Below are 72,089 nucleotides of genomic sequence, written 5' to 3'. Positions count from 1 at the left end.
CGAAGTTAACTATTGCTATGATAATATTGATGTGATCTATTCCTCCTACATATGCATGAAGGTGACAGTGTGCATGCTATGTTAGTTCTTGGTTTAGTCTTTTGATCTATCTTACACTATAAGGTTACTAAAATATGAACATAATTGTGGAGCTTGTTAACTCCGGCATTGAGGGTTCGTGTAATCCTACGCAATGTGTTCATCATCCAACAAAAGTGTAGAGTATGCATTTATCTATTCTGTTATGTGATCAATGTTGAGAGTGTCCACTAGTGAAAGTGTAATCCCTAGGCCTTGTTCCTAAATACTGCTATCGCTGCTTGTTTACTGTTTTACTGCGTTACTACTGCTGCAATACTACCACCATCAACTACACGCTAGCAAGCTATTTTCTGGCACCGTTGCTACTGCTCATACTTATTTATACCACCTGTATTTCACTATCTCTTCGCCGAACTAGTGCACCTATTTGGTGTGTTGGGGACACAAGAGACTTCTTGCTTTGTGGTTGCAGGGTTGCATGAGAGGGATATCTTTGACCTCTTCCTCCCTGAGTTCGATAAACCTTGGGTGATCCACTTAAGGGAAAACTTGCTGCTGTTCTACAAACCTCTGCTCTTGGAGGCCCAACACTGTCTACAGGAAAAGGAGGGGGAAGTAGACATCAAGCACTTTTCTGGCGCCGTTGCCGGGGAGGAAAGGTAAAAGGTACTCACACTCCGGACCTCGGCTACTAAGCTATTTCCCGGCGCTGTAAGTACTCAAAGCTATTTCCTTTAGATCCTGCAATTGCAATTTTTTGTTTCTTGTTTACACTAGTAAGGCATAATGGAAAACATCTGTGAGCTCTTTGTACTATTTCCTGAGTCAAGACATGAATGGTTTAATGCGAAAATTAAAAAACCCATGGAACATATTAGCATGAACACATTGAACACCATTGTTGCTAATGATATGGAAAATTCTAAGCTTGGGGAAGCTGGTTTTGATGAGCATGATCTTTTTAGTCCCCCAAGCATTGAGGAGAAAATTTACTTTGATGATACTTTGCCTCCTATTTATGATGATTATAATGATTGTAGTCTTTTGTTACCACCTGTTATGGAGGATGAATTTGATTATGATTACAATATGCCTCCTATATTTGATGATGAGAATAATAATGATAGCTACTTTGTTGAATTTGCTCCCACTACAACTAATAAAATTGATTATGCTTATGTGGAGAGTAATAATTTTATGCATGAGACTCATGATAAGAATGCTTTATGTGATAGTTATATTGTTGAGTTTGCTCATGATGCTACTGAATATTATTATGAGAGAGGAAAATATGGTTGTAGAAATTTTCATGTTACTAAAATGCCTCTCTATGTGCTGAAATTTTTGAAGCTACACTTGTTCTATCTTCCTATGCTTGTTACTTTGCTCCTCATGAACTTGTTTATTTACAAGATTCCTCTTCATAGGAAGCATGTTAGACTTAAATTTGTTTTGAATTTGCCTCTTGAAGCTCTCTTTTGCTTCAAATACTATTTCCCGCGAATGGATTATTAAAACTACTGAGCCCATCTTAATGGCTATAAAGAAAGAACTTCTTGGGAGATAACCCATGTGTTATTTTGCTACAGTACTTTGTTTTATATTTGTGTCTTGGAAGTTGTTTACTACTGTAGCAACCTCTCCTTATCTTAGTTTTGTGTTTTGTTGTGCCAAGTAAAGCCGTTGATAGAAAAGTAAGTACTAGATTTGGATTACTGCGCAGTTCCAGATTTCTTTGTTGTCACGAATCTGGGTCCACCTCCCTGTAGGTAGCTCAGAAAATTAAGCCAATTTACGTGCATGATCCTCAGATATGTACGCAACTTTCATTCAATTTGAGCATTTTCATTTTAGCAAGTCTGGTGCCATTTTAAAATTCGTCAATACGAACTGTTCTGTTTTGACAGATTCTGCCTTTTATTTCGCATTGCCTCTTTTGTTATGTTGGATGAATTTCTTTGATCCACTAATGTCCAGTAGCATTATGCAATGTCCAGAAGTGTTAAGAATGATTGTGTCACCTCTGAATATGTCAATTTTTATTGTGCACTAACCCTCTAATGAGTTGTTTCGAGTTTGGTGTGGAGGAAGTTTTCAAGGGTCAAGAAAGGAGGATGATATACTATGATCAAAAAGAGTGAAAGCTCTAAGCTTGGGGATGCCCCGGTGGTTCACCCCTGCATATATCAAGAAGACTCAAGCGTCTAAGCTTGGGGATGCCCAAGGCATCCCCTTCTTCATCGACAAATTATCAGGTTCCTTCTCTTGAAACTATATTTTTATTCGGTCACATCTTATGTGCTTTACTTGGAGCGTCTGTATGCTTTTGTTTTTGTTTGTGTTTGAATAAATGCTTGTGTGGGAGAGAGACACGCTCCGCTGGTTCGTATGAACACATGTGTTCTTAGCTCATAATATACATGGCGAAGTTTTCTTCTTCGTTAAATTGTTATATGGTTGGATTTGGAAAATGATACATGTAGTAATTGCTATTAATGTCTTGGGTAATGTGATACTTGGCAATTGTTGTGCTCATGATTAAGCTCTTGCATCATATGCTTTGCACCCATTAATGAATAAATACATAGAGCATGCTAAAATTTGGTTTGCATATTTGGTCTCTCTAAGGTCTAGATAATTTCTAGTATTGAGTTTGAACAACAAGGAAGACGGTGTAGAGTCTTATAATGTTTACAATATGTCATTTATGTGAGTTTTGCTGCACCGGTTCATCCTTGTGTTTGTTTCAAATAAGCCTTGCTAGCCTAAACCTTGTATCGAGAGGGAATACTTCTCATGCATCCAAAATACTTGAGCCAACCACTATGCCATTTGTGTCCACCATACCTACCTACTACATGGTATTTCTCCGCCATTCCAAAGTAAATTGCTTGAGTGCTACCTTTAAAATTCCATCATTCACCTTTGCAATATATAGCTCATGGGACAAATAGCTTAAAAACTATTGTGGTATTGAATATGTAATTATGCACTTTATCTCTTATTAAGTTGCTTGTTGTGCGATAACCATGTTCACTGGGGACGCCATCAACTATTCATTGTTGAATTTCATGTGAGTTGCTATGCATGTCCGTCTTGTCTGAAGTAAGAGAGATCTACCACCCTATGGTTAAGCATGCATATTGTTAGAGAAGAACATTGGGCCGCTAACTAAAGCCATGATCCATGGTGGAAGTTTCAGTTTTGGACATATATCCTCAATCTCATATGAGAAAATTATTAATTGTTGTTACATGCTTATGCATAAAAGAGGAGTCCATTATCTGTTGTCTATGTTGTCCCGGTATGGATGTCTAAGTTGAGAATAATCAATAGCGAGAAATCCAATGCGAGCTTTCTCCTTAGACCTTTGTACAGGCGGCATAGAGGTACCCCTTTGTGACACTTGGTTAAAACATGTGCATTGTGATGATCCGGTAGTCCAAGCTAATTAGGACAAGGTGCGGGCACTATTAGTATACTATGCATGAGGCTTGCAACTTGTAAGATATAATTTACATGATACATATGCTTTATTACTACCGTTGACAAAATTGTTTCATGTTCTCAAAATCAAAGCTCTAGCACAAATATAGCAATCGATGCTTTTCCTCTATGGAGGACCATTCTTTTACTTTCATTGTTGAGTCAGTTCACCTATTTCTCTCCACCTCAAGAAGCAAACATTTGTGTGAACTGTGCATTGATTCCTATATATTTGCATATTGCATTTGTTATATTGCTTTGCATTGACAACTATCCATGAGATATACATGTTACAAGTTGAAAGCAACCGCTGAAACTTAATCTTCCATTGTGTTGCTTCAATGTCTCTGCTATGAATTTATTGCTTTATGAGTAACTCTTATGCAAGACTTATTGATGCTTGTCTCGAAAGAACTATTCATGAAAAGTCTTTGCTATATGATTCACTTGTTTACTCATTGCATTTACATTGTTTCGAATCGCTGCATTCATCTCATATGCTTTACAATGGTATGATTAAGATTCTGTTGGTAGCATGTCACCTCAGAAATTATCTTTTATCGTTTACCTACTCGAGGACGAGTAGGAACTAAGCTTGGGGATGCTGATACGTCTCCAACGTATCTATAATTTCCGATGTTCCATGCTTGTTTTATGACAATACCAACATGTTTTGTTCACACTTTATATCATTTTCATGCATTTTCCGGAACTAACCTATTAACAAGATGCCACAGTGCCAGTTCCTGTTTTCTGCTGTTTTTGGTTCCAGAAAGGCTGTTCGGGCAATATTCTCGGAATTGGACGAAATCAACGCCAAACCTCCTATTTTTCCCGGAAGCGTCCAGAACACCGAAGAAGAGTTGGAGAGGGGCCAGGGGGCCACCACACCACATGGCGGCGCGGGCCAGGCCTAGGCCGCGCCGGCCTAGGAGGTGGCGCCCCCAGGTGCCCCCCTACGCCGCCTCTTCGCCTATAAAAGCCCTTTCGACCTAAAAACGCAGTACCAATTGACGAAACTCCAGAAAGACTCCAGGGGCGCCGCCGCCATCGCGAAACTCCAATTCGGGGGACAGAACTCTCTGTTACGGAAACCTGACGGACTGGGAATTGACCCCTGAGCCATCTCCACCGCCGTCTTCACCGCCATCTTCACCGCCATCGCTGCCTCCATGATGAGGAGGGAGTAATCCACCCCCGAGGCTGAGGGCTCCGCTGTAGCTATGTGGTTCATCTCTCTCCCATGTACCTCAATACAATAATCTCATGAGCTGCTTTACATGATTGAGATTTATATGAGTTTTGTATCACTACTATCTATGTGCTACTCTAGCAAAGTTATTAAAGTAGTTCTATTCCTCCTGCACGTGTGTAAAGGTGACAGTGTGTGCACCGTGTTAGTACTTGGTTTATGCTATGATCATGATCTCTTGTAGATTGCGAAGTTAACTATTGCTATGATAATATTGATGTGATCTATTCCTCCTACATATGCATGAAGGTGACAGTGTGCATGCTATGTTAGTTCTTGGTTTAGTCTTTTGATCTATCTTACACTATAAGGTTACTAAAATATGAACATAATTGTGGAGCTTGTTAACTCCGGCATTGAGGGTTCGTGTAATCCTACGCAATGTGTTCATCATCCAACAAAAGTGTAGAGTATGCATTTATCTATTCTGTTATGTGATCAATGTTGAGAGTGTCCACTAGTGAAAGTGTAATCCCTAGGCCTTGTTCCTAAATACTGCTATCGCTGCTTGTTTACTGTTTTACTGCGTTACTACTGCTGCAATACTACCACCATCAACTACACGCTAGCAAGCTATTTTCTGGCACCGTTGCTACTGCTCATACTTATTTATACCACCTGTATTTCACTATCTCTTCGCCGAACTAGTGCACCTATTTGGTGTGTTGGGGACACAAGAGACTTCTTGCTTTGTGGTTGCAGGGTTGCATGAGAGGGATATCTTTGACCTCTTCCTCCCTGAGTTCGATAAACCTTGGGTGATCCACTTAAGGGAAAACTTGCTGCTGTTCTACAAACCTCTGCTCTTGGAGGCCCAACACTGTCTACAGGAAAAGGAGGGGGAAGTAGACATCAGGGTACTTAATAATTGGAAAGGTATCGCATTCAAACCAACATCATGTTTTATCAAAAATCACCATCTTCTCTTGGTCATATTCACCTTAAAAAAAATCATTCAATGGAATGCATCTTCATTCCAAGGTTTCAAAATCCTTTCAAAATCACCAGGTTCCCATATAGAGTAGTCAAGTTTAGTTTATTAGCACTAGCTCTAATTCATGAGGGGTGCTACCTTGCTTTGCTTGGACGAGACTAACTCACTACTCTAATAACCAACTTGTATTTTGACCAAAGTTAACTATAAAAGTAACTCATTTAGAAAACCAGTAAAAACTTGTAAAGTAAAAACTTGGGATGGGTTCACATAAGAAAAGATAAGAAACATGGTGCCTTGCCCCAAGGGGCTTTGCACTTAGCAAGAATATTAGCTTGCATTGGTAGTAACTTGCAAGAGTATAGCTTGCCTTGGTAGTTCTCAAACTGTTCCTCCTCCTCCTCCTGGTAGCAACCTTCTTCTTCGGCGTACTCTCCGGTGCTACCGTCTAAATTTGAATACGAGTATAATTACTCACTAATTCAATGGCTATTCCATGCATCACAAATAAACACACAAACTACTCTATGCACACCAAATAAATAAACTAGGGTGCATGGGTTGTGGGATTTAAATAGAATTTGTATTCCATATGTAAAAGATAGTTTCCATAGGGTTTTTGAGAAATAATTTCCTCTCATTGAAATCTTCTTAAGATTTAATTTCTCCAACAATCATGGATGAACTCATCTTGACCTAAGTCAAATGTTCATTATCATTATCATTTGGGAAAATGATTTAAATGAGGTGGATCACCTCATACCATTTAAATAACACTACACTTGATTTAAATCTCAAGAAATTCATATAAGAGAGTTTGGAACCAGGGGTCCAAACATCCCATGAATTCATGTGAGACAAGTTTAAATGAAGTGTAAGACTTCACACAATTTAACTTTAATAGTTTTGGATAATATCAACTAGTTAAACTAGTCAAAATATCCATTCATTAAACCATGGCATGATCATGCAAGGTGACCACACCATTTTATTGCATAAACAATCAGTGTAAGTCAAAAGTGAGCTATTAGAGTTGGAAATAACTTAATATCTATTTTGGTTGATTTTTAAGAATTATTTGAATAGGGAAAAGTCCCTGTCTTGTTATTTTTGTCACATTAATTCTACCAAGAATTTGACCATGAGGCCAGTGGCATGTTGTAGAGAATTTCAGTGGCTTTCCAACAATATAAGATTCCCTAAATTTGGTTTAGCCAATTTGAAAAGGTTGAATTTCAAAGTTTGGGCAGTATTGAAAAAGTTTGGAAAAGTTTAAATCAAAATTGAATTAAACAGGCCGGCGGGAAACTAAACGGGCCGAAACGGTTTAAAAACAGCCCAAACCAGCCCACCACGCATCTGTGCCCGCGTGGGCTGCCTGACAGGGGGTCCCGCATGTCAGCGGCTTTTAAACGCCGAAGCGGTACGAGCGACGTGGCGCGTTGGATTAGAAGGCGATCCAACGGCGCACGGTCGTCGTCTTCTCCGACGAGAAGCGAGAGGGTCCGCGGCGAGCCTAGGGGGTCGGAGCGCTCACCGTGGCTCCAGCTAGGGTGGGCAGTGTGCTCGGGGACGATGTCGACGACGGCGAAGCTCCTGGTACCGTCGGCTCGTCCTGGGGCGGCTCCAATCGACGGCGAGCTTCGGTGGCGATCACGGGCAGTGAGGCTTCGATTGGGTGGCGTCAATGGGCAATGTCGAGGGTGGAGTGGCTCTGGTGGTCGAGTGAGGAGAGGGGAAGGCGATGGTGTGCTTGGATTGACGCAGGGAGGTCTCCTTTTATAGGGACGCGAGGGTGCTGCGGGGCCGTGAAGAAGTCGACCATGGCGCGGCTTCTCCGGTGAGCGGTCGAGCTAGGCGAGGTGGTGGCAGTGTTCTACGGCTCCTGGCGATGCTATTGGCGGCGACAGCGGGGTCGGGCGGTGGCTAGGTTGGTCGCATTGCTTCCATGTCCGTCGCGGCCGCGGCGGACCAGGGTTGGCTTCTCCGGCGACGGCGGGTACGGGTCGTGGCCGAGGGCATGTCTGGTGGCTGCATACGTGTGCGGCGGTGCTCAACTCTTGGCGAGGTGGTCCAGGGCGTGCTCGAGGTGGCTAGGCAGCGCGTGTCCAGGGCGCGTCTGCGGCGCTTGCTCGCGACGTCCTCGGCATGGCGTGGCCACCACTGGGCGCGTGTGTTTCGGCGGCTGTCGAGCTCCTCCTCGACCAGGGCTTGCTCTAGCATGTCCAGTAGGGTGCGGTGGCGTTGTTTGGCAGGGTGGCCAGGGTTGGGGAGCAAGGGGAGAGGAGGTGGTGCGGCATGGCCGGCATGTGGCCGGCATGGCCATGCCATGCTTGTTCTCTCTCCCTCCCTAGGGTTCCTATGCTGGGGTTTGTGAGAGAGGGAACCAGGGAACCATTTGGTGCAAGTTGGGGTAGGTTAGTTAGGGTAGAATCACTATTTGCAATAGTGTGCAAATAGTGCCATATTTTGGAAATTACAAAATATCAAAATTTGGAAAAGTTCAAAAGGTGAAAGTTTTTGAAATGTGAGTGTTGAGATAAGTTGTAATTGACCAGAGATGAATTGAGGTGGTGGTGGAAAAATTAGAATTCAAAAATTTGCCAAAATGGCCAAGTGGAGATTGTTGCACTTATTATAATGTTGCAACTTTGGATGAGCATAGCTATGGATCAAAGATGAATTTGGCAGGGTTATCTTCATCAAAGTTGTTCACCTTGATGTTGACTTTGAAATGGTGCAAAGAGTTAGCAAGAATTGGTTTGGGAAAATTGAATTGCAGGGGCTCAAAGTGGTGATCAGACTATAATTGTCAAAATTGACCATCATCACATGTGAGTGGGAAATGTGTTTGAAATTCATTTGAATTGTGCAACCCTGGTTCCAAAAGTTGTAATAAGTGTTTAAAAACATTATTCAACTAATGGTGAAGACCAAATAGGTCTAGGGTCAAAATTTATAAAAATACCATAGGGCATATGTGAGGGTTTTTAGGGTTTTTCAATTATGGGAATTTCTTCCTCTTTGATTTATTTGGTTTGTGATCTTCCTATGATCACTCTAGGGTTTTAGAGCATATCAAATACAAGTAGTAACAATCATCATGGCATATCACTCAAATGCACAAGTCCTATGCATGGTCCTATATGCAAAAGAAAAGTTTTTGTTGGTTTGAAATTTTGCTTTCTGGAATTCTCTAACTTTCTTTTTATTGAAATTTGGGGTGTTACAAAGGTCCCTTTTAAACTCTTCTTTGTTGCGCATAAATGATCCAGAACAAGAAGTATCCAGCAAGGTCTTGTCTTCAAAAGAAAGTCTTGCATAGAAATTATCAATAATAACATTACCAGGAAGCTCATGAATGGGGCATTTGAGCATTAAAGACTTCAATCCCCCCCATGCTTGGGCAATACTCTCTCCATCATGAGGCCAAAAATTATATATGCGGTTCCGATCCTTGTGAATTTCACTTGGAGGATAGAACTTAGAATAAAATCGGGGCACAATATCATTCCATTCAAGAGAATCCCCATTATCCAGTAATTTATACCAATGCGCCGCTTTACCAGACAGCGATATAGAGAATAGTTTCTTCCTCACTTCATCCATAGCAATACCTGCACACTTGAATAAACCGCACAATTCATGTAAGAACAGCAAATGATCTCCAGGGTGGACAGTTCCATCCCCTGTATAACGGTTATCCACTACACGTTCAATAATTTTCATTGGTATTTTGTATGGTATCTCTTCCTCACCTGGCGCCTCATCCACTACCTTTGCAGTAGTAGTAGATTTTCCAAATAAAAACTGAAGAGAAGATCTCTCCATAATGAATTATAGCAGCAGGCAGAAATAAAATCAGCACAAACAGTAGAAATTTCCCTTACCAATTCCACTTACCAATAGCGCTTCACTCCCCGGCAACGGCGCCAGAAAATAGTCTTGATGACCCACAAGTATAGGGGGTGTATCGTAGTATCTTCGATAAGTAAGAATGTCGATCCCAACGAGGAGCAGAAGGTGTTGACAAGCAGTTTCGATGAAGGATTCACTGTAAATGCTCACAGACAAGTATTCAGGGGGTTTTGATGTAACAGATGAATAAAGTACGAGTAAGTAAAGTGCGAGAGTAACAATTGCAGCGAGTGGCCCAATCTTTTTTAGCACAAAGGACAAGCCGGTTTGTTTACTTATAATAACCAAACGTTCCTGAGGACACACGGGATTTTAGTCTAGTGCTTTCGCTACATACGGCTAATTAATCTTCATTGTTTTGATAAGTGTTGTGTGGGTGAACCTATGCTAATGTACCGCCCTTCCTAGGACTAATACATACTTGTGATTATACCCCTTGCAAGCATCCGCATCTACAAGAAAGTAATTAAGATAAATCTAACCACAGCCTTAAACTCTGAGATCCTGCTATCCCTCCTGCATCGATATACCAACGGGGGCTCAGGTTTCTGTCACTCCGGCAACCCCGCAATTGGCAAACGAGTACAAGATGCATTCCCCTAGGCCCATAAAGGTGAAGTGTCGTGTAGTCGACGTTCACACGACACCACTAGAAGAATAACACCACAACTTAAATATCATAACATTGAATATTACTCAACCATACTTCACTACTAACATTTAGACTTCACCCATGTCCTCAAGAACTAAACGAACTACTCACGAGACATCATATGGAACATGATCAGAGGTGATATGATGATGAATAACAATCTGAACATAAACCTTGGTTCAACGGTTTCACTCAATAGCATCAATAACAAGTAGAAATCAACACCGGGAGAGTTTCCCCTATCAAACAATCAAGATCAAACCCAAATTGCTACAGCGGTGATGATGTGCAGCGGTGGAGATGGCGGTGATGATGATGAAGATGATGATGATGGTGATGGAGATGATGTCCAGCTCGATGACGGTAACGATGGCGTCGATTTCCCCCTCCGGGAGGGAATTTCCCCGGCGGATCTCAGCCTGCCGGAGAGCTCTTTTCTCTCTGGTGTCCTCCGCCTCGCAGAGGCGGCTGTGACTCTTCGCGACCTATCCCCTGGAGCTTAGGTTTTCGGGACGACGACGTTCGCGAAGAAAAGGAGGCGAGAGGGGGCTGTGGGCCCCCTCCTCACAGGGCGGTGATGTCTACGCCCCCCTCCTTTTCCTGTAGACAGTGTTGGGCCTCCAAGAGCAGAGGTTTGTAGAACAGCAGCAAGTTTCCCTTAAGTGGATCACCCAAGGTTTATCGAACTCAGGGAGGAAGAGGTCAAAGATATCCCTCTCATGCAACCCTGCAACCACAAAGCAAGAAGTCTCTTGTGTCCCCAACACACCTAATAGGTGCACTAGTTCGGCGAAGAGATAGTGAAATACAGGTGGTATGAATATATATGAGCAGTGGCAACGGCACCAGAAAAGTGCTTTGCCCAGGACAGTAAACAAGCAGTAGTAACGCAGCAGTAGTAACGCAGTAAAATAGTAAACAAGCAGCGATAGCAGTATTTAGGAACACGGCCTAGGGATCAGACTTTCACTAGTGGACACTCTCAACATTGATCACATAACAGAATAGATAAATGCATACTCTACACTCTTGTTGGATGATGAACACCATTGCGTAGGATTACACGAACCCTCAATGCCTGAGTTAACAAGCTCCACAATTCAATGTTCATATTTAAATAACCTTAGAGTGCATGAAAGATCAATACGACTAAACCAAGTACTAACATAGCATGCACATTGTCACCTTCATGCTAAGAACGGAGGCATAGATCATATCAATACTATCATAGCAATAGTTAACTTCATAATCTACAAGAGATCATAATCATAGCCTACGCCAAGTACTAACACGGATGCACACACTGTCACCATTACACCGTGCAGGAGGAATAAAACTACTTTAATAACATCACTAGAGTAGCACATAGATAAATTGTGACACAAAACACATTGCAATCATAAAGAGATATAAATAAGCACTTCACTATGCCATTCATAACAGTGAATAAGTATTCTGTGAAATATAGCCTAAGAGACCCACACGGTGCACACACTGTCACCTTTACACACGTGGGACAAGGAGTCTCCGGAGATCACTGATACGTCTCCGACGTATCGATAATTTCTTGTGTTCCATGCCACATTATTGATGATATCTACATGTTATATGCACATTTTATGTCATATTTATGCGTTTTCCGGAACTAACCTATTGACGAGATGCCGAAAGGCCAGTTGCTGTTTTCTGCTGTTTTTGGTTTCAGAAATCCTAGTAACGAAATATTCTCGGAATTGGACGAAATCAACGCCCAGGTTCCTATTTTCACCGGAAGCATCCAGAACACCCGAGAGCCGCCAGAGGGAAGCCCTGGGGGCCCCACACTACACCCTGGCGCGGCCAGAGGGGGGGCCGCACCGCCCTATGGTGTGGTGGCCCCAGGCCCCCTCCGAGGCTGCCCTTCCGCCTATTTAAAGCCTCCGTCGCGAAAACCCTGATGCGTTCGACGAAACCCACAGAAACCTTCCAGAGCCGCCGCCATCGCGAAGCCAAAATCTGGGGGACAGGAGTCTCTATTCCGGCACGCCGCCGAAACGGGGAAGTGCCCCCGGAAGGCTTCTCCATCATCACCACCGCCATCTTCATCACCGCTGCTGCTCCCATGAGGAGGGAGTAGTTCTCCATCGAGGCTCGGGGCTGTACCGGTAGCTATGTGGTTCATCTCTCTCATATGTGCTTCAATACAATAATCTCATGAGCTGCTTTACATGATTGAGATTCATATGATGATGCTTGTAATCTAGATGTCATTATGCTAGTCAAGTGAGTTTTACTTATGTGATCTCCGGAGACTCCTTGTCCCACGTGTGTAAAGGTGACAGTGTGTGCACCGTGTGGGTCTCTTAGGCTATATTTCACAGAATACTTATTCACTGTTGAATGGCATAGTGAGGTGCTTATTTATATCTCTTTATGATTGCAATGTGTTTGTATCACAATTTATCTATGTGCTACTCTAGCAATGTTATTAAAGTAGTTATATTCCTCCTGCACGTGTGTAAAGGTGACAGTGTGTGCACCGTGTTAGTACTTGGTTTATGCTATGATCATGATCTCTTGTAGATTGCGAAGTTAACTATTGCTATGATAATATTGATGTGATCTATTCCTCCTACATATGCATGAAGGTGACAGTGTGCATGCTATGTTAGTACTTGGTTTAGTCTTTTGATCTATCTTACACTATAAGGTTACTTAAATATGAACAAATTGTGGAGCTTGTTAACTCCGGCATTGAGGGTTTGTGTAATCCTACGCAATGCGTTCATCATCCAACAAGAGTGTAGAGTATGCATTTATCTGCATTATGTGATCAATGTTGAGAGTGTCCACTAGTGAAAGTGTAATCCCTAGGCCTTGTTCCTAAATACTGCTGCGTTACTACTGCTTGTTTACCGTTTTACTGTGTTACTACTGCTGCAATACTACCACCATCAACTACACGCCAGCAAGCTATTTACTGGCACCGTTGCTACTGCTACTATATATTCATACCACCTGTATTTCACTATCTCTTCGCCGAACTAGTGCACCTATTAGGTGTGTTGGGGACACAAGAGACTTCTTGCTTTGTGGTTGCAGGGTTGCATGAGAGGGATATCTTTGACCTCTTCCTCCCTGAGTTCGATAAACCTTGGGTGATCCACTTAAGGGAAAACTTGCTGCTGTTCTACAAACCTCTGCTCTTGGAGGCCCAACACTGTCTACAGGACAGGAGGGGGAACGTAGACATCAAGCTATTTTCTGGCGCCGTTGCCGGGGAGGAAAGGTAAAAGGTACTCACACTCCGGATCTCGGCTACTAAGCTATTTTCGCCGTTGTAAGTACTCGAAGCTATTTCCTTTAGATCCTGCAATTGCAACTTTTTGTTTCTTGTTTACACTAGTAAGGCATAATGGAAAACATCTGTGAGCTTTTTATTCTATTTCCTGAGTCAAGACATGAATGGTTTAATGCGAAAATTAAAAAACCTATGGAATCTTATTCGCATGCTAGTAGCAATGATATTAGTATGAACGCTTTGAACACCATTGTTGCTAATGATATGGAAAATTCTAAGCTTGGGGAAGATGGCTTTGATGAGCATGATATTTTTAGTCCCCCAAGCATTGAGGAGGAATTTTTCTTTGATGATACTTTGCCTCCTATTTATGATGATTATAATGATAGTAGTCTTTTGTTACCACCTGTTATGGAGGATGAATTTGATTATGATTACAATATGCCTCCTATATTTGATGATGAGAATAATAATGATAGCTACTTTGTTGAATTTGCTCCTACTACAATTAATAAGAATAACTATGCTTATGTGGAGAGTAATAATTTTATGCATGAGACTCATGATAAGAATGCTTTATGTGATAGTTATATTGTTGAGTTTGCTCATGACATTACTGAAAGTTATTATGAGAGAGGAAAATATGGTTGTAGAAATTTGCATGTTACTAAAACACCTCTCTATGTGCTGAAATTTTTGAAGCTATACTTGTTTTATCTTCCTATGCTTGTTACTTTGCTCTTCATGAACTTGTTTATTTACAAGATTCCTATGCATAGGAAGCATGTTAGACTTAAATGTGTTTTGAATTTGCCTCTGGATGCTCTCTTTTGCTTCACATACTATTTCTTGCGAGTGCATCATTAAAACTGCTGAGCCCATCTTAATGGCTATAAAGAAAGAACTTCTTGGGAGATAACCCATGTGTTATTTTGCTACAGTACCTTGTTTTATTTTTGTGTCTTGGAAGTTGTTTACTACTGTAGCAACCTCTCCTTATCTTAGTTTTGTGTTTTGTTGTGCCAAGTAAAGTCTTTGATAGTAAAGTCAATACTAGATTTGGATTACTGCGCAGAAACTGTTTTCTTGCTGTCACGAATCTGGGCCTAATTCTCTGTAGGTAACTCAGAAAATTATGCCAATTTACGTGAGTGATCCTCAGATATGTACGCAACTTTCATTCAATTTGAGCATTTTCATCTGAGCAAGTCTGGTGCCATTTTAAAATTCGTCTTTACGGACTGTTCTGTTTTGACAGATTCTGCCTTTTATTTCGCATTGCTTCTTTCGCTGTGTTGGGTGGATTTCTTTGTTCCATTACCTTCCAGTAGCTTTGGGCAATGTCCAGAAGTGTTAAGAATGATTGTGTCACCTCTGAACATGTGAGTTTTTGATTATGCACTAACCCTCTAATGAGTTTGTTTCGAGTTTGGTGTGGAGGAAGTTTTCAAGGGTCAAGAGAGGAGGATGATATACTATGATCAAGAAGAGTGAAAGCTCTAAGCTTGGGGATGCCCCGTTGGTTCACCCCTGCATATATCAAGAAGACTCAAGCGTCTAAGCTTGGGGATGCCCAAGGCATCCCCTTCTTCATCGACAACATTATCAGGTTCCTCCCCTGAAACTATATTTTTATTCCATCACATCTTATGTGCTTTGCTTGGAGCGTCGGTTTGTTTTTGTTTTTTGTTTTGTTTGAATAAAATGGATCCTAGCATTCACTTTATGGGAGAGAGACACGCTCCGCTGTAGCATATGGACAAGTATGTCCTTAGTTTCTACTCATAGTATTCATGGCGAAGTTTCTTCTTCGTTAAATTGTTATATGGTTGGAATTGGAAAATGATACATGTATTAATTGCTATAATGTCTTGGGTAATGTGATACTTGGCAATTGTTGTGCTCATGTTTAAGCTCTTGCATCATATGCTTTGCACCCATTAATGAAGAAATACATAAAGCATGCTAAATTTGGTTTGCATATTTGGTCTCTCTAAGGTCTAGATAATTTCTAGTATTGAGTTTTGAACAACAAGGAAGACGGTGTAGAGTCTTATAATGTTTTCAATATGTCTTTTATGTGAGTTTTGCTGCACCGGTTCATCCTTGTGTTTTGATACGTCTCCGACGTATCGATAATTTCTTATGTTCCATGCCACATTATTGATGTTATCTACATGTTTTATGCACACTTTATGTCATATTCGTGCATTTTCTGGAACTAACCTATTAACAAGATGCCGAAGTGCCGATTGCTGTTTCTGCTGTTTTTGGTTTCAGAAATCCTAGTAAGGAAATATTCTCGGAATTGGACGAAATCAAAGCCCAGGGGCCTATTTTCTCACGAAGCTTCCAGAAGTCCGAAGGAGAGACGAAGAGGGGCCACGGAGGGGCCACACCCTAGGGCGGCGCGGCCCCCCCCTTGGCCGCGCGGCCCTGTGGTGTGGGGCCCCCGTGCCGCCTCTTGACCTGCCCTTTCGCCTATAAAAAGTCTCCGTGACGAAACCCCAGATCTGAGAACCATGATACGGAAAACCTTCCAGAGACGCCGCCGCCGCCGATCCCATCTCGGGGGATCCAGGAGATCGCCTCCGGCACCCTGCCGGAGAGGGGAATCATCTCCCGGAGGACTCTACGCCACCATGGTCGCCTCCGGTGTGATGTGTGAGTAGTCTACCCCTGGACTATGGGTCCATAGCAGTAGCTAGATGGTTGTCTTCTCCCCATTGTGCTATCATTGTCGGATCTTGTGAGCTGCCTAACATGATCAAGATCATCTATCTGTAATTCTATATGTTGCGTTTGTTGGGATCCGATGAATAGAGAATACTTGTTATGTTGATTATCAAAGCTATGCTTATGTGTTGTTTATGATCGTGCATGCTCTCCGTTATTAGTAGATGCTCTGGCCAAGTTGATGCTAGTAACTCCAAGAGGGAGTATTTATGCTCGATAGTGGGTTCATGCCTCTGTGAATCTGGAGGAGTGACAAGAACCACTAAGGTTATGGATGTGCTATTGCCACTAGGGATAAAACATTAGTGCTATGTTCAAGGATGTAGTCACTAGTTACATTACGCGCAATACTTAATGCAATTGTCTGTTGTTAGCAACTTAATACTGGAGGGGGTTCGGATGATAACCTGAAGGTGGACTTTTTAGGCATAGATGCAGTTGGATGACGGTCTATGTACTTTGTCGTAATGCCCAATTAAATCTCACTATACTCATCATGATATGTATGTGCATGGTCATGCTCTCTTTATTTGTCAATTGCCCAACTGTAATTTGTTCACCCAACATGCTGTTCGTCTTATGGGAGAGACACCTCTAGTGAACTGTGGACCCCGGTCCAATTCTCTTTCTTGAAATACAATCTCTTGCAATACTTTGTTCTACTATTTTCTGCAAACAATCATCTTCCACACAATACGGTTAATCCTTTGTTACAGCAAGCCGGTGAGATTGACAACCTCACTGTTTCGTTGGGGCAAAGTACTTTGGTTGTGTTGTGCAGGTTCCACGTTGGCGCCGGAATCTCTGGTGTTGCGCCGCACTACATCCCGCCGCCATCAACCTTCAACGTGCTTCTTGGCTCCTCCTGGTTCGATAAACCTTGGTTTCTTTCTGAGGGAAAACTTGCTGCTGTGCGCATCATACCTTCCTCTTGGGGTTGCCCAACGAACGTGTGAAATACACGCCATCAAGCATATTTTCTGGCGCCGCTGCCGGGGAGATCAAGACACGCTGCAAGGGGAGTCTCCACTTCTCAATCTCTTTACTTTATTTTTGTCTTGCTTAGTTTTATTTACTACTTTGTTTGCTGCACTAAATCAAAATACAAAAAAATTAGTTGCTAGTTTTACTTTACTTGCTATCTTGTTTGCTATATCAAAAACACAAAAAAATTAGTTTACTTGCATTTACTTTATCTAGTTTGCTTTATTTACTGTTGCTAAAATGGCCAACGCTGAAAACACTAAGTTGTGTGACTTCACAACCACAAATAATAATGATTTCTTATGCACACCTATTGCTCCACCTGCTACTACAGCAGAATTCTTTGAAATTAAACCTGCTTTACTGAATCTTGTTATGCGAGAGCAATTTTCTGGTGTTAGTTCTGATGATGCTGCTGCCCATCTTAATAATTTTGTTGAACTATGTGAAATGCAAAAATATAAAGATGTAGATGGTGATATTATTAAACTAAAATTGTTCCCTTTCTCATTAAGAGGAAGAGCTAAAGATTGGTTGCTATCTCTGCCTAAGAATAGTATCGATTCATGGACTAAATGCAAGGATGCTTTTATTGGTAGATATTATCCCCCTGCTAAAATTATATCTTTGAGGAGTAGCATAATGAATTTTAAACAATTAGATACTGAACATGTTGCTCAAGCTTGGGAAAGAATGAAATCTCTGGTTAAAAATTGCCCAACCCATGGACTGACTACTTGGATGATCATCCAAACCTTCTATGCAGGACTAAATTTTTCTTCACGGAATTTATTGGATTCAGCTGCTGGAGGTACCTTTATGTCCATCACTCTTGGTGAAGCAACAAAGCTTCTTGATAATATGATGATCAACTACTCTGAATGGCACACGGAAAGAGCTCCCAAAGGTAAGAAGGTAAATTCTGTCGAAGAAACCTCTTCCTTGAGTGATAAGATCGATGCTATTATGTCTATGCTTGTGAATGATAGGACTAATATTGATCCTAATAATGTTCCATTAGCTTCATTGGTTGCACAAGAAGAACATGTTGATGTAAACTACATTAAAAATAATAATTTCAACAACAATGCTTACCGGAACAATTCTAGTAACAACTATAGGCCATATCCTTATAATAATGGCAACGGCTATGGTAATTCTTATGGGAATTCTTACAACAATAATAGGAGTTCACCCCCTGGACTTGAAGCCATGCTTAAGGAATTTATTAGTACACAAACTGCTTTTAACAAATCTGTTGAAGAAAAGCTTGGGAAAATTGATATACTTGCTTCTAAAGTCGATAGTCTTGCTGCTGATGTTGATCTTTTGAAATCGAAAGTTATGACTAATGAGAATCATCATAATAAAATTACTACTACAGCAAATGCCATTCAAGTTAGAATTAATGAGAATATAAGATTAATGGCTGAACTGCGTGCTAGGTGGGATAGAGAAGAAAATGAAAAACTAGCTAAAGAGAAGAATATAGCTAAAGTTTGGACTATTACCACCACTAGTAATGCTAATGCTACACATGTTGCTGCACCTCCCACTCATACTAATAAAAGAATTGGTGTTAGCAATGTTTCCACTTCGAATGCAAAGCGCGAAAAACTGCTGAAATCGCTAAAACTGCTGAAACTGCCTGTGATAAAGCTGCTGAAATTTTTTCCAACATTGGGGATGATGATCCCATTGCTTTAGATTATAATGGTTTGAATTTTGATGATTGCCACATCTCTGAAGTTATAAAGTTCTTGCAAAAACTTGCTAAAAGTCCTAATGCTAGTGCTATGAATTTGGCTTTCACGCATCATATTACAAATGCTCTCATAAAAGCTAGAGAAGAGAAACTAGAGCGTGAAGCCTCTATTCCTAAAAAGTTAGAGGATGGTTGGGAGCCCATCATTAAGATGAAGATTAAAGATTTTGATTGTAATGCTTTATGTGATCTTGGTGCAAGTATCTCTGTTATGCCTAAGAAAATTTATAATATGCTTGACTTGCCACCGCTGAAAAATTGTTATTTGGATGTTAATCTTGCTGACCATTCTACAAAGAAACCTTTGGGTAAAGTTGATAATGTTCGCATTACCATTAACAATAACCTGGTTCCCTTTGATTTTGTTGTCTTGGATATTGAATACAATGCATCTTGCCCCATTATATTGGGAAGACCTTTTCTTCGAACTGTTGGTGCTATCATTGATATGAAGAAAGGTAATATAAAATATCAATTTACTCTCAAGAAAGGTATGGAACACTTCCCTAGAAAGAGAATGAAGGTACCTTTTGATTCTATTATGAGAACAAATTATGATGTTGACACTTCGTCTCTTGATAATACTTGATACACACTTTCTGCGCCTAGCTGAAAGGCGTTAAAGAAAAGCGCTTATGGGAGACAATCCATGTTTTTACCTACAGTACTTTGTTTTTATTTTGTGTCTTGAAAGTTGTTTACTACTGTAGCAACCTCTCCTTATCTTAGTTTTGTGTTTTGTTGTGCCAAGTTAAGCCGTTGATAGAAAAGTAAGTACTAGATTTGGATTACTGCACAGTTCCAGATTTCTTTGCTGTCACGAATCTGGGTCCACCTCCCTGTAAGTAACTCAGAAAATTAAGCCAATTTACGTGCATGATCCTCAGATATGTACGCAACTTTCATTCAATTTGAGCATTTTCATTTGAGCAAGTCTGGTGCCATTTTAAAATTCGTCAATACGAACTGTTCTGTTTTGACAGATTCTGCCTTTTATTTCGCATTGCCTCTTTCGCTATGTTGGATGAATTTCTTTGATCCACTAATGTCCAGTAGCATTATGCAATGTCCAGAAGTGTTAAGAATGATTGTGTCACCTCTGAATATGTCAATTTATAATATGCACTAACCCTCTAATGAGTTGTTTCGAGTTTGGTGTGGAGGAAGTTTTCAAGGATCAAGAGAGGAGTATGATGCAACATGATCAAGGAGAGTGAAAGCTCTAAGCTTGGGGATGCACCCGGTGGTTCACCCCTGCATATATCAAGAAGACTCAAGCGTCTAAGCTTGGGGATGCCCAAGGCATCCCCTTCTTCATCGACAACATTATCAGGTTCCTCCCCTGAAACTATATTTTTATTCCATCACATCTTATGTGCTTTTTCTTGGAGCGTCGGTTTGTTTTTGTTTTTTGTTTTGTTTGAATAAAATGGATCCTAGCATTCACTTTATGGGAGAGATACACGCTCCGCTGTAGCATATGGACAAGTATGTCCTTGGTTTCTACTCATAGTATTCATGGCGAAGTTTCTCCTTCGTTAAATTGTTATATGGTTGGAATTGGAAAATGATACATGTAGTAATTGCTATAAATGTCTTGGGTAATGTGATACTTGGCAATTGTTGTGCTCATGATTAAGCTCTTGCATCATATGCTTTGCACCCATTAATGAAGAAATACATAGAGCATGCTAAAATTTGGTTTGCATATTTGGTTTCTCTAAGGTCTAGATAATTTCTAGTATTGAGTTTGAACAACAAGGAAGACGGTGTAGAGTCTTATAATGTTTTCAATATGTCTTTTATGTGAGTTTTGCTGCACCGGTTCATCCTTGTGTTTGTTTCAAATAAGCCTTGCTAGCCTAAACCTTGTATCGAGAGGGAATACTTCTCATGCATCCAAAATACTTGAGCCAACCACTATGCCATTTGTGTCCACCATACCTACCTACTACATGGTATTTTTCCGCCATTCCAAAGTAAATTGCTTGAGTGCTACCTTTAAAATTCCATCATTCACCTTTGCAATATATAGCTCATGGGACAAATAGCTTTAAACTATTGTGGTATTGAATATGTAATTATGCACTTTATCTCTTATTAAGTTGCTTGTTGTGCGATAACCATGTTTACTGGGGACGCCATCAACTACTCTTTGTTGAATTTCATGTGAGTTGCTATGCATGTTCGTCTTGTCTGAAGTAAGAGAGATCTACCACCATAGGGTTAAGCATGCATATGTTACAGAAGAACATTGGGCCGCTAACTAAAGCCATGTTCCATGGTGGAAGTTTCAGTTTTGGACAACAATCCTCAAATCTCAAATGAGAAAATTATTAATTGTTGGTATATGCTTATGCATAAAAGAGGAGTCCATTATCTGTTGTCTATGTTGTCCCGGTATGGATGTCTAAGTTGAAGAATAATCAATAGCGAGAAATCCAATGCGAGCTTTCTCCTTAGACCTTTGTACAGGCGGCATAGAGGTACCCCTTTGTGACACTTGGTAAAAACAATGCATTGTGATGATCCGGTAGTCCAAGCTAATTAGGACAAGGTGCGGGCACTATTAGTATGCTATGCATGAGGCTTGCAATTTATAAGATATAATTTACATGATGCATATGCTTTATTACTACCGTTGACAAAATTGTTTCATGTTTTCAAAATCAAAGCTCTAGCACAAATATAGCAATCGATGCTTTTCCTCTATGGAGGACCATTCTTTTACTTTCAATGTTGAGTCAGTTCACCTATTTCTCTCCACCTCAAGAAGCAAACACTTGTGTGAACTATGCATTGATTCCTACATACTTGCTTATTGCACTTATTATATTACTCTATGTTGACAATATCCATGAGATATACATGTTACAAGTTGAAAGCAACCGCTGAAACTTAATCTTCTTTTGTGTTGCTTCAATGCCTTTACTTTGAATTATTGCTTTATGAGTTAACTCTTATGCAAGACTTATTGATGCTTGTCTTGAAGTGCTATTCATGAAAAGTCTTTGCTTTATGATTCACTTGTTTACTCATGTCATATACATTGTTTTGATCGCTGCATTCACTACATATGCTTTACAAATAGTATGATCAAGATTATGATGGCATGTCACTCCAGAAATTATCTGTGTTATCGTTTTACCTGCTCGGGACGAGCAGAACTAAGCTTGGGGATGCTGATACGTCTCCGACGTATCGATAATTTCTTATGTTCCATGCCACATTATTGATGTTATCTACATGTTTTATGCACACTTTATGTCATATTTGTGCATTTTCTCGGAACTAACCTATTAACAAGATGCCGAAGTGCCGATTGCTGTTTTCTGCTGTTTTTGGTTTCAGAAATCCTAGTAAGGAAATATTCTCGGAATTGGACGAAATCAAAGCCCGGGGGCCTATTTTCTCACGAAGCTTCCGTAAGTCCGAAGGAGAGACGAAGAGGGGCCACGGAGGGGCCACACCCTAGGGCGGCGCGGCCCCCCTTGGCCGCGCGGCCCTGTGGTGTGGGGCCCCCGTGCCGCCTCTTGACCTGCCCTTTCGCCTATAAAAAGTCTCCGTGACGAAAACCCCGGTGCGAGAACCACGATACGGAAAACCTTCCGGAGACGCCGCCGCCGCCGATCCCATCTCGGGGATCCAGAGATCGCCTCCGGCACCCTGCCGGAGAGGGGAATCATCTCCCGGAGGACTCTACGCCGCCATGGTCGCCTCCGGTGTGATGTGTGAGTAGTCTACCCCTGGACTATGGGTCCATAGCAGTAGCTAGATGGTTGTCTTCTCCCCATTGTGCTATCATTGTCGGATCTTGTGAGCTGCCTAACATGATCAAGATCATCTATCTGTAATTCTATATGTTGCGTTTGTTGGGATCCGATGAATAGAGAATACTTGTTATGTTGATTATCAAAGCTATGCTTATGTGTTGTTTATGATCTTGCATGCTCTCCGTTATTAGTAGATGCTCTGGCCAAGTTGATGCTAGTAACTCCAAGAGGGAGTATTTATGCTCGATAGTGGGTTCATGCCTCTGTGAATCTGGAGGAGTGACAAGAACCACTAAGGTTATGGATGTGCTGTTGCCACTAGGGATAAAACATTAGTGCTATGTTCAAGGATGTAGTCACTAGTTACATTACGCGCAATACTTAATGCAATTGTCTGTTGTTAGCAACTTAATACTGGAGGGGGTTCAGATGATAACCTGAAGGTGGACTTTTTAGGCATAGATGCAGTTGGATGACGGTCTATGTACTTTGTCGTAATGCCCAATTAAATCTCACTATACTCATCATGATATGTATGTGCATGGTCATGCTCTCTTTATTTGTCAATTGCCCAACTGTAATTTGTTCACCCAACATGCTGTTCGTCTTATGGGAGAGACACCTCTAGTGAACTGTGGACCCCGGTCCAATTCTCTTTCTTGAAATACAATCTCTTGCCAATCTTGTTCTCTTGTTTTCTGCAAACAATCATCTTCCACACAATACGGTTAATCCTTTGTTACAGCAAGCCGGTGAGATTGACAACCTCACTGTTTCGTTGGGGCAAAGTACTTTGGTTGTGTTGTGCAGGTTCCACGTTGGCGCCGGAATCTCTGGTGTTGCGCCGCACTACATCCCGCCGCCATCAACCTTCAACGTGCTTCTTGGCTCCTCCTGGTTCGATAAACCTTGGTTTCTTTCTGAGGGAAAACTTGCTGCTGTGCGCATCATACCTTCCTCTTGGGGTTGCCCAACGAACGTGTGAAATACACGCCATCATGTTTGTTTCAAATAAGCCTTGCTAGCCTAAACCTTGTATCGAGAGGGAATACTTCTCATGCATCCAAAATACTTGAGCCAACCACTATGCCATTTGTGTCCACCATACCTACCTACTACATGGTATTTTCCGCCATTCCAAAGTAAATTGCTTGAGTGCTACCTTTAAAATTCCATCATTCACCTTTGCAATATATAGCTCATGGGACAAATAGCTTAAAAACTATTGTGGTATTGAATATGTAATTATGCACTTTATCTCTTATTAAGTTGCTTGTTGTGCGATAACCATGTTCACTGGGGACGCCATCAACTACTCTTTGTTGAATTTCATGTGAGTTGCTATGCATGTTCGTCTTGTCTGAAGTAAGAGCGATCTACCACCTTATGGTTAAGCATGCATATTGTTAGAGAAGAACATTGGGCCGCTAACTAAAGCCATGATCCATGGTGGAAGTTTCAGTTTTGGACAAATATCCTCAATCTCATATGAGAAATTATTAATTGTTGTTACATGCTTATGCATAAAAGAGGAGTCCATTATCTGTTGTCTATGTTGTCCCGGTATGGATGTCTAAGTTGAGAATAATCAATAGCGAGAAATCCAATGCGAGCTTTCTCCTTAGACCTTTGTACAGGCGGCATAGAGGTACCCCTTTGTGACACTTGGTTAAAACATGTGCATTGTGATGATCCGGTAGTCCAAGCTAATTAGGACAAGGTGCGGGCACTATTAGTACACTATGCATGAGGCTTGCAACTTGTAAGATATAATTTACATGATACATATGCTTTATTACTACCGTTGACAAAATTGTTTCATGTTTTCAAAATCAAAGCTCTAGCACAAATATAGCAATCGATGCTTTTCCTCTATGGAGGACAATTCTTTTACTTTTATTGTTGAGTCAGTTCACCCATTTCTCTCCACCTCAAGAAGCAAACACTTGTGTGAACTGTGCATTGATTCCTACATACTTGCATATTGCACTTATTATATTACTCTATGTTGACAATATCCATGAGATATACATGTTACAAGTTGAAAGCAACCGCTGAAACTTAATCTTCCTTTGTGTTGCTTCAATGCCTTTACTTTGAATTATTGCTTTATGAGTTAACTCTTATGCAAGACTTATTGATGCTTGTCTTGAAGTACTATTCATGAAAAGTCTTTGCTATATGATTCACTTGTTTACTCATGTCATATACATTGTTTTGATCGCTGCATTCACTACATATGCTTTACAAATAGTATGATCAAAGTTATGATGGCATGTCACTCCAGAAATTATCTTTGTTATCGTTTTACCTGCTCGGGACGAGCAGAACTAAGCTTGGGGATGCTGATACGTCTCTGACGTATCGATAATTTCTTGTGTTCCATGCCACATTATTGATGATATCTACATGTTATATGCACATTTTATGTCATATTTATGCGTTTTCCGGAACTAACCTATTGACGAGATGCCGAAAGGCCAGTTGTTGTTTTCTGCTGTTTTTGGTTTCAGAAATCCTAGTAACGAAATATTCTCGGAATTGGACGAAATCAACGCCCAGGTTCCTATTTTCACCGGAAGCATCCAGAACACCCGAGAGCCGCCAGAGGGAAGCCCTGGGGGCCCCACACTACACCCTGGCGCGGCCAGAGGGGGGGCCGCGCCGCCCTATGGTGTGGTGGCCCCAGGCCCCCTCCGAGGCTGCCCTTCCGCCTATTTAAAGCCTCCGTCGCGAAAACCCTGATGCGTTCGACGAAACCCATAGAAACCTTCCAGAGCCGCCGCCATCGCGAAGCCAAAATCTGGGGGACATGAGTCTCTGTTCCGGCACGCCGCCGGAACGGGGAAGTGCCCCCGGAAGGCTTCTCCATCATCACCACCGCCATCTTCATCACCGCTGCTGCTCCCATGAGGAGGGAGTAGTTCTCCATCGAGGCTCGGGGCTGTACCGGTAGCTATGTGGTTCATCTCTCTCATATGTGCTTCAATACAATAATCTCATGAGCTGCTTTACATGATTGAGATTCATATGATGATGCTTGTAATCTAGATGTCATTATGCTAGTCAAGTGAGTTTTACTTATGTGATCTCCGGAGACTCCTTGTCCCACGTGTGTAAAGGTGACAGTGTGTGCACCGTGTGGGTCTCTTAGGCTATATTTCACAGAATACTTATTCACTATTGAATGGCATAGTGAGGTGCTTATTTATATCTCTTTATGATTGCAATGTGTTTGTATCACAATTTATCTATGTGCTACTCTAGCAATGTTATTAAAGTAGTTATATTCCTCCTGCACGTGTGTAAAGGTGACAGTGTGTGCACCGTGTTAGTACTTGGTTTATGCTATGATCATGATCTCTTGTAGATTGCGAAGTTAACTATTGCTATGATAATATTGATGTGATCTATTCCTCCTACATATGCATGAAGGTGACAGTGTGCATGCTATGTTAGTACTTGGTTTAGTCTTTTGATCTATCTTACACTATAAGGTTACTTAAATATGAACAAATTGTGGAGCTTGTTAACTCCGGCATTGAGGGTTCGTGTAATCCTACGCAATGCGTTCATCATCCAACAAGAGTGTAGAGTATGCATTTATCTGTTCTGTTATGTGATCAATGTTGAGAGTGTCCACTAGTGAAAGTGTAATCCCTAGGCCTTGTTCCTAAATACTGCTGCGTTACTACTGCTTGTTTACCGTTTTACTGTGTTACTACTGCTGCAATACTACCACCATCAACTACACGCCAGCAAGCTATTTACTGGCACCATTGCTACTGCTACTATATATTCATACCACCTGTATTTCACTATCTCTTCGCCGAACTAGTGCACCTATTAGGTGTGTTGGGGACACAAGAGACTTCTTGCTTTGTGGTTGCAGGGTTGCATGAGAGGGTTATCTTTGACCTCTTCCTCCCTGAGTTCGATAAACCTTGGGTGATCCACTTAAGGGAAAACTTGCTGCTGTTCTACAAACCTCTGCTCTTGGAGGCCCAACACTGTCTACAGGAAAGGAGGGAGAACGTAGACATCAATCACATAAGTAAAATTCACTTGACTAGCATAACGACATCTAGATTACAAGCATCATCATATGAATCTCAATCATGTAAGGCAGCTCATGAGATTATTGTATTGAAGCACATAGGAGAGAGATGAACCACATAGCTACCGGTACAGCCCCGAGCCTCGATGGAGAACTACTCCCTCCTCATGGGAGATAGCAGCGTTGATGACGGTGGTGTCGATGGAGGAGCCTTCCGGGGGCACTTCCCCGTCCCGGCGGCGTGCCGGAACAGAGACTCCTGTCCCCCAGATCTTGGCTTCGCGATGGCGGTGGCTCTGGAAGGTTTCTGTGGGTTTCGTCGAACGTGGTAGGGTTTTCGCGACGGAGACCTTAAGTAGGCGGAAGGGCAGGTCTGGGGGCCACACGAGGGGCCCACACTATAGGTCGGCGCGGCCAGGGCTTGGGCCGCGCCGCCCTATAGTCTGGCCACCTCGTGGCCCCACTTCGTCTCCTCTTCGGTCTTCTGGAAGCTTCGTGGCAAAATAGGACCCTGGGCGTTGATTTCGTCCAATTCCGAGAATATTTCTTTACTAGGATTTCTGAAACCAAAAACAGCAGAAAACAGCAACTGGCACTTCGGCATCTCGTCAATAGGTTAGTTCCGTAAAATGCATAATAATGACATAAAGTATGCATAAAACATGTAGATATCATCAATAATGTGGCATGGAACATAAGAAATTATCGATACGTCGGAGACGTATCAGCATCCCCAAGCTTAGTTTCTGCTCGTCCCGAGCAGGTAAACGATAACAAAGATAATTTCTGGAGTGACATGCCATCATAAACTTGATCATACTATTTGTAAAGCATATGTAGTGAATGCAGCGATCAAAACAATGTATATGACATGAGTAAACAACTGAATCATAAAGCAAAGACTTTTCATGAATAGTACTTCAAGACAAGCATCAATAAGTCTTGCATAAGAGTTAACTCATAAAGCAATAATTCAAAGTAAAGGTATTGAAACAACACAATGGAAGATTAAGTTTCAGCGGTTGCTTTCAACTTATAACATGTATATCTCATGGATAGTTGTCAATGCAAAGCAATATAACAAGTGCAATAAGCAAGTATGTAAGAATCAATGCACAGTTCACACAAGTGTTTGCTTCTTGAGGTGGAGAGAAATAGGTGAACTGACTCAACAATAAAAGTAAAAGAATGGTCCTTCAAAGAGGAAAGCATCGATTGCTATATTTGTGCTAGAGCTTTGATTTTGAAAACAAGAAACAATTTTGTCAACGGTAGTAATAAAGCATATGTATCATGTAAATTATATCTTACAAGTTGCAAGCCTCATGCATAGTATACTAATAGTGCCCGCACCTTGTCCTAATTAGCTTGGACTACCGGATCATCGCAATACACATGTTTTAACCAAGTGTCACAATGGGGTACCTCCATGCCGCCTGTACAAAGGTCTAAGGAGAAAGCTCGCATTTTCTCGCTTTTGATTATTCTCAACTTAGACATCCATACCGGGACAACATGGACAACAGATAATGGACTCCTCTTTAATGCATAAGCATGTGGCAACAATTATTATTCTCATATGAGATTGAGGATATATGTCCAAAACTGAAACTTCCACCATGGATCATGGCTTTAGTTAGCGGCCCAATGTTCTTCTCTAACAATATGTATGCTCCAACCATTAAGGTGGTAGATCTCTCTTACTTCAGACAAGATGGACATGCATAGCAACTCACATGATATTCAACAAAGAATAGTTGATGGCGTCCCCAGAAACATGGTTATCGCACAACAAGCAACTTAATAAGAGATAAAGTGCATAAGTACATATTCAATACCACAATAGTTTTTAAGATATTTGTCCCATGAGCTATATATTGCAAAGGCGAATGATGGAATTTTAAAGGTAGCACTCAAGCAATTTACTTTGGAATGGCGGAGAAATACCATGTAGTAGGTAGGTATGGTGGACACAAATGGCATAGTGGTTGGCTCAAGGATTTTGGATGCATGAGAAGTAATCCCTCTCGATACAAGGTTTAGGCTAGCAAGGTTATTTGAAACAAACACAAGGATGAACGGTGCAGCAAAACTCACATAAAAGACATATTGAAAACATTATAAGACTCTACACCGTCTTCCTTGTTGTTCAAAACTCAATACTAGATATTATCTAGACTTTAGAGAGACCAAATATGCAAACCAAATTAGCAAGCTCTAGGTGTTTCTTCATTAATGGGTGCAAAGTATATGATGCAAGAGCTTAAACATGAGCACAACAATTGCCAAGTATCACATTATCCAAGACATTTTAGCAATTACTATGTGTATCATTTTCCAATTCCAACCATATAACAATTTAACGAAGAAGAAACTTCGCCATGAATACTATGAGTAAAGCCTAAGGACATACTTGTCCATATGCAACAGTGGAGCGTGTCTCTCTCCCATACAGTGAATGCTAGGATCCATTTTATTCAAGCAAAAACAAAAACAAAAACACACAGACGCTCCAAGCAAAGTACATAAGATGTGACCGAATAAAAATATAGTTTCAAGGGAGGAACCTGATAAATTTGTCGATGAAGAAGGGGATGCCTTGGGCATCCCCAAGCTTAGATGCTTGAGTCTTCTTGAAATATGCAGGGATGAACCACCGGGGCATCCCCAAGCTTAGAGCTTTCACTCTCCTTGATCGTAGTATATCATCCTCCTCTCTTGACCCTTGAAAACTTCCTCCACACCAAACTCAAAACAACTCATTAGAGGGTTAGTGCATAATCAAAAATTCACATGTTCAGAGGTGACACAATCATTCTTAACACTTCTGGACATTGCCCAAAGCTACTGGAAGTAAATGGAACAAAGAAATCCATCCCACATAGCAAAAGAAGCAATGCGAAATAAAAGGCAGAATCTGTCAAAACAGAACAGTCCGTAAAGACGAATTTTATCGAGGCACCAGACTTGCTCAGATGAAAATGCCCAAATTGAATGAAAGTTGCGTACATATCTGAGGATCACTCACGTAAGTTGGCATAATTTTCTGAGTTACCTACAGAGAATTAGGCCCAGATTCGTGACAGCAAGAAATCTGTTTCTGCGCAGTAATCCAAATCTAGTATTGACTTTGCTATCAAAGACTTTACTTGGCACAACAAATGCAATAAAATAAGATAAGGAGAGGTTGCTATAGTAGTAAACAACTTCCAAGACACAAAATAAAACAAAGTAGTGTAGCAAAATAACACATGGGTTATCTCCCAAGAAGTTCTTTCTTTATAGCCATTAAGATGGGCTTAGCAGTTTTAATGATGCACTCGCAAGAAATAATATTTGAAGCAAAAGAGAGCATCAAGAGGCAAATTCAAAACACATTTAAGTATAACATGCTTCCTATGCATAGGAATCTTGTAAATAAACAAGTTCATGAAGAGCAAAGTAACAAGCATAGGAAGATAAAACAAGTGTAGCTTCAAAAATTTCAGCACATAGAGAGGTGTTTTAGTAACATGAAAATTTCTACAACCATATTTTCCTCTCTCATAATAACTTTCAGTAGCATCATGAGCAAACTCAACAATATAACTATCACATAAAGCATTCTTATCATGAGTCTCATGCATAAAATTATTACTCTCCACATAAGCATAATCAATTTTATTAGTTGTAGTGGGAGCAAATTCAACAAAGTAGCTATCATTATTATTCTCATCAAGTGTAGGAGGCATAGTATAATCACAACAAAATTTACTCTCCATAGTAGGTGGCACCAAAAGACCACTATCATTATAATCATCATATATGGGAGGCAAAGTATCATCAAAGAAAATTTTCTCGTCAATGCTTGGGGGACTAAAAAGTTCATGAAAACCAGCTTCCCCAAGCTTAGAACTTTCTATATCATTATCAACAATGGTGTTCAAAGCGTTCATACTAATATTACTACCAGCATGCAAATAAGATTCCATAGGTTTTTTAATTTTTGCATCAAACAATCCATGTTTTAAATCAGGAAATAGAATAAGAAGCTCATTCTTGTCCATTATGCCAAACTAGTGTAAACAAGAAACAAAAAGATGCAATTGCAGGATCTAAAGGAAATAGTTTCGAGCACAAACACAATGGCGCTAGAAAAGTACTTAACCTGGAACCGAAGTATGAGTGCCTTTTACCTTTCCTCCCCGGCAACGGCGCCAGAAAATAGCTTGATGTCTACGCCCCCCTCCTTTTCCTGTAGACAGTGTTGGGCCTCCAAGAGCAGAGGTTTGTAGAACAGCAGCAAGTTTCCCTTAAGTGGATCACCCAAGGTTTATCGAACTCAGGGAGGAAGAGGTCAAAGATATCCCTCTCATGCAACCCTGCAACCACAAAGCAAGAAGTCTCTTGTGTCCCCAACACACCTAATAGGTGCACTAGTTCGGCGAACAGATAGTGAAATACAGGTGGTATGAATATATATGAGCAGTGGCAACGGCACCAGAAAAGTGCTTTGCCCAGGACAGTAAACAAGCAGTAGTAACGCAGCAGTAGTAACGCAGTAAAACAGTAAACAAGCAGCGATAGCAGTATTTAGGAACAAGCCCTAGGGATCAGACTTTCACTAGTGGACACTCTCAACATTGATCACATAACAGAATAGATAAATGCATACTCTACACTCTTGTTGGATGATGAACACCATTGCGTAGGATTACACGAACCCTCAATGCCTGAGTTAACAAGCTCCACAATTCAATGTTCATATTTAAATAACCTTAGAGTGCATGAAAGATCAATACGACTAAACCAAGTACTAACATAGCATGCACACTGTCACCTTCATGCTAAGAAAGGAGGCATAGATCATATCAATACTATCATAGCAATAGTTAACTTCATAATCTACAAGAGATCATAATCATAGCCTACGCCAAGTACTAACACGGATGCACACACTGTCACCATTACACCGTGCAGGAGGAATAAAACTACTTTAATAACATCACTAGAGTAGCACATAGATAAATTGTGACACAAAACACATTGCAATCATAAAGAGATATAAATAAGCACTTCACTATGCCATTCATAACAGTGAATAAGTATTCTGTGAAATATAGCCTAAGAGACCCACACGGTGCACAAACTGTCACCTTTACACACGTGGGACAAGGAGTCTCCGGAGATCACATAAGTAAAATTCACTTGACTAGCATAATGACATCTAGATTACAAGCATCATCATATGAATCTCAATCATGTAAGGCAGCTCATGAGATTATTGTATTGAAGCACATAGGAGAGAGATGAACCACATAGCTACCGGTACAGCCCCGAGCCTCGATGGAGAACTACTCCCTCCTCATGGGAGACAACAACGTTGATGAAGATGGCGGTGGTGTCGATGGAGGAGCCTTCCGGGGGCACTTCCCCGTCCCGGCGGCATGCCGGAACAGAGACTCCTGTCCCCCAGATCTTGGGTTCGCGATGGCGGCGGCTCTGGAAGGTTTCTGTGGGTTTCGTCGAACGTGGTAGGGTTTTCGCGACGGAGACCTTAAGTAGGCGGAAGGGCAGGTCAGGGGGCCACACGAGGGGCCCACACTATAGGTCGGCGCGGCCAGGGCTTGGGCCGCGCCGCCCTATAGTCTGGCCACCTCGTGGCCCCACTTCGTCCCCTCTTCGGTCTTCTGGAAGCTCCGTGGCAAAATAGGACCCTGGACGTTGATTTCGTCCAATTCCGAGAATATTTCTTTACTAGGATTTCTGAAACCAAAAACAGCAGAAAACAGCAACTGGCACTTCGGCATCTCGTCAATAGGTTAGTTCTTGAAAATGCATAATAATGACATAAAGTATGCATAAAACATGTAGATATCATCAATAATGTGGCATGGAACATAAGAAATTATCGATACGTCGGAGACGTATCAAGCGGCGCGGCCAGGCCTTGGGCCGCGCCGGCCTATGAGGTGGGCCCACCTCGGGTCCCCTTGGCTCCCCCTTCTGGCTCCCTTCGTCTTCTGGAAAAATAGGATTTTTCATATAATTTCTGTCGACTGTTGATCTTCCGAAATATTGCATTCTGACGGCGCTTTTTCCAGCAGAATCCTGACTCCGGTGCGCGATCCTCCAATAATCATGAATCATGCAAAATAGATGAAATAACATAAGTATCATCTCCAAATATGAAATATATCAATGAATAACAGCAAATTATGATATAAAATAGTGATGCAAATTGGACGTATCAAGACGTATCAAGCATCCCCAAGCTTAGTTCCTACTCGCCCTCGAGTAGGTAAACGATAACAAGGATAATTTCTGAAGTGACATGCTACTATCATAATCTTGATCAATACTATTGTAAAGCATATGAGATGAATGAAGTGATTCGAAGCAATGGTAAAGATAATGACTAAACAACTGAATCATATAGCAAAGACTTTTCATGAATAGTACTTTCAAGACAGGCATCAATAAGTCTTGCATATAAGTTAACTCATAAAGCAATAAATTCTTAGTAGAAAGTTTTGAAGCAACACAAAGGAAGATATAAGTTTCAGTAGTTGCTTTCAACTTCAACATGTATATCTCATGGATAATTGTCAACACAAAGTAATATGATGAATGCAAATAAGCAAGTATGTAGGAATCAATGCACACGGTTGACACAAGTGTTTGCTTCTAAGATAGAAAGAAGTAGGTAAACTGACTCAACATAAAGTAAAAGAAAGGCCCTTCACAGAGGGAAGCATGGATTGCTATTTTTGTGCTAGAGCTTTTATTTTGAAAACATTGAAACAATTTTGTCAACGGTAGTAATAATTCATATGTGTTATGCATAAGACATCCTATAAGTTGCAAGCCTCATGCATAGAATACCAATAGTGTTCGCACCTTGTCCTAATTAGCTTGGATTTTCATGGATTCTCATTGCATTACATATGTTTCAACCAAGTGTCACAAAGGGGTACCTCTATGTCTCCTGTACAAAGGTCCAAGGAGATAGATCGCATTTGATTGTTTTTGATAGATCTCAACTTAGGACATCCATACCGGGACAACATAGAAAACAGATAATGGACTCCTCTTTAATGCATAAGCATTCAACAACAGATAATATTCTCATAAGAGATTAAGGATTAATGTCCAAACTGAAACTTCCACCATGATTCATGGCTTTGGTTAGCGGCCCAATGTTCTTCTCTAACAATATGCATACTCAAACCATTCAATCATGATAAATCACCCTTACTTCAGACAAGATGAACATGCATAGCAACTCACATGATATTCAACAAAGGTGTAATAGTTGATGGCATCCCCAGAAACATGGTTACCGCTCAACAAGCAACTTATAAGAAATAAGATACATAAGCTACATATTCTTTACCACAATAGTTTTTAAGGCTATTTTCCCATGAGCTATATATTGCAAAGACAAGGAATGAAATTTTTAAAGGTAGCACGCAAGCAATTTACTTTGGAATGGCAGAAAAATACCACATAGTAGGTAGGTATGGTGGACACAAATGGCATAGGTTTTGGCTCAAGGTTTTGGATGCACGAGAAGTATTCCCTCTTAGTACAAGGCTTTGGCTAGCAAGGTTGTTTGAAGCAAACACAAGTATGAACCGGTACAACAAAACTTACATAAGAACATATTGCAAGCATTATAAGAATCTACACTGTCTTCCTTGTTGTTCAAACACTTTGCCAGAAAATATCTAGACTTTTAGAGAGACCAATCATGCAAACCAAATTTCAACAAACTCTACAGTAGTTCTCCACTAATAGGTGCAATCTACATGATGCAAGAGCTTAAACATGATCTATTTGAGCAAAACAATTGCCAAGTATCAAATTATTCAAGACAATATACCAATTACCACATGAAGCATTTTCTGTTTCCAAACAAATAACAATGAACGAAGCAGTTTCAACCTTCGCCATGAACATTAAAAGTAAAGCTAAGAACACCTGTGTTCATATGCAACAGCGGAGCGTGTCTCTCTCCCAAACAAAGAATGGTAGGATCCGATTTTATTCAAACACAAAACAAAAACAAAAACATACAGACGCTCCAAGTAAAGCACATAAAATGTGACGGAAGAAAAATATAGTTTCACTAGTGGTGACCTGATAAGTTGTCGATGAAGAAGGGGGTGCCTTGGGCATCCCCAAGCTTAGATGCTTGAGTCTTCTTGAAATATGCAGGGATGAACCACGGGGGCATCCCCAAGCTTAGAGTTTTCACTCTCCTTGATCATATTGTATCATCCTCCTCTCTTGATCCTTGAAAACTTCCTCCACACCAAACTCAAAACAAACTCACTAGAGGGTTAGTGCATAATCAAAAATTCACATATTCAGAGGTGACATAATCATTCTTAACACTTCTGAACATTGCACAAAGCTACTAAAAGTTAATGGAACAAAGAAATCCATCCAACATAGCAAAACAGGCAATGCGAAATAAAAGGCAGAATCTGTCAAAACAGAACAGTACGTAAAGACGATTTTTTTAGCGGCACTTAACTTGCTCAGATGAAAACTCTCAAATTGAATGAAAGTTGCGTACATATCTGAGGATCATTCACGTAAATTGGCAGATTTTTATGAGTTACCTACAGAGGGGTCTACTCAAATTCGTGGCAGCAAGAAATCTGTTTCTGCGCAGTAATCCAAATCTAGTATCAACCTTACTATCAAAGACTTTACTTGGCACAACAATGCAATAAAATAAAGATAAGGAGAGGTTGCTACAGTATTAACAACTTCCAAGACTCAAATATAAAACAAAAGTGCAGAAGTAAAATAATGGGTTGTCTCCCATAAGCGCTTTTCTTTAACGCCTTTCAGTTAGGCGCAGAAAGTGTGAATCAAGTATTATCAAGAGATGAAACATTAACATTCTTACCAGGGGAGTTGGGAGCTTTCTCAACAATGCATTGTATCTTGTCTATGTAAGTAACTCCTCTTTCGTTGCTCCTAGGCTTACTATCCTCATCAAACAAATTTTCAGGAACAAGCCAAGCATAGTTATTTTCTAGAGCTTCATGCATCCCTAGGAGCTTACTAGGTATAGGTACTTTAATCTCCCCCTCACCATTGACGTTATTAGTGTACTTTAATCTATCCATGTCCATATTTTTAGGTGTTTTTGCAAAATCGGTATAAAAGCCAAGCCTCTTATGCTTTATAAAAACTTTTCTAGCTTCTTTAGCTATATCACCAAATTCTCTAAGAAGGACCTCTAAAACAAAATCTCTCTTTTCTCCTATTTCCATATCAGAGAGTGTAAGAAACATATGTTGCATTATAGGATTGAGATTAACAAATCTAGTTTCCAACATGTGCACTAAGGAGGCAGTAGCACTTTCATAAGTAGGAACAACTTTTACCAAGTGTTTATCTTCAAAATCTTCAACCATACTAACATGAGTGAAAAATGCTTCTATATTATCTCTTCCAATGATAGACCCTTGCCCTACTGGTATATCTTTCAGAGTGAACTTAGAGGAAAGCATGATGAAATAAACAAAAGGTAAATAAAGTAAATGCAAGTAACTAATTTTTTTTTTGTGTTTTTAATATAGAGAACGCAAACAAGACAGTAAATAAAGTAAAGCAAGTAACTAATTTTTTATATTTTGATATAAGAAAGCAAACAAAGCAGAAAATAAAATAAAGTAAAGCAATACAAAAACAAAGTAAAGAGATTGGATGTGGGAGACTCCCCTTGCAGCGTGTCTTGATCTCCCCAGAGCAACGAGCGCGAAAAAGAGGCTGGCCGCGTGCGACAGGGATTGCAACGGCGCCAGAAAGTAGCTTCCTTGTGACGGTAAAGCACTCGTCCGTTGGGAACCCCAAGAGGAAGGTATGATGAGTACAACAGCAAGTTTTCCCTCAGTAAGAAACCAAAGTTTATCGAACAAGTAGGAGATGAAGGCCACGTGAAGGTTGTTGGTGGCGGAGTGTAGTGCGGCGCAACACCAGGGATTCCGGCGCCAACGTGTAACCTGCACAACACAATCAAAATACTTTGCCCCAACTTAACAGTGAGGTTGTCAATCTCACCGGCTTGCTGTAAACAAAGGATTAATCGTATAGTGTGGAAAATGATGTTTGTTTGCAAAGAACAGTAGAGAACAATGATTGCAGTAGATTGTATTCAGATGTAAAAGAATGGACCGGGGTCCACAGTTCACTAGTGGTGTCTCTCCAATAAGATAAATAGCATGTTGGGTGAACAAATTACAGTTGGGCAATTGACAAATAGAGAGGGCATAATAATGCACATACATATCATGATGACTAATATGAGATTCACTTAGGGCATTACGACAAATTACATAGACCGCTATCCAGCATGCATCTATGCCTAAAAAGTCCACCTTCGGGTTAGCATCCGCACCCCTTCCAGTATTAAGTTGCAAACAACAGACAATTGCATTAAGTATGGTGCGTAATGTAATCAACACAAATATCCTTAGACAAAGCATCAATGTTTTATCCCTAGTGGCAACAACACATCCACAACCTTAGAACTTTCTGTCACTGTCCCAGATTCAATGGAGGCATGAACCCACTATCGAGCATAAATACTCCCTCTTGGAGTCACAAGTATCAACTTGGCCAGAGCCTCTACTAGCAACGGAGAGCATGCAAGATCATAAACAACACATATATGATAGATTGATAATCAACTTGACATAGTATTCCATATTCATCGGATCCCAACAAACACAACATGTAGCATTACAAATAGATGATCTTGATCATGATAGGCAGCTCACAAGATCTAACATGATAGCTCAATGAGGAGAAGACAACCATCTAGCTACTGCTATGGACCCATAGTCCAAGGATGAACTACTCACACATCAGTCCGGAGGCGATCATGGTGATGTAGAGTCCTCCGGGAGATGATTCCCCTCTCCGGCAGGGTGCCGGAGGCGATCTCCTGAATCCCCCGAGATGGGATTGGCAGCGGCGGCGTCTCTGGAACTTTTTCCGTATCGTGGCTCTCAGTGATAGGGTTTTCGCGACGGAGAGTATAAGTAGGCGGAAGGGCAGAGTCGGAGGAGGCACGGGGGCCCCACACCATAGGGCGGCGCGGGCCCCCCCTTGGCCGCGCGGCCTTGTGGTGTCGGCGTCCCGTGGCCCCACTTCGTATCCTCTTCGGTCTTCTGGAAGCTCCATGGAAAAATAAGACCCTGGACTTTCGTTTCGTCCAATTCCGAGAATATTTCCTGTGTAGGATTTCTGAAACCAAAAACAGCAGAAAACAGGAACTGGCGCTTCGGCATCTTGTTAATAGGTTAGTGTCGGAAAATGCGTATAAATGATGTAAATTGTATATAAAACATGTGAGTATTGTCATAAAACTAGCATGGAACATAAGAAATTATAGATACGTTTGAGACGTATCAGGTGCTTCAAAAATCTTGAGTCGAATACTTCCTCGAGTAGTACAACTTGGGTATATGCGTGGCTGTAAGCACCCGTCCATAGACTCGGGGGCTACTCCCATCGGGAGAGCTGGCTACACACCCGCTAAAATACCGACATCGGAGAAGCGAGAACCCAAAAAATTTGGCTGCGGCGTCAGCTAAAAAAGTCACTTGATAGTCCAGGTGAACAAAAATATCTATCAAGATAATGAATTTTTTAGTCAAACAAAGCTTCAAGTTTGTTTTGCATGTGAATGAAACAAGGTTAATAGACTCAACTCGAGCTTGCGACTCAAGTGGAGCCTACTCCCATCGGGAGCGCGTGGATGCAAAAAGTTGACAACTTCATCGAGTATGCAACTTGAGTATATGTGCGGCTGCAAACACCCGCTCATAGACTGGGGGGTTACTCCCATCAGGAGCGCTAGCCGTACACCCGATAGAAAACAACTCTGCAACTTCATCTAAAGTAGTTTATGTAAGCATCGAGTACGGATTCGACATTCTTCGACTGATCAAGACACTTGGTGGCGATATTCGCAATATTTGAGTCTCTAAGCAAGTCTTCGACTTCCCTAGACACTCGGGGGTTACTGACATGTGGGCATACCCTTTCGGGTAACCACTATTGGTATACTGTGTGCGGTTCAGTCGAAGGTCTATGAAACCCAAGGTGCAACAAACAGTCAAAGCACAAGAAGCTAGGTGTATCGATTAAGGAAAGCTCAAATAAGGAAACCCCAAGACGTAGTCGACTAGTACTCTTGTAAACCCTAGCCTGGTTGCACATATAAATACAAATAGGAGTATCCCTTAGTAGACAAAATATTCTCATACCCGCAGATTAGACCTAGATTATACACAAATCTGCCTACAACGGCACCATGTAAACACGTCTATGATCATATACTGGATTGCTAGCAGAATGTAGAGATCCTGCACCGCGAGGACGTGAACCTGGGTACGTCGTGTGCCTACTCTCGCTCTCGGAATCTCCATCATCGCCTTTCCCTACAACCTAAGTCCATAACTTTGGACTTTTTCCGAAGTTAACCCTCGTCAGTCGTGGATATGCCAACTAGGTACACCGCGATATGCTCTTGATTCTGGTAATCCCGGGTGGCCCGAAGATGGTGGTGAGGCCTATGGCCCAACTGGACTGCCCAGTTGCCGAAATCAGCGAGGGACCCAGTCCGGAGACAAGCTGACGGATCTAGCCCATGACGAAGCATGGTCGGATCCATGAGTGGAGTAGTTTAGACTTAGTCGTATCCGGAGGATATCTAGTTTGTTAACCCTAGATCTGGAGACTTTATAAGCTAGATCCTGGAAGCCCTTGGGGGAGAACAACACCTCTCATTGTAATTGTGCACTTGTTGCCTTATGTGAGCTATAGCAAACACGCAGGATCTCGTCGATGTTGCGAGATCTGAAGCTGGGTAACTCGTGTGACTCCATCCTGGTGACTCCTCGCCCTATGGCTCCCCCTCTCCTCTTCGTGAGGCTCCCTTCACTGGAGTACCATCGAATACGCAACGACATTCATCGTGCAACATCGTGTCTGTGAGGAGCAAGGCCAACTTTTTTCCGACCAAGTCATTTCTGACCAAGTCGTTTGTGACCAAGTCGTTTTACCTTGAATCTTGTCTCCCTGCTATATCGCAGAGTGTTCACAAAAGTTGCGAGTTATCTTATAATCTGATAAATCTTAGTTGATGGCTTACAATAGGTATATATAGGTGGTGATTAGGGCCGGACATAAAGCTCGAAGCTCGGCGAGTTTAATGAGCACTCGTTTACTCGGCTCGTTTGAGCTCAGCTCGTTTCCTTAACGAGCCGAGCTGAGCAGCAACTTTTGCTCATTAAGTTTAACAAGCTAAACAATCGAGCCCACCATATTTGTGAGCTACTCGTTAAGATTGGTAAAAACCTAATGTTGGGTCAGTATATTATTGCATACTTAGTCTCTTAGCACACTGATGCAATCAGTTTGCTTTGCATTACCTAATCCTAATATTAGGTAGCTAGCCTATCTTCATTATTTGCAGGCACATATCAATTGTTAATGTTTTTATATGAATACTAATGAAATATGTATATTCCCCAAGTTTTTTTATGCTCATGTATAGTTCTTAACGAGCTGCTCGTGAGCGCTCGCAATCACATAACGAGCTGAACCGAACGATAATTTTAGCTCATTAGTCTTAACAGGCTTAATGATCTGAGCCCTTAACGATCATGAGCTTTATGAGCTGAGACTTAATTAACAATCTGAGCACCTCGTTAGTCCACCCCTAGTGGTGATGATGATACGTACCATGGGGGGCTTCGCCCCCTGCCCCCCTCCCCCACTATATTGGACTACCTCATTGTCAATTAATTTATTGAATAGGTGGCCGAAAGCTCTTTAACATCTCGCGCCCTAATAGACCCAGTGGAAGACTACTAGAAGCATAGCTGAAAATGCTCTAATTAACTATGCTTCGTGTAAACTTTAGACCCGCGAATGTACGCAGACGGCGGAGTAAACGAGTATTTGGCTATAAGCCTTACGTAGAGTATTTGTTTTAATTGCTTGTTTTAAATGTACTGTTATAAACATGATAAACAAATAAAAAATAATAAAAAAATCACAGCGAAGACACATAATTGTAACGTGGAAAATTCCTCCAACATAGAGGGGGAAACCACGGGCATCAGCCAACAAAATTTCACTATATTAGAGAGTGTTTACAAACGTTGTGGGTTATCTTATAATTTGATAAACCCTAACTGGTGGCTTACAAGAGGTATATATATGTGGAGATGATGATTCGTACCACGGGGGGCTTCATCCCCCTCCCGCACCCCAAAGGTGTCATTGCATGGCACAACAGTATGGGCTAACGCCTTCGCTTCGGTTTGGCCTAAGCCTACTGGCGAGAGGCCTCACTTTACTCAGTCGTTAGCTTTTTATTGAATTTGGATCACAATATATATTGAACTCCATCTTAAGACAAATTATTTCTTCTAGCATGAACTTTAACAATCTATTGAACAACAAACAAACACTTGCTGGCCCTAACAGTCACTTGGATAAACAATTATACCAACCAGATCGAGCAAAACTCAAACTTGGTGGTAGGAACTGACTTTGTCATCGTATCAACAGGATTATCATGAGCATGTATCTTGCATACCTTCAGTTTAACTTGAGCAACAATGTAACGAACATAATGATATTTGACGTCAATGTGCTTTGTCCCCTCACAGAACATTTGATATTTAGTAAGGTATATGGTACTTTGACTACCACAAAACAAGTTAATGCAAGAATCATCTCCACAAATCTAAGTTTATAAACCTTTCAACTAAGAGCATCTCCATCGCCCCCCCCCCCCCCCCCAAATAGGCGCCGGCGGGAGCGCCGACACTGCATCCTCTATTTGCGGGTGATGTTCCCACATCGACGCCCCAAACCAGCGGCCCTGATATGATTTTTTAGACAAACTAAACATTTTCTTGTAGTTTCATTTTCATGTCATTCAGGATCGAGGAATGAATAATGTTTTAGCAGGGCAAATCCGAGTAAAACATTATTTACTCCTCGATCCCGGATGACATGTGAAACCTGCTTCATCTCTAGCCTACTACCTACTGGCCACCCGACTCTATGTAGGTGGACGATCACTCGATGTTGCGCCGCTTGCTCTCTCCGTTGCTCATCCATCGTCGATCCCCCGTTGCTCTCTCCGCCACGAACGTCAGGTAGGATGCTCTATCCGCGGCCGCCGCCTCCTGACGTTGCTGCTGCTCCAGCTCCCCCCCCACCGCCGATGCTGCCCGACCTCGCCTCCGTAGCTGCAGCTGCAGCTGCATATCAGCCAAGCGCCGCCGGTCGTAGAATTCATCCTGACGCGGTCGCTCCTCCCGCACGTCCCGCCCCAGCGCAATCTCCTCCCACCCCTGCTGCCGGCGCACCGCCTCCCGGTGCCGCCGCTCCACCTCCATGTGACGTCGCCGCGCCACGCAGTTGCTGCTCGTCCGCGGAAAATGCATCTACGGTCACCGCTAGCACCGCCTCCTCCCACGCCTCGTACTCTGCGAGCTGCGGGACCTCCTCCACGACTTCTACGGCCGCCTCTGGCGCCGCCTCCTCCCATGCATCGTACATCGTGGGTTTAAATTTTTGCACTACTTAAGTGAGAGGAGGGAAGAGAGGGGTAAATATAGACTGGCGGGGAGGCGAGAAACCTCCCGCGTGGCGTCGTGGCGGGAAATCTCCCGTGTGGCGCCCTGGTGTCACTGACAGGCGGCTCCCACGCCTAAAAAAAATCGTGTCGCGAGGCGCCGGCGCGCCCGATTTACGCCTTTCGCGAAGGGGCCAACACGGGGTTGCCGGCGCTTCTATTCGGCTCGGAATTGCACCGACGCTTTTTGAGACGCGCCGGTGCGAGCCTATTTTCGATGTCGTCCCCAAAATGCTATCGATACCACTATCGAGGGCACCCGTGGAGATTCTCTAAATAAACTTTTTACAAGCTTCAACAATAGCCTATGTTCTACTTCGGGCTCTATCATTATCCTTTTTATTAAATTTGGATCATAATATAACCTGCATTTATTAGATGCGGCAGTATACTAGCGTGTACTTGCGTAATATATTACTAGTCAAAGCATGGCGCGGCGGCACGCCGCGCCCGTATCGTAGCCATGTGAGGAGAATCGAAAGAGCACCGATGTGGCATATATGGAGGACTATGGTCTAGACAATGAAACAATATATGAGATATAAACAAAGTTATATACAACTGCAACATCAAACAGTTATATTCCTTGTCAGGCTATAACATCAAATTCCTGCTCACTAAAAGCTTTAGATAAATTGCTGAAGATATATATCATCTGAACACTTATGTCGACACCGTGTCTCGATGCTCCTAAAATTTGAGCTACATATTATTAGCATAGAAGTTGGAATGAGCAACGGAGAAAAAAACACAAGTGAAAATGGCTAGCTTGACGAAATTTTTGAGAGACCATGATATAACATTGTGACGTAAGAAACACCACTCTTTGAATAATCCTAAATATTTGAGCTAGATATTATTAGCATAGAAGTTGGGATGGCCAATGAAAAAAAAACACAAGTGAAAATGGCTTGACAAAAGTTTTGAGAGACCATGATATAACCCTATGAAGTAATGAACACCACTCTTTGAATAATGTAGGCTGACTTGAAATCTTACTTTCCTTTTCCACAAAAAATCTTCCTTCTTGCAGTGACACAGACACATAGAAGATGAACAGTTGCAGGAAAAATAGATTGTGAATGAATATGTATTTAGTGGGTTGTATGATTTGTACTGAACATTGAGTAAATTAGGCAATACAGAGCACAAAGGAGAATCGAATCCAGAGAAAAAATAGTGAAGCTACAACTTAAGAGAATACCTTTGAAAATAGCAAATCTGTTGAAAATAATAGTGAGTATGATGAAAATTCTCATCAATCTTCTGCCATTTTCATGATTGCCATCAGGCATTACCAGGGTTTCTGGTAGCTTGAGAGCAACCTCAAGTCTTTGTAGACAATCATAGTCCCTAGGTTCGTAAAAACAATAATGTAGATTTGCAAGAAATACTGCCATAGCAATAGAGAAAATTCAAACACGATGAACTTCTCAATTAAACAGTTCTTCCCATGACCAGAAACAACCCTTTCGCTCAAGGGATCAAATGGATTAGAACAATCTGCATAATACAAAAATTGTTTTACTTGAAGGACAATATTTATAAAGTTGGAACTCTTTTCTCCGTCAGATCGTAATGGTGTAGGCGTGTATCATACCCAGCCACCGCTTGGACCGCACTAACTATAGTTCACCTTTGATCAATTTGAAATTGCAGCAATAAAATGAGGTAAAGGATGCCCATACTTTATTTCTCATTGGCTCATGTTGGACAGATCAAATATTAGACATCATAATTAAGGGGAAAGGGATGGGATACCATACCACCATAAAAGGATCACTCCCCATATGTCAAGAATAAATGCTCGCGACTTACAGTCCACTAAACGATACTTATAACCGAAAATTAGTAAGTCTCTGTATTATGTTCCTTATTAGCGTCTGCAAGCTTGAAACATCAGGAACGCACTTAATCAAGACTGAGATCCAGTGACTTGGCTCTGTCAAACCACCGGCTGCCCTTTATATCTACTGCAAACAACAGTTCAAAAGACACATATCAATCACTACCAAAGCAGAGCAATGCTTTAGAGCATTTCTCCGATACAAATTTATCAGCCGTCTCAGTATTTTTGCCCGCGAAAATTAAGACAGAGCCATTTGCCTGGTGTGACGCATAATCAAAAAGATTATTCCCTATTGACGTAACTGGAATAGAGTAAGAATCCTATCTCAATTATTAATAATGGTAGATGTAAATATCTACTCATCAGTCAGAAGGAAGACAACTACAGCATGTGCTGAAGGGAACAACATTTAACTGGAAGAGAAGATTCAGTAATGCACAGTCCAAATAAGCGTGTTTGTTTGTAGCCATGCAGCTCAATGTGTACCAAGCCATGGTACATTGCAACATATGAGCCTAGTGCAAAAACAGCATGCAATGCCTGCAAACTATTTGAGTCTTTCCCCTGCTTTCATACATTTTGTAAAATCATGGAGAATTAATAGGCAGTAAGGGTTTAACTAATACACAAAACCATTTTCAGTACCATAATTTCTAAGAGCATTTGTTAATGAGAATGGGCATACATGGCCACACTGTTCAGATCCAAGAAACTACATGTACCCAAGACATGAAATTACTTAAATTACTGTCTAGAACTTTTACATATAGTATGCATATCTCATGCACATCTATCAACACATATGTCACTGTGTATTCACAAGAAAATCAGGATGCAAAGTTATTTTGTACTTTCACACATTCACGTACCTGAAAATCACCTTTACTCCTGGAAACATGAACACCAAGACTAAGAAGAACATAAATCATAAATGTAATATTTGGCCTTAAGAGAGCACATGACTAAGGAAGGAAAGTGTTATAAATAAGCATCTCTAAAGACCCTTAAATCATAAGTCGAATATTTGGCATTTATAAAGCTTCAGTAGGCCTATAGCTCACTAAGTTTCGTGATGAGGTGCTAAAAGCATGTATAGTAGCTGTTTTATAATAACTAATAGTTTTTGATTGTGAGACAAAGAAACAACCTACAGCACGACTGACATTGTTTGTGACGCCACATAGCACAAGAGTTATATGGTCTCAACTATTAACTTCTTTATCTGAGAGATCTGCTATCTCTGATACGAAGGAAACATAAATAACAAGTTTAGTACAGAAATGAGCATCTTGGGACGTATACAGCGAAGAGTTAATTGACTGATGAAATAAATATATTATGTCAGCATTGTATGAACCCCTAGGATGTTGACATGGCACCAAAGAATTGTACAGAACTAATAGTAATAGGAAGTGCATTGGATTGTAATAAACAGCATTTCAGTAAAATAAGATCAAAAGGTCAAATAAAACTTGTTGGCAAATCCAAGTCTGGACAGAAAAGTTTACAAAGCTTCTGCTTAGACATCAACAATACAGAATTTTCAAAGAGAGACAAATCGGCATAAAAATGGATATAGTAACTACCTCTGTATCAGTCCCTTTTTACACATAAATATTGTAATCTAATCATGATGTTGATGTGACCAGAGCTTTCTTCCATTTTAGCATTTGTGTCCTCTCGGCTACTATAACTACAAAGAAGGCAGAAGCATGCAGATTAACACAGAAAAATCCTAAAGAAAAAATATGGTCTAGTGCAGCAAATCAAATGAGGTAAACAAGAACCAGGTACATATGCATGCTTACATGTTATCGAGCAAAAATCCCACGACTGGGCGAAGAATCCCACGGTTGGCCCGTCGAAATACTACCCCGTAGATGTCGCCTTTTGACATAAAAAGAAAAAAAAAGGAACAACTATCAAACCTGAACCTTGTTAAAAAAAATTCACCAAAATGGAAGCAAAAAATCCAGAGTAATGCATCAGGAAATAAATGCCACCAACCTTGAACTCGAAATGGTGCTAGCTGTTGCTCACCACCATGAGATTGCAATAGCACAGCTTATCCAGCTCGACTAAGCATAAGCTTTTGAGACACAGGAAAACGACGCAAGTTCAGTTAGCCACTTTGTTTGCAGAACTTTGAAGGGAATCTTAGGAACTCCTTGTAACTTACACAGGATGGTGAGGTCATCCAGGTAAACCGAGATCAGCGTCCCACCTCCCCCAATTGTGACGCCTGTTAACACATACAGAGAAGAAGCCACTATATGCATCAATCGCTGCATTGGAAGAGACAAAGAGGAGTCAAACAACACAACATTAATCAACATAAACTGTAGTAGAATTTGGCAACCACATTTTACTTTAGTGACAGATGAAATTTATTTGCCGTCTAAACTTCAATAGCTCTATGGAGTATCTACATCATTATTTACCAATTAAGTATCCATCTCTGCAATTATGCAACCAAATTCCTAGCACAAACACATGTGAGTATGCCACCGGGGTGACAGCCTGATGCATCAAACCTATATTTCTGTGTGGCATATACAAATCACGCAAAGCCTCATCAAAGTCTGTGATCAAGCATAGACTGCTGATAATTCTACCAAGAGCTCGTTTGGCAACCATCAATTGTACAAATGAAATGAAATGAATTCATTAGGTCATTTCATTTTGGAGAACTGAAATTCCAATTCTGAAACTCATGTCTGGCAACCATATGGAATTGTGAAATTATTTTCTGAACTTGTTTTGCTGCCATTTTTGGATGAATCCATATATCAGTCGTAATTTTGGCTTACAATTGACATGGTTGGTTAAATGAAAATACATATGGTTCTCCCATTTGAATTTTTTAACGAAAATATTTGAGTACTCACAGAACTCATCAGTCATCAAGACCCCTATCACAAAATACAGAGAATATTCACTGTGCCTCCGAGATGAAAATGCTGGTCCCTACACTCTGTCTGTTGTCCTTTGCCTCCCAGTAATCGTCTCCCCATCATCACATGTTAAACTTCTTCTTGCTTGAGAATTTCAATCTCAAATAATACAACCAATATAGTACGTTTTCTGAGTCGAATCTTCAGAGATTCAAATTGGATTACCTCGAGGTAGATGTTCCATGCCTTGTACACACCATCGTAGAAGACCCTCGCCGAGTCGGGCAGGCTCTCAGCGATGGCGAGGAACCTAGAAACGCCCAGCCCATGGTCCGGCGAGATCTTCGCGAGGTACTTGCCCACCAGCCTTCCCACCTTCCTCATCTTCTCAGACGACGTGACCCGCAACACCCAAAAGAGGCCTTGGCAGGAGTACGCTGAACGCTGCGCCATGCACGACCATATCGGCTAGGCCTGCGAGGCATCTTGGGTCGTCAGCCTAGAGGCAGTGGAGGTAGTGCAGTAGGAACCACGTCGGCACCAGGTTCTTGTCCTTGGCGCTGTAGCAGCTGAACACCCGCATCGCCTCCTCGACGGTGCGCGGGGACTGCGACAGACTGTCATTGAATCACCCAATCCATGGACATATATGGTCATCGCTCGAACTCCTCATCTCTCTGCAACGCAAGTTGATTAACTAATCCCCACACGGAAGTTGTCAAAAAAAAATCCCCACACAAAATACTAATAGAGCAACAAATCAACATACTTGTTGGCTATGGAGATTGTGAATATTTTGCAGCGATGGTGAGGCATCTCATGGCAAGCAGCCGCGGTGCTCAAGGTTTGTGCACGGAGTGCGCTGAACCATGGAGCCGCCGACGCCCATCACCGGCACCGCAAAAGGCTTGCCCTCCAGCGGGAGCTAGGGCAACGCTGGGAGATCCGTCCGGCGCGGCAGTCGTGGAGGAGCCACACAGCGATGACGGTCGTCGGAGACGGAGCGGCGCGAGCCCTTCCATCCGTTGCTGTCCAAGGTCGCAGAGGGGACAGGAGAAAGGAATCAGATTGAAACAGGGAAACAGCGACGCCACCGGATCGAAACAAGTAAACAACCATAAGAAAAGAACAGGGGAGAGAAGAAGAGCAGAACCCAACCCTCACCATGGCTGTCGGCCACGGAGCTGCTCGGCCAAGGAATCTTGCAGCCGGGGAGAGCTCGGGCAGGGCAAAATCGAGTTAGACACCGCCGCTCCACGTCGCTATCCGACTCCTTGACCTCATGGTGCGGAATCTCCATTAGCCACCAATCTTGAGCATGCTCCGCTTAAATCCGCCGTCTCCTATCCGAGCACGACCTCTCCACTTTCTCCTTTAGTGCGCCGACGTCGGCCGGATTAGCTCACGGGGTGGGACAGCCGGCGAAGCACACGCAGAGCTCGGGATAGGGGGAGATCAAGCAGGAAGAGGCCCGGAGATGGGTGAAAAAATAATAGAGAAAAAGAAGATGAGAAAAGAAGAAGATACATGAGATAGCGCGTGGGTCCAAGGTTACATAACCACATGCCCTGTCAGCACCGCTTTGACCATCCGTTGGCCCATATCTTCCTAGGGTCACCCAAAAATAGCACCAGGAACGATGCAGCAGGAAGCCCAAACCAGAGAGCAAATGGTACACAACACCAACAACATACACAAGAAATTAATAGTGGAAATCAAACCACAAAAGCACATACGTGTCAAATCAATGTTAATCCGGGAAAAAATCAAAATTAGGAGAAAAATCGAAGTGGTTAAGCTTTAGTATAGTAGTTACTAGCGGGTATCAACCTGGAGTCGGAAAGAGGTGCTAGTACACGCCTATGGTACACCAGTGCGTATACAGTAGCCGATTTTGACAAAAATAATCTAATTGTGAAAGAAAAGCATGGAATGACTCTCTAGCCAAACTATGTCACCCGACTAATCCTTTTGTGTGGCATCCTTGCCATAGGTGCCACACCTTACTATGTGGCGCTCATGCGAACGGCGCCACACATCCATGCCGACGTGCCGTGGTCGACCTTGTGCCGACGTGGCAGGGATGTGTGGCGCTGTTCGCATGGGCGCACACATGTGTGGCGCCGTTCCGAAGGGCGCCACACATGTGTGGCGCCGTTTCGAAGGGCGCCACACATCCAGTTAAGTGTGGCGCCCGTGCCCGCCCCATATTCTTATGTATGTATATGTATGTGTATGTGTGTTGACACCCTAGATTTCTTGGAACCCTAGATATATTCTCATGTATGTGTTGCACATATTTGTTAGTGGAACCCAAATTTAGAACATGTATGGTCACAAATATCGTAGTGTCGGGCTGGGGCGGGCGTGGGCGCCACACTTAAGTGGATGTGTGGCGCCCTTGAATGGCGCCACACTTTCAATGTGTGGCGTCTATGCGAACGACGCCACAGATCCTGCCACGTCGGCTGGTCAACGGAACGCAGCGTCAAGCACATCACGTCGGCATGGATGTGTGGTGCCATTCGCATGGGCGCCACACAGACAAGTGGGACGCTAATGTCAAGGACGTCGTATAAAAGGGTTAGTCCGTGAAATAGTTTAGGCAGAAGATCATTCTATGCTTTTCTTTTACAAATAGATTATTTTTATCAAAATCGCCTATACAGTACCTAGTGGACGCCACACGCCCATAGCAGGAGAGGCTGCTTCGATCTGTCCTTGTACTCGCTACGGAGTACTAACTAGCATTGCTTTCGCGAGACAAGTCGGACTAGGTCTCGTACTACGCCTCTACTACTGTTAACTAGTGCTCGTCTACTGCAGGAGCAGGAGCAGTGATGATCGGCGTGAGGTCCAACTCGGATTGAACCACTGGAAGGAACATTAGGCACAGCATAGGCGCAGGCCCTCGTAAACAGTACTGCCTTGCGCCTTCTAGCTCTGATCCAGTATATTGTACGTACACAAGTACCGTCGTTCGTTGTATGTATGACGAGCTGTACGTAAATACGTCCAGCGGTGCATGCATGCAGAAAACCGTTTACATGGCCACCAGCTGGCGGAAGGGGGTAACTAGGGTGTACCGTGTACGTAGGAATTGATCCGTGACAAGTAGTAATTTGACGTTGCTCCGCTGTATCGTCAGGACGTAACATACGTACGTACGTCTCGATGGATGACGGATGCCCTTTGAACCTGTGATCGATAAGGTGCAATATGATTTACCAGAACGAATTTGCCAATCTCAAGACCCGCCGGATCAATTCTTCAACGCAGTCTCTTGAAGGTGCTCATAGAGGTACGGTGTGCGTGTGTGCGTTCATAGGGATGAGTGTGTGCGCCTATGTATGAGCGTCTTTGATTGTTCTGTGTTTCGCAAAAAAAAAAAGTTACGTATAGTTCGTATATGGAATCTCGCATGGTGGTGAAGCAAATCATGCATGGACCATATCGGAGCACATATTAATTTTTTTCTTTTATGATATAGGCGTATAAACGGCGTCCAACTGAAAGTTTTTTGGACTTTTTGGGTCATGCATCTTTGTCGATAGGTAAACGACCAGGCCACAGTGCGTCTGCGAGTTTCCTAGCTTAGCTCAGCTAGCATCCATACTTTGGTCAGCAACACAAACCAAACACACGCAGTAATTTTCCTTCACATGCAAATGATTCTGAATCCGAAATGGGGCCAAAACAGTTTTATTTGCAAAACGTCAGACGTCGAAGCGTGTCATGCTCCGGGTAAAAATAGGACTCGCGCAGTGTACGCAGCGGGCAGAGATACTTGGCTACAACCCGCGGCTCGGCTCGGCTCGGTTGGTCGGCCCAGCCGCATGGGGCCACTGCCTGAGCCCGAGCCAGGAGACGAGGCCGATGATGGATCCGTGGTGTGTGCCGCGTGTATGTTGTCTTCGTTGCCCTCGATAAAGCCGCTGCCGGCGCTTCCGCCGGCGCGAGGGAAGCGTCTCCCTCTACCGCTGCCATTCTTTCTTTTCTCGCACTGCCCGCTGCTGCTGCATGCCGCTCGGTCCAGATCTGTTAGAGCAAGTACAATAGAGTCCAGTCAACATTAAATAATATATTTTAGATGAGTTGGAGGAGAGAGAAGATGAGAGAGAAGGGAGGTGAATTTCTACTACGATAGCTCTTTCTTGACGTCTTTCCTGAAAGCGCTTGTGAGAGTGAAATGTGAGCCATATATTAGTAAAGTACTACTCCCTCCGTCCATAAATAGATGTCAAAAATTTATTTAAATTCGGATATATCTATACACTAAATCATGTCTAGATACATTCAAATTTAGAAAAACTTTTGGCATCTATTTATGGACAGAGGTAGTACATTCTTATAGCCAACTATTGTACATGTTAGCTATATGATAATTACAAATGATATGACATCTTGTTATAACCAACAGTTGGCTATACTATTGGAATTGCTCTTAAGAGCAAGTACAATAAATTCTAGTCAGCTGGCTATAAGGATTAAAATAATATATTGTTGCTTAGTTGGAAGAGAGAGTAGAAGAGAGAAGAGGAGCGGACTCTTATGCAAGAGTCAGCTCTAGCACGTGCTCCTAGGCACTATGTGAGAGTGAATAGTGGGCCATATATAGATAAAGTAGTATAATTTTATAACTCACTATTGTACATGTTGGCTCTACAATGACTATAGATGACATGACACTTAGCTTATAGCCAACAGTTGTCTCTACTATTGAACTTGCTCTAAACAATTTTCTGGAGGCAAAAGCTGCACTTAAAGAAACACACTCCCGTGCCATAGTATTGCGAATTTTTTTTAGGAAAAGATAGGTATTAGAGCATCTTCGCTGCCACGCGTCAGCACATGCTCAAATAAACCCTAAACCCTCTCAAATACGTGCCTGAAATACACTCCCGTGGCATAGTATTGCGAGTTTTTTTTAAGGAAAAGGTAGGTATTATAGCATCTTCGCCGCCACGCGTCAGCACATGCTCAAATAAACCCTAAACCTTCTCAAATACGTGCCTGGCGCGCCGCATCTTCGGTGTCATTCGGCAAACGGCACGCCGCCTGAAGCCAGCTGGAGATCCCAACATGTGTTCTCCTTCTACGGCGGTGGTGGGAGATGATGAGCTTCTCCTTTTTCGTGCGTCGGAGGTATAGGCACCAATGCAACGGCCACGGAGGCCCCTTCTTCATCGTCGTCTGCTTCTTTGGGCGAATGAGCACTGATGTCTACGTCCCCCCTCCTTTCCTGTAGACAGTGTTGGGCCTCCAAGAGCAGAGGTTTGTAGAACAGCAGCAAGTTTTCCCTTAAGTGGATACCCAAGGTTTATCGAACTCAGGGAGGAAGAGGTCAAAGATATCCCTCTCATGCAACCCTGCAACCACAAAGCAAGAAGTCTCTTGTGTCCCCAACACACCTAATAGGTGCACTAGTTCGGCGAATAGATAGTGAAATACAGGTGGTATGAATATATATGAGCAATAGCAACGGTGCCAGAAAATAGCTTGCTGGCGTGTAGTTGATGGTGGTAGTATTGCAGCAGTAGTAACGCAGTAAAACAGTAAACAAGCAGCGATAGCAGTATTTAGGAACAAGGCCTAGGGATTACACTTTCACTAGTGGACACTCTCAACATTGATCACATAACAGAATAGATAAATGCATACTCTACACTCTTGTTGGATGATGAACACATTGCGTAGGATTACACGAACCCTCAATGCCGGAGTTAACAAGCTTCACAATAATGCTCATATTTAAGTAACCTTATAGTGTAAGATAGATCAACAGACTAAACCAAGTACTAACATAGCATGCACACTGTCACCTTCATGCATATGTAGAAGGAATAGATCACATCAATATTATCATAGCAATAGTTAACTTCGCAATCTACAAGAGATCATGATCATAGCATAAACCAAGTACTAACACGGTGCACACACTGTCACCTTTACACACGTGCAGGAGGAATAGAACTACTTTAATAACTTTGCTAGAGTAGCACATAGATAGTAGTGATACAAAACTCATATGAATCTCAATCATGTAAAGCAGCTCATGAGATCATTGTATTGAGATACATGGGAGAGAGATGAACCACATAGCTACAGCGGAGCCCTCAGCCTCGGGGGTGGATTACTCCCTCCTCATCATGGAGGCAGCGATGGCGGTGAAGATGGCGGTGAAGACGGCGGTGGAGATGGCTCCGGGGGCAATTCCCCGTCCGGCAGGGTGCCGGAACAGAGAGTTCTGTCCCCCGAATTGGAGTTTCGCGATGGCGGCGGCGCCCGGAGTCTTTCTGGAGTTTCGTCAATTGGTACTGCGTTTTTAGGTCGAAAAGGGCTTTTATAGGCGAAGAGGCGGCGCAGGGGGCACTGGGGGCGCCACACCCTAGGCCGGCGCGCCTAGGCCTGGCCCGCGCCGCCATGTGGTGTGGTGGCCCCCTGGCCCCTCTCCGACTCTTCTTCGGTGTTACGGACGCTTCCGGGAAAAATAGGAGGTTTGGCGTTGATTTCGTCCAATTCGAGAATATTGCCCGAACAGCCTTTCTGGAACCAAAACAGCAGAAACAGAACTGCACTGTGGCATCTTGTTAATAGGTTAGTTCCGGAAAATGCATGAAAATGATATAAAGTGTGAACAAAACATGTTGGTATTGTCATAAAACAAGCATGGAACATCGGAAATTATAGATACGTTGGAGACGTATCAGCATCCCCAAGCTTAGTTCCTACTCGTCCTCGAGTAGGTAAACGATAAAAGATAATTTACGAGGTGACATGCTACCAACATAATCTTAATCATACCATTGTAAAGCATATGAGATGAATGCAGCGATTCGAAACAATGTAAATGCAATGAGTAAACAAGTGAATCATATAGCAAAGACTTTTCATGAATAGTACTTTCGAGACAAGCATCAATAAGTCTTGCATAAGAGTTACTCATAAAGCAATAAATTCATAGTAGAGACATTGAAGCAACACAATGGAAGATTAAGTTTCAGCGGTTGCTTTCAACTTGTAACATGTATATCTCATGGATAGTTGTCAATGCAAAGCAATATAACAAATGCAATAAGCAAGTATATAAGAATCAATGCACAGTTCACACAAATGTTTGCTTCTTGAGGTGGAGAAAGATAGGTGAACTGACTCAACAATAAAAGTAAAAGAATGGTCCTTCAAAGAGGAAAGCATCGATTGCTATATTTGTGCTAGAGCTTTTATTTTGAAAACATGAAACAATTTTGTCAACGGTAGTAATAAAGCATATGTATCATGTAAATTATATCTTACAAGTTGCAAGCCTCATGCATAGTATACTAATAGTGCCCGCACCTTGTCCTAATTAGCTTGGACTACCGGATCATCACAATGCACATGTTTTAACCAAGTGTCACAAAGGGGTACCTCTATGCACTTTGTACAAAGGTCTAAGGAGAAAGCTCGCATTGGATTTCTCGCTATTGATTATTCTCAACTTAGACATCCATACCGGGACAACATAGACAACAGATAATGGACTCCTCTTTTATGCATAAGCATGTAACAACAATTAATAATTTTCTCATATGAGATTGAGGATATATGTCCAAAACTGAAACTTCCACCATGGATCATGGCTTTAGTTAGCGGCCCAATGTTCTTCTCTAACAATATGCATGCTTAACCATAGGGTGGTAGATCTCTCTTACTTCAGACAAGACGGACATGCATAGCAACTCACATGAAATTCAACAATGAATAGTTGATGGCGTCCCCAGTGAACATGGTTATCGCACAACAAGCAACTGAATAAGAGATAAAGTGCATAATTACATATTCAATACCACAATAGTTTTTAAGCTATTTTGTCCCATGAGCTATATATTGCAAAGGTGAATGATGGAATTTTAAAGGTAGCACTCAAGCAATTTACTTTGGAATGGCGGAAAATACCATGTAGTAGGTAGGTATGGTGGACACAAATGGCATAGTGGTTGGCTCAAGTATTTTGGATGCATGAGAAGTATTCCCTCTCGATACAAGGTTTAGGCTAGCAAGGCTTATTTGAAACAAACACAAGGATGAACCGGTGCAGCAAAACTCACATAAATGACATATTGTAAACATTATAAGACTCTACACCGTCTTCCTTGTTGTTCAAACTCAATACTAGAAATTATCTAGACCTTAGAGAGACCAAATATGCAAACCAAATTTTAGCATGCTCTATGTATTTCTTCATTAATGGGTGCAAAGCATATGATGCAAGAGCTTAATCATGAGCACAACAATTGCCAAGTATCACATTACCCAAGACATTAATAGCAATTACTACATGTATCATTTTCCAAATCCAACCATATAATAATTTAACGAAGCAGTTTCAACCTTCGCCATGAATATTATGAGCTAAGAACACATGTGTTCATACGAACCAGCGGAGCGTGTCTCTCTCCCACACAAGCATTTATTCAAACACAAACAAAAACAAAAGCATACAGATGCTCCAAGTAAAGCACATAAGATGTGACCGAATAAAAATATAGTTTCAAGAGAAGAACCTGATAATGTTGTCGATGAAGAAGGGGATGCCTTGGGCATCCCCAAGCTTAGACGCTTGAGTCTTCTTGAAATATGCAGGGATGAACCACCGGGGCATCCCCAAGCTTAGAGCTTTCACTCTTCTTGATCATAGTATATCATCCTCCTTTCTTGACCCTTGAAAACTTCCTCCACACCAAACTCGAAACAACTCATTAGAGGGTTAGTGCACAATAAAAATTAACATATTCAGAGGTGACACAATCATTCTTAACACTTCTGGACATTGCATAATGCTACTGGACATTAGTGGATCAAAGAAATTCATCCAACATAGCAAAAGAGGCAATGCGAAATAAAAGGCAGAATCTGTCAAAACAGAACAGTTCGTATTGACGAATTTTAAAATGGCACCAGACTTGCTCAAATGAAAATGCTCAAATTGAATGAAAGTTGCGTACATATCTGAGGATCATGCACGTAAATTGGCTTAATTTTCTGAGCTACCTACAGGGAGGTGGACCCAGATTCGTGACAGCAAAGAAATCTGGAACTGCGCAGTAATCCAAATCTAGTACTTACTTTTCTATCAACGGCTTTACTTGGCACAACAAAACACTAAACTAAGATAAGGAGAGGTTGCTACAGTAGTAAACAACTTCCAAGACACAAAATAAAAACAAAGTACTGTAGCAAAATAACACATGAGTTATCTCCCAAGAAGTTCTTTTCTTTATAGCCATTAAGATGGGCTCAGCAGTTTTAATGATGCACTCGCAAGAAATAGTATTTGAAGCAAAAAGAGAGCATCAAAAGGCAAGTATGAAACAAATTTAAGCCTAACATGCTTCCTATGCATAGGAATCTTGTAAATAAACAAGTTCAAGAAGCATAATGCAACAAGCATAGAAAGATAAAACAAGTATAGCTTCAAAAATTTCAGCACATAGAGAGGTGTTTTAGTAACATGAAAATTTCTACAACCATATTTTCCTCTCTCATAATAACTTTCAGTAGCAACATGAGCAAACTCAACAATATAACTATCACATAAAGCATTCTTATCATGAGTCTCATGCATAAAATTATTACTCTCCACATAAGCATAATCAATTTTATTAGTAATAGTGGGAGCAAATTCAACAAAGTAGCTATCATTATTATTCTCATCAAGTGTTGGAGGCATAGTATAATCACAACAAAATTTACTCTCCATAGTAGGTGGTACAAAAAGACTACTATCATTATAATCATCATAAATAGGAGGCAAAGTATCATCAAAGAAAATTTTCTCCTCAATGCTTGGTGGACTAAAAAGATCATGCTCATCAAAACCAGCTTCCCCAAGCTTAGAATTTTCCATATCATTAGCAACAATGGTGTTCAAAGTATTCATGCTAACATGTTCCATGGGTTTTTTAATTTTCGCATTAAACCATTCATGTCTTGACTCAGGAAATAGTACAAAGAGCTCACAGATGTTTTCCATTATGCCTAACTAGTGTAAACAAGAAACAAAAAGTTGCAATTGCAGGATCTAAAGGAAATAGCTTCGAGTACTTACGACGCCGGGAAATAGCTTGGTAGCCGAGGTCCGGAGTGTCAGTACCTTTTACCTTTCCTCCCCGGCAACGGCGCCAGAAAAGTACTTTACCTGGAACCGAAGTATGAGTGCCTTTTACCTTTCCTCCCCGGCAACGGCGCCAGAAAAAGTGCTTGATGTCTACGTTCCCCCTCCTTTCCTGTAGACAGTGTTGGGCCTCCAAGAGCAGAGGTTTGTAGAACAGCAGCAAGTTTTCCCTTAAGTGGATACCCAAGGTTTATCGAACTCAGGGAGGAAGAGGTCAAAGATATCCCTCTCATGCAACCCTGCAACCACAAAGCAAGAAGTCCCTTGTGTCCCCAACACACCTAATAGGTGCACTAGTTCGGCGAAGAGATAGTGAAATACAGGTGGTATGAATATATATGAGCAATAGCAACGGTGCTAGAAAATAGCTTGCTGGCGTGTAGTTGATGGTGGTAGTATTGCAGCAGTAGTAACGCAGTAAAACAGTAAACAAGCAGCGATAGCAGTATTTAGGAACAAGGCCTAGGGATTACACTTTCACTAGTGGACACTCTCAACATTGATCACATAACAGAATAGATAAATGCATACTCTACACTCTTGTTGGATGATGAACACATTGCGTAGGATTACACGAACCCTCAATGCCGGAGTTAACAAGCTCCACAATAATGCTCATATTTAAGTAACCTTATAGTGTAAGATAGATCAACAGACTAAACCAAGTACTAACATAGCATGCACACTGTCACCTTCATGCATATGTAGGAGGAATAGATCACATCAATATTATCATAGCAATAGTTAACTTCGCAATCTACAAGAGATCATGATCATAGCATAAACCAAGTACTAACACGGTGCACACACTGTCACCTTTACACACGTGCAGGAGGAATAGAACTACTTTAATAACTTTGCTAGAGTAGCACATAGATAGTAGTGATACAAAACTCATATGAATCTCAATCATGTAAAGCAGCTCATGAGATCATTGTATTGAGGTACATGGGAGAGAGATGAACCACATAGCTACAGCGGAGCCCTCAGCCTCGGGGGTGGATTACTCCCTCCTCATCATGGAGGCAGCGATGGCGGTGAAGATGGCGGTGAAGACGGCGGTGGAGATGGCTCCGGGGGCAATTCCTCGTCCGGCAGGGTGCCGGAACAGAGAGTTCTGTCCCCCGAATTGGAGTTTCGCGCGATGGCGGCGCCCACTGGAGTCTTTCCGGAGTTTCGTCAATTGGTGCTGCGTTTTTAGGTCGAAAAGGGCTTTTATAGGCGAAGAGGCGGCGCGAGAGGGGCACACAGGGGGCGCCACACCCTAGGCCGGCGCGGCCTAGGCCTGGCCCGCCGCCATGTGGTGTGGTGGCCCCTGGCCCCTCTCCGACTCTTCTTCGGTGTTACGGACGCTTCCGGGAAAAATAGGAGGTTTGGCGTTGATTTCGTCCACTTCAGAGTATATTGCCAGAACATCCTTTAGTGAACCAAAAACAGCAGAAAACAGGAACTGGCACTGTGGCATCTTGTTAATAGGTTAGTTCCGGAAAATGCATGAAAATGATATAAAGTGTGAACAAAACATGTTGGTATTGTCATAAAACAAGCATGGAACATCGGAAATTATAGATACGTTGGAGACGTATCAAGCACCGACACGGAAGAAGAGCATCGTGACACGTGCGTGACGATGCCGCCGGCGCGTCGTGGCAGTGGATAGGGCACTACCGCGCCGCCGAGCCCGAGCTCGACGTCTACCGGGATGACACGGGAATGTCGCGCTGCGTAGGAGGCGGGTGGTAGTCGTGCTGCATGGGCGTTGGGTTGACGTAACGCACATACCACCATTCCAACCGATTGATGTGGTTGAAGAGGCCAGAGTTGATGGCGGCGAAGCGGGCAATCTCCGCCTCCGCTCGCGTTGCAAGAGGCGAAGCCACTCTAGGTCCCTCCCCCCAGGCTAGGGAGTTCCGTTACGAAGGCGGCAGTTGTGTCTGGCGTTACAAGATGAGGGTCTGGAGCTCCGACGTTCCGACAACAGCGGAATGAAATAGCCATCGTTCGACATGTGGTAGCCGTGGGGAAGTTGGTAATCCGGCGGCACGAGCAGGCGAGCTCTATGCAGCACCGCCGTGTCCCTCCAGATATAGCTTGTGCGAGCCATGCATGAGCCCTCCTCGCCATCAGTGCAGCTACCGCTGGCTTTGTGGTTGTGCACTCTAGAAAGTGGGAGGTGATGGGCTAGGGTTTTTCGGCGAGGTGTGTAGAGATGAGATGGGCACGCCGAGGAAGCCAATGGGCCCATTGAAGGTGGCGAGGAAGCACTGCCGTAGCCGCGTGGAGCAAGGGGGCGCAGTCTCATCATATCACTCTCCGCTTGCATGGGAAACCGGCGTGTCCATTGAATACGGCGATCAACGTCTCCACGTAGTAATTGAAAACTACGACCCGTTGTTTCTCTCACTTCCAGGATGGCCCCATCCAAGAAATCCGACGTGGCGAGGAGCGCCGACGCACCCTTTGGGCACCCTGTCCCTAGTGGCCGGCACAAAAGTGTTTGCTATTCTATTTGTCTCAGATTGTTGCCCGCGGTTTATAGGACATCTCAGTGTGGCCTAAAAACATATAATAGCCTCAATAAAACTAACTATTTGGGTCGTGATTGGGGCCGCCAGTAAAAATGTTGCGATCGTACCAATTTTTGGCGGTTATCTTATCTTATTGTTATCATTATGAGTGTACTCGGCAGCGTCAGCTCGATCGTCTACCCCATCCATAGTTTCAGTTTCCAGGCGACGGGCGTTGGCACGTTATTACCTCTGGCTCCTGTAGTCCTTCCTGAGCTGGTGGTCCACGGGAGAAGAAAGGTCAACCGATTCCCAAAACAGAAATGGACCGCCTGCACTGCAATAGGTAAGCAAAGATACGACGACGTTGACAGCCCTCGCTTGCGTGCCGCTTCTCGTCCTGGTATTTTCTCCGGAGGACTCGGTGAGCTTCTTCATTGCTCAAAGATATTCTTTTTGATAAAATTATAAATACGTACAAACACCTTATTTCCACGGAAGCACGTACATCCTACTCTATGAGCAATTTTTAAAGGAGTTCAAAAGCTGATTCGACGGATCTTGACAACCTACTCACTGTACTCATGTTCTTAAACTTACCATTGCTCTGTTTTGTTTTCTTGCATACTGGCGCTAACAATTTGCTCTTTGATCGATCACGTGACATGCATCCCGTTGTACTTTTGCGAGAGTGATCGGGAATAATACTCGATGTGTAGAGGAGAACGCTTGTGGCGCCGACGATCCGCTAGACGCCTAGCTAGACGGTATCAATATCTGCAGAGCTCTGCTGGACGTACGATCGCCCCGTCCTTTCGACGGAAACCTGCCGGCAATTTGCGTCCCGTGCCATGCACTTGTCAACTTGTCACGTACGTACGTATACGCCTACGAGTGTCCTCGTCCTCTCTCCACATAGTATATACGCCAGCTACGCGACGCCAAGATTCGGAGGCGGCCAAAACAAACCTGAGCTAGCTACGTAGATATCGCGATCTCAGGAACGTGTTGCTAGGAGACAAATCCTCGGCTCACGCCGTACCCATCCGCCGCGACGCACGATATTTTTCTTTCCCTTGCAGATATTCTCGACTTCTCGTCCACATGATCAGATCCGCACGCACCAAAGGAGGAAAATAAAAAAAAGAACAAAGCGAAAATGTAAAGGAAAAAAAGAAAGGCTGCCTATACTGTCGCCGCATACCTGACAATACGTCTGCCTTTCGTTCCGTTCCGTTCGTTTTGTGTGATGTACTGACGTGAGAGGAATAAATAAAGCTGAACGCACGCCACTACGGTAGGCCGGTAACCTACGTAGTCGAGCACGCGCGTCAGTAGTAGAAAGTGAAAAGGGCAAGGAAAAAAGAGAGCTAATTACGCTAAAGGTTCTACAACTTGTTCATCATGTTAAGATTTAGTTCTACATCTTGCAAAACGTGAAACCGCAGTTCTGCAACTTGCAAATCATGTGAAGGTTTGGTCCTCACTCAATGAAAAGCTGACATGTGGTGTTATAGTTTTTGCAAAAAAAAAACCTTAATATTTTTAATCAGCGCATGTAACCTGTGCTGGCGACTTACCAGGGGCTACGAAACAAATAAAATTTTGGAGCTCGCAACGTGGTGAACTCGCGACCTGGTGCAGGTGTTAACTCACGTCTGCCACTAGACCAAATAAACCTTTTGTTCAATTCGGAAGAAGTAACATATGTATAGACAGATTAGATGAATTTTTCACCACCTTTAACGAAGCAAAACTACTCGATTTTTTCTTTAGCAGCACGCACATTTTTTGGGGTGGGAAGTACAACATGTAATTTAAGATGAGTGATGGGTGCCCGTTGTCCTTTTCTCTTTGATTTGTATATATAAGATGGATACCTGTTTTTTTTTTCTTGAGAGTTTTTATGCATCTATCCTAACCAAATTAAGGATATAGAAAATAAACTATTCTCGTAAATGATTCTTGGGTCGAGTGTGAAATACAAATGCATGACCCTTTGTAAACTAGTTTAGTGTATACAATTTCTGCGACAAATTATTTGTTTTTTGAAAACTTCATAGTGCACGATTTGCTATTGCAAGCGCCATAAATAGATATACTTTCCTTGGCCTCGGAGCAGTTTTTCTTGGCCTCGGAGATGTCCATAAAAACTAAGTAATGTACACCATAATTTTACCAGAACATGTTTTTTTTAAATTTCATAGTGCTCAATTTGTTATTGAAAGCGTCAGAAATAGATATATTTTCCCTAGCCTTGGAGTATTTTTTCCTTGGCCTCGGAGCTGTCCATAAAAAGTAAGTAATGTACCCCTAATTTGGTTCGATCTATAACATGTTTTTTAAATTTTCATAGTGCACTATTCATTATCGCAAGTCTAGATTTCATAAATAGATATATTTTCCATGGCCTCGGAGTATTTTTTTACAAGTTCTCTTCTTCCTATGATGACTGAGAAATAACTAATTTTAAGTCGACTCTAAAGACCAATTTTTGGAAAAGAATTATATTTATACGTAAAATACATGAGAATATGTCACATGTTATATAACACCACTCCTCTTGTAAACTAGTTTATAGTGTACACAATTTCCACGATGAAGCATTTGAGCTTTCCATAATAAAATTAATTATCGTATACCCCTATTTAATTAGATTTGTACCATGTATTTATACGTAAAATGCGTGAGAATATATTACATGTGAACTTTACTGAGAAAATTTATAACTAACTTCTATAAATTATTTTTAAATCAACGGTGAAATCGTCGCCATCTTTAATATATTGCCTAAATGTATTCTAGGTGTTTTTAGTTGTGTATTTCATTTTTGCTGCAACTCATGTAGTAAGTAAAATCCAGCATAACATGCACGTGTAAACTTTCTAAAAACATTTGTAATATATCTTTTAGAAATATATTGTAGATTGCAAATACAATTCGACATATATAGTATGTTATACAATAGAGTATTTTGGCTTTAAATGTTAACGTAGGAAATTGAGTTTTAATATACATGTAGTAAATATGTTTAGAGATTGTATTCTTCTACTATTTTTCGCCTCTTACTAGTGTCCGAAAAAAAAAGTCTTGTTCAAATCGAAACAAAAATATAGTCAAGCCGCAAATATTAGTTTTAAAGAGGATAACGTCCACAAGTTCAACATAATAGTTTCTTAGCTCCAGCAAACGTGACCTAACACCTAACCTGAGATCAAGAGTTCGAACACTGACATTCACGAGTTAAATTTTATTTTCGCCACACCCACTAACAGGTGGGTCCCGCACGTAAGATGGCACCAATGGTTCCATGTGCCAGTTAAGAATATTAGGGGTCTTTCTACAAAATCTGTAAAGCCACGTGTCACTGATTGATTGAGGACCAAAACTTCACATGACCAATAAGTTGTAGGACTTGGTAGCAGATTTTGCAAGATTTAGAACCAAATCATCACATGATGAGCAAGTTGTAGGATCAAAGGTGTAATTAGCTAAAAAAAAAAGCAGATCACACATACATATGTGATGTAAACAATATGAATGATTGTGATCTCTCCGGTGCGTTGCAGTCCAGTGGTGTGTGCTGTGCCGGGTCACTGGGTCAGAAAACCGGCACGGGTCAACTCTCGCTGGGAGACCCATGGATCGTTGTAGATCCGCTCTGATTCTCGTGTCTGGATCCTGTGAGGTAACATAACAACCACGTGAGGTCAACTCACCGGCTTAGTTTAGCTCTAGCCAGTAGCCACATGCGCCCTTCGACCGGCCTAGAGTACTAGCTACGGGGAAATGTTCGGGCTGGCTAGCTACATCCGTCTCGGGTGGAACTGAGCTGTGATGGGCACGTATAACTGCGTCCATGCATGGTTATTACTCGTAACTACAGTACTATAGTTGCATGCAGTTAGCTTAATCATACTCTACTGATCCGTATTGTTGCATTGCATGCATAGAACATGAATATGATCAGGTGTACAAATCGATCGTAACGTTTTTCTGAACCGTCGTGAACAGTGGCGGACCTAGAACTTTCTAGAAGCCTGGGCAAACATGCCACACATGCCATTTTTTAGGATAAAATGCTATAGAGCACCATATGATACTAGGGGTGCCGCCACCGTCAAGCCCGGGCGGCCGCCCAGGCTGGAGGGATGGTGGATCCGCCCATGGTCGTGAATGATACGGAAAGACGCGTGTACGTACGGATTAGAGATACAAAATCAGCAAACTGGGGATGGCCGTATCGTGAAGTTCTTTATTCTTGTGGAAGAACAATGACTAATGATTTCAACATCCAGTTCTGTTCCATTGATGATCACATATCTGAAGGTGTATATGATGCCCCCCATAGGGGGCCTCATAGGCGTTTGGATTTTCGGCCGTCCGATCGAGCTGACATGGAGCGATCTCGGCCGCCCGTTCCGTCCAGGGCGAGAGGCCCTTCCGCGAACCCACGTTTTATCCATGGGTCGCACGAAGCCCGCCTGGCCCGTCTCGCAAATAGGGGAGAGAGCACGCGCAACCCAGGCAAACCCTATCCTCTTCGTCCTCCTCTCCCCTCGCGCACCTTGCGGGATAGCTCCCTCCGCCACCCCGCGCCGCCTCTCCCCTTCTCCACCAATCGCGCCGCCCTTCCGATGGTCCGCGCGCGCCGCCCCTTCTCCTCCATCGCGCCGCCCCTTCCCTCGCCTGCGCATGGAGGTCTTCGACGGCGAAAGTGCAGCGCCGGCGGTGGGGCGGTGGGAGGCACTATTGGAGCTCTTCCTGGAGACGGGGCTTGGGGAAGGGCTGGCCTAGAGGAGGAGCAAGGTGGAGGAGGACCTTCGTGAAGTGGCCATGCCTACTCCTCCCAGCTCGGCCAAATTGGTGAGTTTTTTGGGCGGATTTTGGTTGTTCTTCCCACGATTCCTTGTCTTGTTCTTGATCCAATTTGTATTGTATTGGTTTGTGATTTGTTCCTTTCTGCTAAAAATACAATTCTATGTTTGTGCGTGTTAGGACTGCTGAGATCTGTGGGCAGAGCTATGAATTAGACCACCTTGTTGAAATTTCTCAGATCATGAGTTTTCTCACATATGTGCTACTCCAGTCCGTGTTCAGTTTGCTGCTCAACGGGAGAAGCACGGTCACCCCTCCAGAGAGAAACGAGTACATTGCGTCTAAGTAAGCCTTTGCCATTTTTCTTGATATGTAGTAAGGGAGTTCCCTTTTCTTGGACCTGTGAGTTATGATTTTTTTTCATCCAATTCATGCTGATACATCGAGATCTTGTTGCTTATCAAATTTTGCTAATTGATTGGTTTTCTGCTAACCTCAATCTGCTTATCAAGCTTTGGCGTTTGCATACAAAAATTTATTTCGATGATTGATCAGCCTGGAATAGATATGATGCACATTGATGCAATAATTTGTGTGATATTTTGCAGTTTTGAAATTTCATTTGTAGCTCGGTTATAGAAGTGTATTCTTCAGAGAAGTGGCAGGTGCATAGACATTTATTGCTTTACATCAAACCCCATGGGAACCAAGATATAGTGGCCCATATTTAGGTGTTGGCATATCATATTTAAAGACAGACCTAGATTGTGTCTTAAGAGTAAAGTGCAGCGTGGATGTAAAAACTGTTATTTCTCTTGTGCAATTTCATATGTGTATATCTTCTCTCGACTATGCAGGTCAGTTACTACTATTTTCCGTTTCTCCATCGAGTCAAACAGATAAAGGGATTGTAGCTTATAATGCAAACCGGTTGCACTTGGGTAAGTTGAATTTTAGGTTTATGTAACTTTCTATTATCCTTGCTAATTCAGTTTGAGTTATGCCTGCACTGATCTATCCCGGTTTGATTTTCTACAAGGAATGGCAAATTAGGCTATCCGTGTACACACTAACCCCATTCTCCCCAAGGGAGTTCCCAAACCAAGTACGTCTTTTCTCTGTCTGGATGCCTTGCTAGAAATTCTTAGATGCTCATGCTTTTGCTAGATTTATGTGTCTTCTCGTTTCAGCCTGGTGAGATAGGTAATAATGAAGCGTTGGTGTCTATTTTATCAGGAAATGGACTCCGTGTGTTTATATTGAAGTCAAACCACTTAACTTTTGGTCTCTTTGAAATTTCTTAGAGGCTGGATAGCATGTTCAATCTGTCAGCTGGTTGTATCACTAGCCTTTTCTTACATTTTCTTTTTCTTGGGCTGCAGGAAATATAAATGGCCTCTATTCAGTTATTTACACGACCAATATGTGATGAACTCTACAAATAGAGTAAGTACAAGTTGATTTCTTATTCTCTTTCATCCATAGGTGTCTTGCAACAACATTATCTGGAATAAATCTAGCCAGCTGTAGTACAAGCCCCCCACCGCCAATTTTTTCATTAGAGTTTAAGCAACGAATTGCTCCACATTTTATCTTCCAGTCAACTGAGGTGGTCTAGATAAAGCTACATATTTGTTCCACTCGATATTACTTGATGATCATTTCCCTGGTTACTATCGTTTTATTTATGAGATGATCATGTTATCTGAACTAGAACGCTTACTAGCATTCTTGGAAATATCCTCTGCCACAAATGAGGTTGCTATGCTCAACAATGCAATATTAAAAAACTTTGATAGAGTGTTGAAAATAGCTACACAGATGTCAAGCATGCTAGCTCTAGGGCACCTTTAGAACATATGCCAAGATTGAGTCAGTAAATAATTAACAGCTTGCTTTTATGCAATACAGATGTGTATAAGACACCTTAAGAGGGCAAACCAGATGCTGATTGCGAGTAGTGGCATGCCTAAGGCTCCCCATATGAGGTAATATCAATCCACATGATGTATTAATTCACAAAATAGAGAAGCATCATACTAATAATGAGCCACACACTAATAATATCCTTGAAAAGAGTTCCCAATTTACAAACTCGTTTGTTGTTGTTTTCTCTAGGGAAGCTGATGCTTTTAGAATTTTTCTTTCAGTTGGGCGGTTTAACTGAAACTAGAGTAGGCCGTCATTCTCAGCTACTTTTTTAGCTGAATGTGTTGTGGTAGTTTATGTTTTGTCTGAAGATAGAGTTGGCCATCATGCTCAGCTGCTTTTTTATTGTTGAATTCGCATTTGTGGAAAAGCATATTGAAACATGATACTAGCACGTTGCTTGATAAAATACAGGTGCTTGAGATTTTTAGACGAGCATCTTTACGAAATTAGACTATTGATTTACGAATTTAAAGCCCTGAGATCTGTAGAAGCCTTATAATCCAACAATGGACTTATAAGTTATAATCCAAGTCAGTATGTCCTCCCGTTATTAAGAAACAGTAAAACTGCTCCACCTAGGAGCCACCACACCAATTTGGCGCTTTCTACCATCCGTTCATGTAGTTGTAAACAATCGAGTTTAATATTTGTTTTTTCGTCTGCAGTTATCACCGATAATAACTTCGTCTTCTCTGTGAGTGATATGGTTACGTAGAAGAATGTTGAGCTCACCAGGATGCAAGATGGGATGCAATATATAGAGGTGGCCGACATCTACAGGTTGTTGCCGCTGACATCATACTTGCTCAGGATCCTCATTATTAGGCTCGAGATGCGAAATCATAGGCATGACGCATGGGTGAATTTTGTTACTATGAGAGCTTCTCTATTTTCAGCGCTCGCGGCATAAAGGCCTTGGTGCATTGATGAATTTTATTAGCAAGAGCCTTCTATATTTTTCCATTCAACTTTGCATCTTCCTTGACTTTCCTCATTTGATAATCATAAAAATGACACGCACGCGTAGAACTTGGATGAATCTCCAAGGGTCAAGCAGAGGGACCACTCATGCTTAAGCCTGCCAGCTTAAATCCAGATAATTTCCTAAAAAAGGGTGGATTTAAATCCAGATAATTTCCTAAAATGGGTGTCGAATGCTTCAGGTTTTATATATTGTGACATTGAACTATGGAAATGGAAATTTGGTTTTGTGAGGATCTGGTTGGAGCCTTTGCCGTCAAGTTTATAAGCGGGTAAGAAACTAATGGAGGACAACGGACAAATTATAACTGTAGTTACACGTAAAGATGAGCAAGATTGCGTCGAAATGTTATATATATTTCGTGAGTTCATTGAAATAAGCAGAGTATGATATTACAAATGAATCTATTTAAATAAAATGTTTTAGATTAGGTAGTTATTTATCTTGGTCTGCTCATTTCCAACTTGATTTACTTTAGGTACCATAGCTTCAGTTAACTTATTTGTTCAAAGGAGTGAGAGGGCACATACTGCAGAATCTATAGATATTTTCTACTGTTCATTTCTTATTTCGCGTGTTAGAATGTCTATTCTCAGTTTTGGGACTTGATCAATACATGTGTTTTTGTAGCTCATTATATTATTGGTCTATAAATGTGATATAATTACATTTAGTGAAAAATATTAGCTTATGTTGAGGTATTTCAGTTTTGATCATTATACAGTTCACTGCCTTCTGAGCCCATTGTAGGATAAATAGGAAGGTCCTTTGTTTTCTTACGAAGTTTCTTAATAACTAATTGTGCTCGGAGGCATCTTCTTGTTGAGTTAAGTTTTTTTTTTTAAAAGAAGACCATCTATTTGAATTAAAGCTGGGCATGCTCTTGCTGAGTTACTTCTTGGGCCAGTTTGATTTTTTCATTACGTTTTGTCAGATTCCTTTTATTGCATCTTCCATTTGTATTTGTCCAAACTATCAGAGAACTTGGAGTTGAGACTAAGAATCTATTTTTATCCTCTTTTGTCATATATATCTTGCAGAATGTTCAGCAGGTGATGTGCTAATTTTTCCTCTGGTAAACAGAACTTCCTCTACGTACGAAGTATATAATGAGTTTGATTGTGTGTTGATATTGAGTGCTCGCAAGAAATTGAAATAGGCTACAGATTAGTTTACTTTGGTAATCTATGTTCCGTAGCATTTTCCCAATATATGTTTCAGTTATCCTGCAAAAAGACTTCAGTTGAGTTGAATCCTGTTACAGGACTGAACAATTAGGGTTTTGTACATACATATTTCGTTGTGATCTGTGGCACAATTTTTTTCATGTGCCTTACTAGCTATAGTCTGTAGAATGACACTTATCATTGGTATTGGTATTGGTTCTATGCTACAGCTTATTTTACGACTTTTGCATAGTTGTCAACATGTTTATACTAAATCTTTTAGCTAGCTCCTAATGTTTCACTATTCTATTCTTTTGTAGTACACTTGTGCAGTACATGGCTTTTGGAATAGGGTGTTCACTAGGGAGTTGGGGCAAGTCTGCAAATATGTCCTGATAAGTTGGTTGTGGATGAACTTCTTGGGCCAGTGTCTCCAATTCTTTCAACTCCTTAGGCAGACGGTAGATGTTCTTATTATTTCAGAATCGTGCAAATGGGATTCAGACATATTCTTCTATCGTGGTATGGCTCATGCAGATACCTCTTTGTCAAGCTGACTGGTGATTTTACTACATGGAAACGTACTAAATGTGGCGTTTATTCAGTCAAGTCAGCCTAAAGCTGACACAAGGTAATTGCCTAAATTTTGGTATCTGAACTTCCTATAAACAGTATGAAAATAGAGATGACCATGCTTTGTAATCTCAAGTATCATATTTACTATGACATAGTTGGCAGACTTTATATTCAGATCATTTGCTATGCTATCTACTGTACTTTGAGAGAGAATGGTTTCACAAGATTTTAGGCTGTAGTATATTTAACCTGTAAGACAAGCTCCCTAACCTTTTTGATGAACAAGGAGGCATCATGCACTAACTGACACATTTTTGTAGGTCTACACATTTTCCAGAAACAGCTGTTGTAGGCTGACATAGGCATCCCCAATGGGCCTGCCGAAGATGGTACCCGGGATTTATTGAAGGCCCACGACCCGAAGAATAAGAAGATTCGAAAGCCCAAGATGTTATTATGGAAAGCTAGAGTTGTAATAGGAAGTGTAATTTGTAATCTTGCGGGACGGGTCAGAAACCCTCCCGGACTCTGTAAACTTGTGTATCACAAATCCCTCGGCTCCGCCTCCTATATAAGGGGGAGTCGAGGGACAAAGAAAGCATCGAATCATTGTTTCTCAAACCCTAGCTTTTACATCGTCGAGTACTTTTCGGCTGAAACCTTCGAGATCTACTTGCCCTCTACATCCAACGAAACCCTAGTCTACTACTTGTAGGCATTGACAAATTAATACCTTGTCAATTGGCGCCGACCGTGGGGTTTAGAGGCGACAAGGAGCTGATCTCGATGGCACGTTCAATATCGTCGACTTCGTCGATAGCAAGCAACATCATGGACAGAGGTAAACAGATCGAAACTGGTCTCGTTGATTTTGTTCCTCACCCGCCCTCCCGTTTGGATGCATATGCATATCAGGAGGAGCCCATGGAGATGACGTTCGGAAGGTTCCACTTCCGCGTCGAGAAAGAAGGAGCGTACCGTCTCGAAGTTCCGATCTCGCCGGGATTATCGGCGGTCGATCCCGATTTTTCAAGCTCAACATCATCCGTCGAGTCAGGCGACGAAGAGATTTCGTCGCCACGCTTCATCAGCACCAGAGCAAGCGAAAAACTCGCCAAGATCTTCAACGACATGTCCTTCGAGTCATCCGCGGACTCCTATATAAGCGATGACTCGAGTAGCATCGATAGCTTCGACTTCATCGACAAGTCCATCACTGTTGGAAAGGTCTTCACCAATCTCTATGATGGTGTCACCAAAACCAGCAAGGTGCAGAATTCAAAATATCATCAAATTTACGCCATTGGAGAAGCAAGTCGCGATCAGGAGGAAACATCAGAGGCTTTCGACAATTTGGGAAATCCATATGTCGATCCCTCTGACCTAAGGCGAGGTTTAGGCAATAAATACGTCGGGCCTACACCGCGGGTTAGAGTTCAACTTCCACAAGCAGCATGGGATAGAGCCGCAAGAGCTATGGATGGTTCAGAACCAATGGCGACAACTGCTACGACTAAAGAATTGCATGCTTACCAATATAGGCTCGCTCGAGCTGGAAGAGAATTGGAAAAACAGACAGCCGCTTTGAACAGAAGAAGGGAGGCAGCTTTCGCATCAAGCAGGCGAAGAGCAGATTTGAGTCGACAATCAGGAACTTCGGGAGATAGTCACAGGGAAGCTCGAAGGAGAGCAAGATCTCGGCTGCAAAATATACCTGAAGCTGAAAGAGAGACTTTAGTCCAAAACCTCGACATGTCTTTTATGTCGATAGACACGAGAGGGAACATTATCCCCAAAACACCGGAAGCTGGGTATATGGCGACACAAGCCTTTATCCTCGCGTCTAGGCCACCTCCCGGAGATCCAAGAGAGGCGTTGTACAACATGGCCATGGCAGGATGTGGAGCCATGGGAGCAGCATTCGCAGCCACACCTCCCGAAGGAGCTGCAAGACAAAATAGCCCGAGACCTACTGCAGTAGTGCAAGATCCACCAGGAGAAAGTGGAGTCAGAGATGCGGCGACCCAGTCCAGGGTAGATAGAGTGCGACAAGATAGAAGGGAACATCGGCGTTCACCAGAACTTGCTGAAGAAGATATGTGTGGACTCCCGTGTTTTACGCGACGGGTCCGAAAAACTCGAGTCCCATCAGGATTCAAGTTACCCAATAACTTCAAAAAGTTTGACGGCCTTCAAGATCCAGAGGATTGGTTAATCGATTACCTCGAGACGGTGAAGCTGATAGGAGGAACCAGAGCAACAACCATGCAAAGCATCCAAGTACACCTGAGTGGAGCCGCTAGGTCTTGGATAAAGAAGCTTCCCCCAGGTTCCATCGACAGCTGGGACAGTTTTGAGGATGTGTTTGTCAAGAACTTCCGATCAACCTGCAAAAAGCCTGCGACACTTGAGGAATTGAGATCATGTCGACAGAAGCATGATGAATCAATGAGGAAGTACATCCAAAGGTGGAACATCATCAAAAACTCGGCAGAAAATATATCTGACGAGAGAGCGATAGACGCGTTTGTTGCAGGAGTTCGACGAGGAGATTTTGTGGAGGACTTGGGAAGAACCAACCCAAGGACAGTATCAGCATTAATGGAAATAGCAAACAGATGGGCAGATGGCGAGGATGTTGTGCATAATAAACGACACAGGTC

The 72,089-nt window shown here is 42.1% G+C and overlaps 1 protein-coding gene and 1 long non-coding RNA gene across 4 annotated transcripts; one reads left to right on the top strand and one right to left on the bottom strand.

Annotated features, from left to right (window-relative positions):
- Positions 1-42,968: 42,968 nt before the first annotated feature.
- On the bottom strand, positions 42,969-48,814 carry LOC127335351 (BTB/POZ domain-containing protein At5g48800-like). 2 transcript variants are annotated; one of them, XM_071826562.1, is made up of 8 exons: positions 48,454-48,814; positions 48,059-48,317; positions 47,515-47,966; positions 46,575-46,680; positions 46,403-46,484; positions 46,204-46,282; positions 45,982-46,088; positions 42,969-44,519 (listed from the first exon to the last, which is right to left on the bottom strand). In XM_071826562.1, the coding sequence occupies exons 3-5, from the start codon at positions 47,740-47,742 to the stop codon at positions 46,474-46,476; spliced, it is 345 nt and encodes a 114-aa protein (XP_071682663.1). In that variant the 5' UTR covers positions 47,743-47,966; positions 48,059-48,317; positions 48,454-48,814; the 3' UTR covers positions 42,969-44,519; positions 45,982-46,088; positions 46,204-46,282; positions 46,403-46,473. The 2 variants fall into 2 exon arrangements, with proteins under 2 accessions (XP_071682663.1, XP_071682662.1); XM_071826561.1 differs by lacking the exon at positions 42,969-44,519 and having other exon boundaries at positions 45,854-46,088.
- A 15,697-nt stretch (positions 48,815-64,511) lies between these two features.
- Positions 64,512-68,525, top strand: LOC127335350 (uncharacterized). 2 transcript variants are annotated; one of them, XR_007872721.2, is made up of 7 exons: positions 64,512-64,818; positions 64,951-65,115; positions 65,628-65,711; positions 65,810-66,216; positions 66,682-66,758; positions 67,368-67,955; positions 68,163-68,525. It is a non-coding gene; the product is annotated as an uncharacterized lncRNA (long non-coding RNA). The 2 variants fall into 2 exon arrangements; XR_007872719.2 differs by having other exon boundaries at positions 67,368-68,525.
- The last annotated feature ends 3,564 nt before the right edge of the window (positions 68,526-72,089 follow it).

This window comes from Lolium perenne, chromosome 2, assembly GCF_019359855.2.
Source record: "Lolium perenne isolate Kyuss_39 chromosome 2, Kyuss_2.0, whole genome shotgun sequence".
In the NCBI taxonomy this organism is placed as follows: domain Eukaryota; kingdom Viridiplantae; phylum Streptophyta; class Magnoliopsida; order Poales; family Poaceae; genus Lolium; species Lolium perenne.
Note: the sequence above shows the minus strand (reverse complement) of the source record. Positions and strands in the feature narration are given on the sequence as shown.

Coding starts and splice junctions, on each gene's coding strand:
- LOC127335351 (XM_071826562.1), bottom strand. CDS start 47,742: ATGGCGCAGCGTTCAGCGTACTCCTGCCAAGGCCTCTTTTGGGTGTTG. Junction 46,681..47,514: donor CATGGAACATCTACCTCGAG/GTAATCCAATTT, acceptor CTTCCAATGCAG/CGATTGATGCATATAGTGGC.